The sequence below is a fragment of the Dipteris shenzhenensis genome, chromosome 27 (genome assembly GCF_047967505.1).
Source record: "Dipteris shenzhenensis isolate YYH24624 ecotype China chromosome 27, Dip_SZ_1.0, whole genome shotgun sequence".
NCBI classification, from domain to species: domain Eukaryota; kingdom Viridiplantae; phylum Streptophyta; class Polypodiopsida; order Gleicheniales; family Dipteridaceae; genus Dipteris; species Dipteris shenzhenensis.
The window spans coordinates 40,485,921-40,558,009 of record NC_141622.1 but is presented as its reverse complement, the minus strand read 5'-3'; the positions used below and the strand labels follow the sequence as shown (position 1 = coordinate 40,558,009).

At 42.2% G+C, this 72,089-nt stretch overlaps 1 protein-coding gene across 8 annotated transcripts; it reads right to left on the bottom strand.

The window, feature by feature from the left end:
- Window positions 1-20,952: 20,952 nt before the first annotated feature.
- On the bottom strand, window positions 20,953-48,690 carry LOC147884302 (cytomatrix protein-like protein). Of its 8 annotated transcripts, XM_087398709.1 has the most exons (13): window positions 48,534-48,690; window positions 47,940-48,016; window positions 47,571-47,744; window positions 47,309-47,420; window positions 47,080-47,153; window positions 46,365-46,982; window positions 40,291-40,473; window positions 22,421-22,550; window positions 22,139-22,281; window positions 21,964-22,059; window positions 21,638-21,742; window positions 21,386-21,532; window positions 20,953-21,262 (listed from the first exon to the last, which is right to left on the bottom strand). In XM_087398709.1, the coding sequence occupies exons 2-13, from the start codon at window positions 47,982-47,984 to the stop codon at window positions 21,005-21,007; spliced, it is 2,085 nt and encodes a 694-aa protein (XP_087254835.1). In that variant the 5' UTR covers window positions 47,985-48,016; window positions 48,534-48,690; the 3' UTR covers window positions 20,953-21,004. The 8 variants fall into 8 exon arrangements, with proteins under 8 accessions (XP_087254835.1, XP_087254834.1, XP_087254836.1 ...); XM_087398708.1 differs by lacking the exon at window positions 47,940-48,016; XM_087398710.1 differs by lacking the exon at window positions 47,940-48,016 and having other exon boundaries at window positions 20,953-21,259.
- Window positions 48,691-72,089: the final 23,399 nt, after the last annotated feature.

Here is a 72,089-nt window from a genome sequence, read left to right as displayed (position 1 = left end):
CGATGGTTCACCTGAGGAAGGCCTGGAAATCTGATGAAGAGTGACGTTGTTCGGCTGTCCACCTTGACAGGATCAGCAGACCCCAAAGAAAAAGGGGTCAAAAAAATCCTCCTGGAGCTCAGTGCCAACGGGCTAGTCTACAGCACTGTACGTGCTACCTCCGAGGAGTCAAAAACAATTTGGAAGAAACCTCGCCCAAGCAGTCGAACATCTGTGAAGTGCCCTATGAGGTCTCCAAGTAGAGTGGCGAGCATCCAGCTGTAACCTGGAAGGGTGGGACCCATGGATGCGAGCAAAGAGCGAAGTCAAGCTCTCCTACCCATTATCTTTTTGGAGCTGCTGCAACTCATCTTTTGAGAAAGTGATGGTTTCCGCGACCAGTGGAAGCGGGTGAGGATTGGCTGAAGGTTGGGCCATCGTCAATCAAGGTGTGAAGGCCAACTCGAACACAAGAAAAGCTCCGTCAAACCAACAGTGCTGCTAGGAAGGGCTAGGAAAAAAGAGGAAAGCAGGGAGGGAGAGGGAGAGGGTGAGGGCTAAGGGGAGAAGGGGCAGCAAGGGGGGAGAGGGAGAGGGTGAAGGGGGCAGCAGGAGGGAGAGAGTGAGGGCAAGGGAAGAAGGGGGGCAGCAAGTAGGGAGAGGAGAGGGTGTAAGGAGGGAAGGGGGAGGAGAGGGTAGGCAGAGACTAGGGAGGAGAGTGTAGGAGGAGACTAGGAGGAGAGGCTAGGGAAGGGGAGGAGAGGGTAGGCGGAGAGGAAGAGAGGGCTAGGGAGGAGAGGGTAGGCCGGAGAGGGAAGGGCGGACAGGCTAGGGGAGTAGGGCGGAGAAGAGAGGGCAGGCGGGGAGGAGGCCGTACGGCCATACGGCAAGGAGGGCAGCAAGGGAGCGGGGAAGAGGGAGTGGGGTAGAGAGGTACAGGGCAGAGAGGCTGAGAGGAGAGGGCGACGAGGCTGAGAGGAGCTACAGGAGGGAGAGGAGAGCGCAGAGGAGAGAGGGAGAGAAGGCCGTACGGCTGAGGAGAGGGGGAGCAGCAGCAAGGTCGGGGAGGAGCAGCAGCTCGCTGTTTTTCAATTCCACAAATCTTTAGGCTTCAGTGCTGACCTGGAGCTCTTTTTGACCTGCAACAGCTTCAAATTTCTTCTCCATCCTTAAAGACGCCTGTTTCTGGCATGTTTTCAAAGCAACTTGAACCTGTTTTTGCTCCTCTATAGTCTGCTCTCAGATTGGTCGACCTATTTTCTCACTATTGCATGCATTTCAAGGCAAGGTCGGACTTGTTTTCACTATTCTGAAAGCTGTCTATACCTATGCGAGATGTTTTTGACAATTTTTAAGATCTCCAGAGGTGCCCAGCTGCTGGTTGACCTGTTTTTTGACAAGCTGAAGTTGTTTTTGTCAATCTCGCCTCATCTGGAAGGGTTTTTGGAGCTGGTTGCAGAGTTTTCTAGAGCATTCACTCAATTTTTTCTTAGTTTGGAGCTGCTTTAGCTTTGCTTTGTGAAAACTAGGACTCGTGGATCATCTGGGGGCTGTCTATTTGCTGTTTTAGACCTGATATGATCAGTTCTGGGAAAGGGTAGCTCATTTTGTGCAATCCTTAACCTTGGACGATTGGTTGAACCATTTATCCAAAAGCTACTCCCACCTTTACTTCATAGCGCATCAGATCGGCTCCCGTCAGGCATTTATTTTCTTGAGAGGAAATTGGACAATGCAATTGGCTGTTTGGTTTGGGACAGAGGTGACTTTCAGAGGGTTTATGCCCTACTGAGCCAAGCATTGGCTGAGTTTTGAGCAGAGAATTTGGAGATTGCAATACATATCCTAGTAAGCGAGTTTTTTGGCAATTTTGTGGTGCATCCTCGAGCCAAGTATTACGTGAACTTTTGGTTGCCAAGGGCCTATGGGACTAGATCACAGGCGATGAAGTCCGTCTTAGTCCTATCGTGCCAGATATTCCTTTGCAGCAATCGGGGGGCGGCCATCATGGGCAAGAATGACAACAATAAGCTACACCAATCAGGCAAGCACATGCAAGCATTTCTCATGAGTAGAGGAGGTGGGATACTCATGATGCCTAAGCATTATCTTCGATTTCACTTAATGTAAAGAGGTATATACTTCCTCATATTAGGTGCTACAGGACTTTAAAAGTAGCTTGGGATATTTTGCAAAAAATGTATCAAGAGTCTCATTTTTGCACAGGGAGCTTGATGGGGTGTATATAATTGAAGAGGACTCTATGTATAGAACATGTCACTAGAATTCAAGATTTTTGTCAACTCTTGAATATTGATGGGATTATTCCAGATGCACAACTTGTTTCCAGTACATTTAACTCCTTACCGATATCTTTCTTTTCACATGTCACTTAATCTATCAATGAGAGGAAATGCAAATCCTCTTACCTTTCAAGAGTTGGTAGCACTCTTATTGCAGAAGGAGAAGACTCGAAAGAATATGTCATCACATTCTCATAATGGGGAGCAAGCATTTTTAGCTAAGAATAAGGGCAAGAAGAAATATTAACCCGAACCTAGTGCTTCCAGACATGCATGTGGGAAGGACATAAAGGATGCTACAAAGCCTTTTAAGAAAGGTAAATGTCATTACTGTAAGAAGCCAAGTCATCACATCACAAAGTGCGTAAAGAGGCTTGCAAAGGAGAGAAAAAGGAATATGATATGGATGTTTAAAGTTCAACTGATGATGCAAGAAGAGATGAGAACATGATTGGCATTTTTAACTTCCAGTTATGATGACTCTTGGGAAGCGCACACTTTCAGTGTGAATGAGACGACAAAAAAATGGTACTTTGATAGCAGTACATCCAGCCATATTACTTCACGCAGAGCATTGTGTATGCGTTATCTAGCCCACTTGCTGGTAGGAGAGTCTCGTGTGCCAATAATTCTTCTTATTCAGTTAAAGGCATTAGAGAGATTAAGCTAACAGTCATGTATGGCTTCGATATCCACATCTAGGATGCTTTATTTGTTCTTGGGATAAATAACAATTTGCTTTCAATGTCCTCTTTCACAAAAAGAGGGATTTTGGTCATCTTTGAGGATGATAGATGTACTCTTCGTGACAAAGAGCGTGACTATGCATTCATGTTGATAGGCAGACTTTGTCGCTAGATGTTCCAGCTTGATGCCTATGCGAAGAAAGCACATTCAGCTTATATTGCTTCTACATCTACCTCTGCTATGAAGTATTTAGAGGTATGGCATGCCACATTCGGGCCAAAAACTAAAAATGGTTTGATGCCTCTCCTCGATTGGAGGCCCCTTCAACCTAAATCTGTGAGGACTGTATTGAAGGAAAAATGCATAGATTTTCTTTTCCAAAGGATGGTGGAATTTGGGGTGCAAGGCAATTGTAGGTCGTACACAATGATGTTTGCGTTCTGATATGCGAACACCATCTCTTGGAGATCATCTGTACCTTGTCACCTTTATAGATGACAAGGTGACAAGATAGTATTACTAAGTGGTCTCTTTAAAGCACTATGTTCAAACACTATGTTTCCTTGGTAGGAAATCAATTTCAAGAAGGTTACAAACCCTCCATTCAGATTGAAGGAGGGACTACATGTCCAAGGCTTTGACAATGTTTCTGGCTGAAAAGTGCATTCAAGATCAGTGCACAGTACAGTCCACTCCTCAGCATAATGGAGTGGCTGAATGCAAAAAACGTATCATGGAGATGGGGAGATGCATGCTTAAGGCAAGCTATCACACAAATTCTGGATGGAAGCAATCATGTGCTCAAATCACATTTTGAACAGGTGTCCAAATAAAGCACTCAACGTTATGACATCTTATGAAGCTTGGTATGACCACAAACCGGATGTGGGTTATTTTCGACATTTGGTTATGTAGCCTATGAACATGTGCCTCAAGAATTGCAAGGAAATCTTGATAATAAGGCAAAAAAGTGCAATTTTGTTGGCTACAACAGTGAAAGCAAGGGATATATGCTTTATAATCCCGTGACCAAGAAGCTACTTCCTGGTTGGGATGTTATTTTTGTAGAAAATGCAGATCTGCCCCTTGACAAAAATTAGGGTTCTTCCGATGCCTGTGATGGAGTGCTACCCATCGTGTCACTTTGACACGCCTATGGAAAATCAGAATCTGCAGACAGCATGATACTCGAGTGGTTGATGCCTCAGTTTAGTGTATGGCTGACCTAGTCACTCATCAAGGGATTGACGATGCAGGGGCACATGAGTGCAAGAAGTAAAGATACTCCAGTGGCCCAGCTCCAGAAGTATCGTTAGCAGAGGAAGAAGCAAGGAGGCAAAAATAGGAGGAGGAGGCAAGGGCAGCCTCATAATGGCAAGATATTATGCAAGAACGAGCTCAGTAAAGGACTGTGGGGATGGGGCAACAAAGTTTTATGATGCCTCTTATGGCACCCAGTTAGCCACCCCCTCCATTATGGCCATGAAGTCCTAGAGCCAACACCAGGATCAAGAAGAACAAAAGCAAAGGGATGACCAGCCAACTCTATGATGATTTACTTAATTTCAAAGACCTGACTGGTCAAACATCTTAGTGTTAGTAGCCCATGTCGAAGTAGATTGCCTCTTTACTCTCGTCTCTCAAAGGCAAGCAACATTGCGCCAACCCAATCTATGGGTCATCATTAGAACATAAGCAGTTACAGGAGTAGACACTTGTGCACACCAACCTTATGGAAGATCGATTCATGGAATTCCTGGTCCAAGGGGTCCATATTATGCACAAAATGTAGAAAAGGCAGCAAGAAGTCAATGCAAAAGGCTTGCCTAAGTTTAGCCTATGGCTGAACCAGTCACTCGGCATGTGATTTACGATGTAGTGTGAAAGTACATTAATACAAACAGTTCCTCATTGGCCACTCTGCACTCTTGAGGAGAGCAAGTTTTCTACACCTCTTCCACTTTGTACATGGAAAGCCACTAGAGATGCTAAGGATCCCCTTAGTTGTGAATCAGCTTGGGTCAGCAAGATACTTGAGGTGGATGAGCCTGATTGTTTTGAGGATGCATATGACAATGTGCATTCAATGCAAGCAGAGTTGGAGTCCATTCAAAATAACCACACTTGGGAGCTACTGGATCTACCAGGCAATAAGAAAGCAATTGGAAAAATGTAACATCTAATTCAATAGCTATAACCTCAAAAAGAGAACTCTAGGGAAATCTTACAAAGATTCCTTTTTTTCATGTGAATTTTACATTTTTTTGAGAAAGATAGCCATTTTGCACAGTGACTTTTGGGGGAAAAAAACATGCTTTTTGGAAATTTTGTTGACAAACATTTTTTGGCATGAAAACCTTACCTTAGAATACCAAAGTTGCATAAATTACAAAAATTTATCAAAAGCATTACAAGGCTATGTAGCCAATGCAAATAAAAGAGCCATGGCATAGCACATTTCAAAATCCTAACAAGCTAGAAATTACATTGCTTCACAAACATACATGCCATTGATCCTACAAAGAACAGCACTCATCCTGTGATCCTACACCTTCAAAGCACCAAAACCAAAGCTTTGTGGGGTAGAAGTTGTAGAGCTTTCCTCCTCCAAGCTATCCACGAGAACATTGTCTAAGTCAACTTGGGCAAGTTGAGCACCACCCTCTTTTTTGCATGGTGTGTCTTGGCTTCCATTTGTACACCTCATGCAATCAATCTTTTGGGATATTATTTATTGTGTCCCCTTTGGCAATTGCCCTGCTTGTGTTTATACCAAAATATATACCTTGTCCAATTGCGGTGTAACAACTTGGACAATTCTTTGTCGCCCTCTACCTTTTTTGGCCACGCTTCCTAGTTACTACCATTTTTGGGTTATATCTCTGAAAGCATGCATGCACTGGGTGAAAACCAATGCACCTCTATGGACTTAACCTTTGATCCTTCCTTTTAGATTTTCACAACTTTAGCAATCCAAAAAGGAAATCCACTAGGATCATCTGTTGCTAACACAACAATCATCATACCCACTTCTAAGTCATCGATGCTACTACTCCATATTTCTTGAACACTTTTTCTGGCTTTTCTGGGCTTTCTTGCTCCAATGTATATTTCTATGGTGCAATTTACACCATTCTCAAAGTCCATTAATGTCGCACATCACCCTTGTTTTCATAAATAAGTGTGGTTGAATTACAATACTATCAAAATATGCAACTTTTTACAAACATCTCATATTCATGTTTAAACGTGTTCAGCTTTTGCAAAACAGTTTGGCACAAAGATTCTTTACATCAATGAGTTCATGTTGAAAGGTAGAAGAATGCTTCTCACCTATCCACTATGCTCTCCCTATGATTTATAATGTCTCAATGATGCTTCTATGAAAGTATAAGCATGCTTCTTGCCTATCCACTATGCTCCCTCTATGATGTATAATGCCTTAGTGATGATTGGATATAACTTTTGCAAGTGCTACAACATGACCAAAGAGCGTCTCATCAAAGTTTCACAAACTCCAAAGACCTTGATGTAGATGTAGTCACCAACAATTATTCATAATTTAGGAAGCACTTAACAACTTCTTGTTAGGAGCAACAAGATATTAGAGCAACAAGGCAAGAAGCAAAATGCGTAAAATACACAATTCAGGAAGCGTACAGAATGGAAGAGAAAGTGAAATAATGATATATGTGGTTCACCTAGCGTGGGCTATATGGATGATTTTTGCAAGTTAATTTCATTAAGAAGTAAACTTTGATATTGGCATTGAAAGTTTGTATGCCCTAATAAAAATAAATGTTTGAAGCATTCAAAACTTTTATGCAAAAAAAAATAAAGTTGCACCAAGATTTACTTTTTTTCCTTTAGTCAACAAAAAAAATTTGAAAGGAGGAGAAAATAGTTCATCTAGTCTACTTACCCTTGTAGACCTTCTAAGTGAACCTGGAGGAATTTGAGGTTGTTGTTGTCATTGCACATTCTCATTTTCTACATCCTTTCGACTTTCATCTTAGTGATCTTTATACATAAACGGTTTCCTTGAATACAACATCTTTGCTACTAATGATTTTCTTATTTTTACAATCCCACAGGCGATAATCAAACTCATTACATATCTAATGAAGATGCACTTCTTGGATTTTGCCTCAAGCCTTGTTCTCAATTCCTTATCGACATGGACAAATGCTTATTAACCAAAAACCTTCAAGAAATAATAGTTAATCTTTTTACCTATCCATGCCTATTCTGGAATGCCACCATCCAAGAAACTTTAAGGCAATATCTTTATCAAAGTAAATAGTTGTATTCCCTAGTTTAGCCCTAAGCTATAAGGTGCAACCCTGCGTGTAGTCTCATGCTCCTTGCACGCTCCATGATTGTTCCGTTCATCCTCTCTGACATAGGATTTTCTTGTGGCATTCTTGGATTTATGTTCTCTCTACGAATTCCATTGTGTGAATAGTAACTATCAAACTCTTTGATGTTTTCCATAAACACAGTTCTTACAAAACTCCGAATCAACTTGCTTCAAACCTAGCAATAGCTTTCTTGAGTGAAGAATCTGCATTCCCTTCTCACTCATGTGTCCAAGCCTATGATGCCATAGAGTTGTATCTGCTCCTCTAGAAGCTAAAGAAATAGAGGAGTAAGCATTACCGGCACAGAAATACAAAGTACCTACCTTGGGTCCTTTTGCTATTACCATTAACCCTTTAGCGGCCTTTCACAAATTTCCTGCAAATGTGGTTGTGTAGCGTTCATCATCCATTTGTATCCAATTGTCCTGTTGAAATTAAGTTTCTTTTTAAATCAAGAACATGCCTTACCTCCTTCAGCAATAAACATTAGTTTCCATTCTGTAATTTTATCAACACCTTGCCCTCTCCAAAAACCTTTAATGCTTCATCATCACCTAAATGAACATCTCCAAAATCACCTTGAACATAGTCTTGAAAATATTTCCTATGAGGTGTAGCATGAAATGAAGCCTTGGAGTAGCCATGCATGGTATCCAATCAAAGAATTAAGGCATTTTGCAACATAGTACCTGCTACATTTGCTTCCTATGTATTGCCTTGTTGTCCATTTCCTTTTTCTTTTCCAACCAACAGTCTTCCTTCAGGTGTCCTTTCTTCTCACAATGCCAGCACTCTAGGTTCCCTGTGGATTTGGATCTGCCTCTTCTTGACTTGTTGTGATGTCCTGGGCTCTTTCCTCTCACCCTTTGTCTTCCCCTGTTCTCAAGAGTCAAAGCATTACCTGATGTTTCACTTGTGCTTTTCTATTGCATTTCCTTGTCGCTAATCTAAACACCACCAACATCATCACACTTTAAAATGTTTGACCCAAAAACAGAGTTACTCACAGCCATGATCAAGCCATCCCAACTTTCTGGCAATGAGCACAAAAATAGGAGAACTCAAACCTCATCATCAAATTTTACTCATATAGACCTTAGCTGGCTTGTATTTGTATTGAAATGAATCAAATGATCAGCTATAGACCCACCTTCTGACATCTTTAGATTGAATAGGCGCTTCATAAGAAATACCTTGTTAGAAGTTGATGGCATGCTCACCAAGTCCTTTGTTGTCTTCTATTGAAAGCCATTGATGCTCCCAAACACACTCGTATAATTGCTAGCACCTTTCTTTCAAGAACCTGCTAGTTTTCATTTGACATACTCAAAGGCTTCTTCTCTATCCTGCCTAATGGCAAGAAAAGGTCATTCTGGTACAGATAATCCTCAATTTTCATCTTCCAATGTTGGTAGTTCTTGCCATTGAACTTCTTAATTTTTAACTTGCCTTCTTCCATCATTGCTCCCACTTGAACCAAGAACCTCCTTCTAAATGAGTCGATAGATGTTGCTCAAACAAACGCTCTAATATTAATTGTTAGGAACAACACGATAACGGAGCAACAATGAGAGAGGTGGAATGTGTAAAATCCACAATATAGGAAGCACACGTAATGGAAGAGAAAGAGAGACACCAAGATACATGGTTCACCTAGTGTGGCTACATCCATGGAGAAATAGCCAGTCCTACATTTTTTTTATCGAGCCAATGAGAAGATACAAGATTCAAGCAATATATCCACTCCTCTCCTGCTATGTGAGACACACCCTTATCTTACAATTTTTGACCACACAACTCATGCACCAATTCTCATGCATTTTTGGCTTCGAGGGTGCTACCCACGAATCCTCACCAAGGAGGGCCCAATGCACGTCTCTAGCCCCCCTTGGAACCCCTTGACGACAATCCTAGGGGGTGTTAGCCCCTACCCCCCCTTCATGGAATGGTTATAAACACACATGGGTTCAAATCATAGCAAAAAAAAAGCCTTTGAAAAGAGATCGGGCTCCACATACAACACTTTTTGTCCTTCATTTATGGCTATTTCAAAGTAATGGATTTTTTGTTTCCTTTACCAATCTTTAAGGACAAGATCAAGGTAGTAAAAAGAGTATGGCAAAGCCTAGACTATGGGGTATTTTGTTGAGTATTTTTCCAGCCATCCTATAACTTTTAGCATTACTTGTGATTACCAAGATGTTATTAATGTGTCCAAGATCATCAACTTCTTTATTGGCTCTTGAGAAATATATTCGCCTATATTACTAGGTTCACACTTTTCAATAGACCTTTTCCAAACCTCCTATAATTTTTAGCATATCTGTTATTGTTCAATAGACTTGCCAAAATCCTAGCCTTGGAAAGTGATGACCATTATTAATTACTGGATGCTTAGAAGCATTCTACCATTCATCACTCACAATAGTGCAGGTTGTCTTCTTAATGCCATCATAAACAACTTGATGCATCTATACTAGTTTCATGTAGGCTAGTTTCATAAAGAGCTTGATGCATCTACACAAATTTCATCTTGTCATACTAAATGTCCAACCTCTCATTGAAAACAACATATGATAGGATGGCATCGAAATCTAGGGATACCTTTGGAAATAGAAGCCATTGCCTTTTTCTAATGGGACTCTTAGCCCATGTGTCATATGGCATTATTGAAGATATCTTGTGTGGCGTTTCCATGATATTATGATTTAAAGGCTTCTTTCTAGCTTGTCGATTGGCTCATGTATGCAAACGAGTCACTATAATGTATTCAATGGGCATGGCAGTTATGGAATCAATAGTGCTACAATTTTGTATTTATTTCTTAAATTGAATATATTGTATAAGACGTGCTTTAATCCAAAGAGACTTATCTTTAAAGATATGACGATGCTTGTTCCTAAGCAAGGCGCTTGTAAACCCTGTGATAGTGTAGTTAACATGAGATCATTGTGTGTGTGGAGCAAATGCTCCACCAGCACCCTTCATTGAAATGAGCCAAACGAATTGTTTGCCAGGTAGTTGGATCCGTAGACGTAGTATGTGGAGCGTAGGTAGAGAATTTTGAATCGATCATTGCTTTGCCTACCAACCTGCATTAGTTTCACCAGGCGTTCAACGATTCCTCATCCTTCTCTACTCTGTACGCCTGCTCGCCACAACTAATGCTTCATTGAGCTGCATTTTCGCTTCTTGCCAGTTTCGTATATGCTCGTAGCCGCCTAGCGCAAGCCCTTGGTACCAAAAATGGTGAATGTGGAAATGGCAGTAAGAAAAATCCATTTGCTAAGGTAGAAAGGGCACTTTTAGGCTGCCATTTCTACCTAGATTTGTAGTAGTGAGTGGGGCAAAACAAGGCTTGGTGTGGCCCTATTTAGCCCCACTAATGTTGTTTTAAGCTTTTGTTAATCATTGCTATATAGCGACATTTACCAGTGTCACTATATAGCGATGTTTACCAGTGTTGCTATACAGTGACACTTATATAGTGATCATTCTTTTTCGATGCTAATAGCAACGTAAATACCGACCTTTACACACATCAAAAGAAAACTTTTTAGTGTAAAAAAGGTCAGTATTTCCATCGGAAAATGGCATGTGCCTTGTAGTGAAAGCAAAGCAAGAGAGAAGGAACAAAGCAAGGCAAAGAAGCACAGCAACATAGAAATAAGAAAGGAAGACAAGGCAAGGGAGCAAAGCAAAAGAGAAACAACAAATCAAAACAATAGTATTCTTCTTGTTGCTTGTTTCTTTCATGAATGCTAGAAACTTGAGAGAAACATGTCTAAAAGCTTAGCAAAGAAACCAAAAACAAAATGTAGCACTTAGAAAACAAAATAGGTGAACAAATATGGAGAGATGAGAGGAGAAGAGTGGAGATGAGGAGAGAGGGCACAACTATAGAGCACACCACAAATGACTAACTATACATTTGATTTAGTTGAAAATATACAAACCCCTTTAGGTGACTTAATCTTAAAATTATATTTGATGAATCTAATAGGATAGAATAGCCAAAATAATTGCTAGAAAAGATATGGACATACTTGCAAAATAATGCCTAGAGAGAGATAAACTACAAGTATTGAGATAAAGACTGAGATTGTATACTTTTTGTAGTGACATACGGTTTGTGAGAGGCATGACACCAACTAGTGTAATGGCATTGGTTTCATAGAACCATGGTTTGGTCTTACAATGGTCATGTAGCATTGGTAGCTACACATACTTCTAAATCTCCCTCAGATTCTTGAAGCACTATTATACCATTAATAGAATTTTCCAAGTTCTATGATGGCTTAAAGAACTTCTTCCACTCTCAATCCTTGGTGCCTTCCAATTTAACTTGGCACATTCACCTTATATGCGTGTGCGTGCATGTGTGTGTGTGTGTGTGTGTGTGTGTGTGTGTGTACCCACCTTTGCCCCAATAGGATACAACACACTAGGTGAGACAGTAGGTCATCACCTAGTGTAATGACCTACTGTCTACCCGAAAAGGACTGGTAATGTTTTAGAAGTGTCAAATAAACAGTGGAAAAAGAGTAAGAGAGGTGCTTGAGTAAGACATATGATTTTGGAGCAATGGGAGCTGCTGGTTTTGCAAGTAACCATGGTAAAAAAGAGTTTATATGATAGCCATAACTGGAATGGAGTGGGCTAATCTGGGAATTGTTTGGGGTGAAAGACTTTTTAGAAAGAAGAAAAAATATAAATAAAGAGAGAACTGCTCTGCAAGCAATGAAGTGATAAAAAAGCAACGCCATGATGACTTAAATGTAATAAGTGCAACCATCCAAAGATGCTTGGGATGAGGGATTCAAACAAAGTTACAAGGGCCTTTCTTTTGTGTGCTTGCAATGCAATGTTCAAACAAAGTCCATGCTTTTTTATACCCTATGATCAATTTCTTTCATCCATAAATATAATAGTTTTGATAGATACAATCCAAAAACTATAGCCACATAGTGTTTCCTATCAAACGCTAAAAACATCCCAAAATTATGTGCACTGTCACTTCAAAGGCATATTTAGCATAACTTAAAAAGCTCCATGATATCAAGCTAGGTTGTCATGGATGTTAGATACACCTTTGAAGATGTCAATAGCTAGGAGAACTCTATTGATGTGAGGCATGGCTAGTGAATCATCATGATTCCATATTTTGTCCCAACACAGGAGGGATCAATATGCTTTGCATAGGAGTGATCAGTCCTCTTGAAGATGTATCATTTTTGGTGTGGCAATCGCTCAGGGAACTTTTTGTCAATAATTTTAGTACGCGATTGGTGATTTACGACATCCTGATAGCATAGGTCATGACCATCTCTTTTTGAGAATCTAGATAACATTGACTCGGGGAACTTTTTGTCAATCAATTAGTCACACAATTATTACTCATTACCATCATAGAACTTTGCAGAACGATTCCAAGTTTCTACATGAATCAATGGCTCACAGAGAACGATTCACTCCACCAATATAGGATTGTTTTGATGTTGTGCTTCTATGCACGGTGCTATACACAATTAAAGGGGGCTAGAATGAGTGCCAAAGGGCTTCCCTTGTGTGTGGTGCCACACACATTTAAAGGGCTGGTATATGCTACACTATAGTTGTGGCCAATTTTCATGGTTTGTACCCAAATGAAGTTGCGAGTTTTGTGAGTAGGCCTCAATCCAATGCAATGGGCATTGACATGCATTGAGACGAGGCACAAGTCCTCACTTGCCTTACCGTGGAAGTAGAACATGATACCATCACCTGTAATGAAACATGGGATGTAACCAATGGAAGAATAGCCATAGTAGTTGGCTTTGGAGTTTGTAAAAACACCGACCAATTGATAGCAAAAGAATAGTCTAAAAATAAACGTAAAAGTCCAATAAATAACGAATGATAAAGATTGATGGAAAATAAGACACATTAAGAGAGTAGAGGTATCGTACTCATCTAAAAGGTCTGGAATTTATGGGAGTCGTTGATGAAGCAAGCAAAATTGAGGCTTTTGAGACATTATGCTTGGGGCACTAGCTAAGGCATTTGTGGTAGCAACGCTTATGAGCAAGGTGGTTTGCAAAAATCTCATACCTACCCTTCAATGGTGTGCGACACCGCACACAGTTGAAGGGGCTCCTAAACAAATATAAGTGCTAGTCTTGGCTACGTGTTAGGCACATTTAAGGCCCGTGAGAAAAACTTCATGAAGATGCTATAAGTCTAATATAACATGGTGAGGAACAACATGTGCCACAAACAACATCAACAAGTTGAAGTAATGAAGCAAAATGTTGAAGCAGCAATGCCAAAGCCAGTGTAAAAGTTCAAAAACTTTGTGCCCGTCTCATTGCAATAGAGGATCACACCGCAAAGAAGGTAAAAAGGATCAAGAAGAAGGCCAAGAGGGCCGGCAAGCAGAGGGATGGCAGCATGTGCAGGATGAGTAGGACCACGAAGCCCACCTATAAAGGACTTGGAAGAGGCAGATAAGAAATGCTGATTGAGGTGGTTCTCAACAATGTGCTAGCAGCCCGCTAAATACAGAAGACGGTAGGAAGACCCCGAAAGACACAAGGCCATGGTCGTGAAGAAAAGTTGGAATCCGACCAACCCGTCAACTGTGTGCGGCACCGCACACAATTGAAGGCGCATAACCATGCATCTAAGTTTTATTATATGGTGAGGGATTCCATTGTGTACGGCGCTGCACACGGTGAGGTTAAGTGGAGGGGTCAGTTGAGGGAGACGGTTGTCATTGCAAGCTTTGCAGAAATATGTTGTTTATAATTTATCTTCGCTTGACATAGATTATTGCCTTACTCTCTACGATACTAACTGTAGTCCATGAATGTTTTTGAAACGAAAACAGGACACAAATTAAAGGAGTCAAGAAGCCAAAAAAGGCCTTAATGACTTAAGTGTACTATGTGCAACTGCCCAAAGTTGCAGGGGAAAGGACATGTGTGTGGAAGACAAGACAACAACCCCTTTTGCATGGTAAAGGATAGAAAAAGAACATTAACATTATAGAATTACGGAAGAGTTTGAGTATGTAGGTAAAGCACCTACGAAATTGCATAAAAAGTATATAAGAGCTTTGATAAGAAATGACAATAATTTTTTTGCAAAAAACATTTTTGGAAAAAAAAATGGACCTTGGTGAAGTCCTGATAAGCATCTCTTTTATTGAAGGGGAGAGTCTGCAAACCTACCACCATCCAACAAGAAAACATGGTAAGAACTAGCTTAACTTTAATTGGGAAGACATGTGTCATAAACACCCCTCCCTTGTTATTAGGGTCACAATAAATAGTGGCTTAAACATAGACTTAAACAGCTCGATGTAGACTTTAAAGGTGTAAGAAAAGGGGCCTAGAGAGAATTTTAAAAAAGAAAAAAGGATTAAGATGCGAGGAGAGAGAGAGAGAGAGAGAGAGAGAGAGAGAGAGAGAGAGAGAGAGAGAGAGAGATTTAAGAAAGAAATTGAAAAAAACATAGGAGGAATCATGAAAAATTAGCGAGTGTTTGTGAGATAGAAGATTAAGGAATTAGAAAAAATAGGAAAAGGTAAAATTAAGGAATTAACACATGAAATGGTTTGATATTATTTTTAAAAATATTTGATATTGTTTTCAAAAACATTTTCACGTCCAGATTCTTAGAAAAAGATGCTATTATCTATAAAAATATAAAATACTATCATCTAGCTTTTAAAGGTCGCACATGCTATCAATAAAAAGTAATCAAATAATTTTACCTTTAAAAATAACAAAATAATGCTATTTGTATCCATGTGTGGGTTGACATAGGGAGGCATAAGTGATCCACACAACTAACATCGATAATTTTTGAAATAGAATAGGAAACAATTAACAACATAATATTAAAGATATTTATCCTTTTTACCAACCAACTCCATAGTTTATAGTAATATTATCACAAACTCCAAGCATCTCCTTTGCATAACAAGCTCCAAGCACATCTTTTACATCACAAGCTCTAAGCATCTCTTTTGCATCACTAGCTCCAAGCATCTCCTTTATGTCCACAATGCCCCTGAAACCTTTCATCGCCTCTTCAACAACTTTCACACGTAGGCTAGCATTAAGGACTTGAGCTAGCCTCAATTAAGTTTTCAAAGGGTGTGAAGTATCAATATCATTGACATCCACTAGTACCACCACATCCTCCATGAAGTACATAAACAAGAGCAAAAATTAATTTCTTATAAGAAATAAAGTAATATCACAAGCATTGCATACTAGAATGTTTTATGGGAAGAATTTATGCAGATTTGGGAGCCTAATTCTCCTCTTTCAAGCACCACCACCTATTGCTAGTGTCTATAGGCTAAGATTTCTTTTTCTATCCTTGAACCCCAAGGGTGGTTGCTTGAGCCTTTACACTTATTGTGTCATCTTCTCCGGTTCCATCTCCAAGGATGCTTGAATTTGGGAATGTATAGACCATTCCCTCTACTCTAGGTTAAGAGTGACTCTTGAAATCCCTCTTACTCCAAGTCCAACACAATTGCTTTGTCATGGAGATTCCTATTCTCCAACTATGAAGATATCCTATGGACTACTCACTGTAACAATTGTACTACTCCCCAAATTCGCTTAATTTTACAATAGTACTACTCATTGTAGCAGTAGTACTAATCCCAAAATTTAATAATTATTTTGCTTGAGCACTATGCAATTCACTTGTTGACAAATCCATTGTCTGAGCATGGACCAAGCAATATAGCATTCCCATCCCCATTAAATCAAACATAATCATGCTTTTTATGAAATGGACGGTCTCATGTGTGGAAGGTTCTATAGAATACAAGTTGCTTCAATATGCTTCCTTCCTTCCAAATAAATCTTGTAGTAGACACTTTCATCAAATTTGTGTGCTTGCAGATTGAGCCCCCAACGACAAGTTCAAATGACACTTCTTTGATATGTCTTCACATGGGACCTTGAGTAGATAGAAATAGCAGATAGACTATTGAGGGTCCTAATAATGTTACAAAGTGGAGGAAATAGAAGATAAGAATGGGTGAGGTGAGGCTTAGATGCAAGAAAAATAAGGCAAGCAATCTCTATCAAGGTTCAAGAATAAGGAGGAGAAAGCAAGCATGGGAAAAGAAGAGGGGACGTAGGAGGGAGCAGTTAGCTGGAGAATCATGCAAAAGGAAGAAGGATGATGTAGAAGGGAGGAGGAAGGAGTGCACATTAGAAGAATGGAGGAGTATAAGGAGTACATATGTGGTAGGAGGTGGGGGAAGGGAGAAGGTGGATGTGTGTGGGAGAAAGAGGAGGAGCAAGAGGAGGAGGCATTTGGGAGACAGTAGGAGGAGGATAGTGGAAAAAAGAGTGAGAGAAAGGGGGGAGAGAGGGAGGGAGTATTGGAGGAAGGGAGGGAAAATTGAGGAGAGAGGGAGGGAGGGAGGGAGGGAGGGAGAGAACAATTCAATTCTTGAAATTTAAAATTTTGAATTTGGGTGTAGACCCCTCCCATGGTGTTGTGTAAAGGTCACAATGGTGGATCCAATTGTGGGCTTAACTCACTTGGATAGGAGGTCTAGCCTCCTTGGGACCCCACCAAGGGGCTTTCTTAGACCATATATCATTCCTAATCTACCCCTTACAAGACTCCGATTCTCCCCTAAATTTCACCCCTCAAGGTTAGGGATAGGGTTGTCCCATGCCCCTTTATAGTTCTCTCTAGAGTAGTGCAATTTATACAATTCATAACACAAGCTTCCATAGCTATATTTGAAACTCTCAAGTTTCATATTGCACTAAAATTTTAAAAACTTTAGTGACACTACCAATAGTCTGGTCTATAAATCTTTCCCAACAAGAAACATATGATCATGCCAAAGAAATGCTTGGGGATACCATTGTAAAAGTGGCACAATGAATTGGAATAGTCAAAAGCAACCTCGTTTTAGTCATTTGAGATCAATGGTTTCAATAATGTTTTGTTGGATTTTAAAATATGTAGAGTTGCCATGGTTAAATTGTACTAAATAAGAGAAAGATGGTAAAAACAAACCCCATCTTTCTACTTAATGAGAGAAAGATGGTAAAAACAAATGTGAAACATCATGCTACGTTTTGCCCTTGATCAAATACTTATCTCTAAGAATAGTGCTTGAATTATACTGATTCTCAAATAATCTACATATTTACCTTATGGATTATCACTAAATGATATTTTAATCCTTCAAACACAAAATAGCTATCTTTAAGAAAGCTTTTTATAGCAAACAAATTTTTGTAGTATGCCACATTGACCTTCCATGTTGTCTACAAACCTTTCTAAGACAATGATCATATGTTTGTTAACAATCAATGCTTGACATGTGAGTTTCCATCAACGAGCAACAATTGACAAGTCATTGATTCAAACTCCCTACCGCAAATCTAGCCATGTCCTCGAATAGGGTTTGATCAACAACTATTGACACATCATTGTGCTAAATTCAATGGATAACTATTAACACATTACGTATTCATCATGTTCGATGAACATCATTCAAGTGAAAAGGCATCCACCAAGGCTTCATCGAACAAATGTCACGCCTATGCATAAGATTCTCAAAAAAGAATAGCATACTCAAAAGAGTATAGGCTATAAGAAAGTCGCAAGTGTTTTTGTTTGCTTAATGGGGCAAGCACACTTGCAAAAGTGTAACATGATAATAAATGTCATGAGCATTGCAATAATCATCACAATTTGATAATCCTCACCAAGTGTAACATGATAATAAATGTCATGAGCATTGCAATAATCATCACAATTTGATAATCCTCACCAAGTGTAACATGATAATAAATGTCATGAGCATTGCAATAATCATCACAATTTGATAATCCTCACCACAAAAGGGTATCATATATCTAGGCATTTACCACATTCAATTAAACATTCTCACCAACATGAGTTTTATTGTGCTACAAGCACCTTATTCCTATTAGATTTTTTAAGTTGAAGATATACACAATCAATAAATGACTACAAAGTGGTTACATAAACTAACCTTTGAAATTTAAGCAAGGTGCCTAATTTATATAAGCAATCCGAGGGTAAACATATTAAGATACTTAAAATGTAGGATCAAACCCATATGCATTGAATCGAGTCAACAACCATTGAGAAGAGCTATAAAATGAAAATAATAAGAAATGAGTCATCTATAAGCAAGCTCAAAAAATGTAAGCAAATTGGATGATTAAGAGGGGCAAAAAGAAAGTAATCAAACCATATATACTATAAACAATTATAAACCATCAAGACCTATTCTCACTACGAGTAAGGTTATGTTAGTGATCTTAACATAACCAATTCAATTAAGTTAAAGTTAACCTTAACAAGGGAATTGCATTCCCATTGGTAACCCATTATGTTATGCACTAAGTGGTGCTAACAAAAAATTTAGAGGTATTTTTCATACAAAATGGTTTATCTCATCAATCCAAAGTCAATCCTTTAAAGTTAAGGTCACAATGGATTCTTCTTTTCAAGGCCTTTCAAACGAATATCCGTGTTGTATAGTCTTGACCATGAAAATTTCTTAACAAAAATCTTGCTTAAAGTCGCATTCCCATTGCTCACCCTTAAGTTAACCATTAAATTTTTACATTCCAACTCCTTTCTTCATAAAAGTCCTTAAAGTACCTACCTTGAAGGGGTTAAATTTACAAGGATTTTTAAGGGCCATTAAGAGATTAAACTTAACTAGACTCTCTAAGTGCTAATGGGAATGCACAATTATGTGAAGATGCCATTAAGAGCCTTAACTAGTGCTCCCTAACTAGTAGTGGAAATAGACCCCAAGAGGGGCAAAAAGTAGTCAAACATACCCTGAGAAGGGCAAAAAGAGAGGTCCTTTAATTATGAGAGAAGTGAAAAAATTTAAGCAATCTCATAGACAACTCAATATACATATTTAAACAAGGTGGCGATACCACTCTGGCCCTGCTTAAAACCATCGCCTTCATCACTCACCATCTACTACTGTTGCTCCTGTTGCTCTTCTACTACTTGTGCTGTGCAAAGCTAAGGGGATATGTACTAAGTACTTCCAATAAAGAAACGTGCTAAAACACCACTCTAGCCCTGCTTAAAACCATCGCCTTCATCACTCACCATCTACTACTGTTGCTCCTACTGCTCTTCTACTGCTTGCTGTGCAAAGCTAAGGGGATATGTACTAAGTACTTCCAATAAAGAAACGTGCTAAAATAAATTTAGTAAGACCTAAGTCAAACATTCCTATTTGGGTCAAACAAATTTAGTAAGATTTGGATTAGTTCCTATTTGGGTCAAACATTCCTAGCTACATCATTAACATAAGACCTAACCCTAGTTCCCACTAACCTGATCAACTTGACCAACTGCTCACAAACCCCCACTTTCCCAACCCACCTCCCAAAAACCCACTCATCCCTAAGACCCTTTGCAAGGCCAATAAGCAATACCAATCTAGAAATTAAGTCAAACTAACATAACAAAATAAATTAGGAATAATTCTCTTTAATTTTAAAAATCAAGAATTCTCTTTTTGCTGAAATTTCAATTCAATTATTTCTTTAAATCTCGTTCATTAACTTCCTATCATGAATTCAATTGACAATCAATTTTACCATAAGCCCTTGGCATAGTGTTGCAATTTCTCTTGTCACTGCCTTATCGTTTCACTTTTCTTAAAAAAGTGTCCCACACCATTTCTCGCCATGTGGCCCCTTACTATTTTGGTTCTCTCTCTCTCACAAAGTTTGCAAATCATTCGAACTTTCTTATAGGCGGGCTTCCATCACAAGTGTTGCAAATTAATCATTCATTCATCTTGACAATTGTTTTCCTTTGACAGAAGGAATTGAAGGCAGTGCTCACGAGTACTTGTACTCACTTGTTTTGGACGTATTTCTTGTCACCACACTTACCCATACAATTTCGCCACTGCCAAATTTTATTTTCAGAGAATAGCGAGAAAAAGCAATGTGGTTCAAGCCATTAACAAGAGAGACAGTGAGCAAAAGCGGGAGAGCGATGCGGTTCAAGTCTTCAACTTTGCAAAGCACGACAGAGAGGGTAATAGAAACCTCGAGACGAGGGCGAATGTGACAGGACTCTTGTTGCCACACATAAATGCAGCAGCCTCAATGTCAAGGTCAAGTGAGTCAAGAGTTTTATCGATTTCTCATTGGGAAATCTGCTTTTCTCTCGCATGACATGCTTTCAAGATACAAGCCCCACGTAAACCCTGGGAGAGTCCAACATCCACATCACAAAATCTTATAAACGCTCTTTTTCATGAACACTAGGTCCCAGAAAACCTCTTTTACATGCTCAAGTCTCCACCCTCAACTCTCTGGATGGTTCTGTGCATAGCAGAATCGGCACCAAAGATGAAGCCCCCAAAATAGATACCTAGGTACATCTGGCCTTTCATGACCAACTGTTTGTTCGACTTTATCAATGTCATTTTAATTATGCTACGATTAGGGGCAATTTTATTTCTTTGAAGACCTCATCGTCTTCCTATTTCCTCTCTTCAGACTAGCAGGTGCCACCCCAGGCAACCACCTTGCAGACGTCTTTTGGCAGTTTCTCACTCTGCAAATGCTAAGATCATTATACCCTTGAGCTTCATACATCTACAGCTGGTTCTCAGACCTAGCTTCCAGGACCTGAAGTTAAAATTTTTGGTATAGCAAAGACAGATGAAAATAGTCTATTTTTCATGTTTTGTTGACTGTTCAATGACAAAGGATTCGTGTATTTCCCTTCCGCTTCTCTACAAACATCCACTTCAAGATTGTTGGAATGATTCGTGAAAGAATTGTCCCTAGACATAGAAACTTGGTCTGGATCCACTTGTCCATTGGCACCTTTCTGATCTTCAGTATTTGGATTTCTCAGACAAAGAATCTTCTGTAAGATATCACAAATGATTTAGCAAAGACACGTTCTAAGCTTACACTTTATCAAAGCGCATTTCGATTGCCAATCAGAAAATGAAGAATATGATTCTAATTGTTACCATTTCGATGATACCTTAGACACGCTGGCATCCCCTTCAAAAGATATGAATCGTCCTTTCTTCTCAGATGTGATTCTATCAAAAGAATGTTCCCTCCGCTTGTACTTACCATGTGCAGGTGGATCACTATGGCACACCGGTTGAGACTTAGACACAATAAGCTGCAGTATCAGATTGGCGTGAATTACCAATCAGCAGCCTGTCCGCTACATTAATTGCTATTTTATATTTTTCAAACCCCAAAAGGGAAAACTGGACTAGCTTACTTGAATTCTTCTATCCGTTACACCTTTATTCAGAGGCTTGGGCTGTGTAAATGAATTAGTCTTGCCCAAATGGTTTTTTCCTGTCTGCGCTTTCAGACTGTTCATCTGGGCTTCACAAATCTTCAGTCAGTACACAACATAACTGTGTATTGCAAGGTGAGAGATACAACTAAAAAAGTGCTTCATTAAAAAAAGTGCTTCAGTGGTCAATGGTGTTTACAAGCAACATTTCCCGATGTGTTGTGTGTCACTTGCAAACTCAAAACATTTCCTATGCTTCACTAGAAAGCATATCTTGACATTGATTATAAGCATATATTAAGTACCTTAGCAGGTGCATGATTTGCTTCCTTGTTCCAGTTTTGATAAGTCCTGCTTCTTAACTGATAATGTGTTGAATTACCCTGCGATACAATCAGAGACTGAAGATTCTAAAGAACAGATTAGCAGTGCGAAAAGAGGTTAACAAGACACTATGAAAGTACTGTCAAGGTGACATACCTTTTTGGCCACAGAATTTCCATTAAGTTTGCCTTCACTCATTTTGTTACTCGTGTTCTGAGACTTTTGCTTCTCACCAACATTCCCTTCAAAACCAAGTTTGTTCTTCTTGGCCATCTTGGTTTGTCCGCATACATCCCTCTCTACATGGCATTCAGTAGGCTGTCAAAAACCCCAGGAACAAATGTTGAGAGTGGATTCAAGACTTTTGTACCTGGCAGTTTACAATGCTAAATCTGAAACTCTGCAGAATGCTATGAGTATTTGATAATAAAAGCCCACCATCAATGTAGCTGTTTAGACATGCCTTGATATGTGCTTGATTAATAACAGTAGCAACCGCATCCAGCTCAGCAGTCAAGTTACGAGTGGTTCCATCTTTTGCAGAATTGTGATTGGTTTTCTCTGGTTTCTGCCCTCACAGCAATGCATGAAATCTGTGAGTAATATTAATGGTTGTTCGCTGTCATAAGATCAGATGCATTAAAGTCAATGAAAATGACAGCGAAGACATATTACTGTCTTGAAAAGAGCTATTATTCACCAGCATGTTTGAGGGGGGAAAAAAGGCATTCAAAAATTTGTAATAAGGCACCTGCTAAAGCAACATTTTTAGAAAAAATTAGGCCATACAAATTTTCAGAATCCAAGAAGAAGCAATCCTTCATTACAGTTTTGCAAATTATTTGTTAACACCTAATGTTGTAATGAGCTGTTTGAGAGCATCATAATTCGTTACACCTGAAGTTATCAAGAGCTGTTTAAGAGCATCATGCATACTAAAAGTACACTGTCCTAGGCTTTCACTGAGTTCATCAATTTGGAAGGTGCATTGCACCTTGGTCTTGTATCTCCATTTTCAAGAATAAAGTGAGCCTGGATAAGGAGGGGGGCCCGTCTTGGCCCCTCAATCATATTGCAATTTCCAATGATGTCACTTTGTGTTTAAGCTGTGTAAGTCTTAATTCCAGCTTAATTGCAATCTCTTAAGTTCAAGTATATGTGTTTGGCAACTCGCAATCATTTCATTCAAACGCCTCTACAAAATCCGTTGTCTGAATTGATAGAAAGCACCGAGTAGTTTACATTGGTATCAGAGCTTAGGCAGTGGTCATGTACTCTGTGCTTTCTCTTGTTGAGTCTCTCCTTCATTGAGTCATCTTGTCATCATGGCAGCCAATGGACCTGACCCTCCTCCTAACCTGCATGAGTTGAGTGCTCTCTTGTCAAACATCGCTCAACAGGTTCAAGTGCTGGAAAGCAACCAAGCAAAATCTCATGACATAGGGCCCCAATTCCAAGGAAGAGGCCGTGCGGACAACACCAACTCCAACAAGGAGGAAAGATCATCCTCTTCTTCCCCTCCTCGAGGTAGACGGCATCATCGGAGTCCATCTCCTTCGAGACGTCCACGGAGACGAAGGTATGCAAAGCATAAGATACCTCTTGAAGATAAGCTCTTCAAGTTTACTAAGTACAAGGGAGAGGACAAGCGCAAGGTCTTGCTCGCCTGGATCTGAGACCTCGAGTATTTCTTTTAGGGGGACGAGTACGAAGACAAGGCAAAGATCCAATTTGTCGTCCTACACATGCAAGACCGTGCTTCACTCTGGTGGGCAGCTATGGTCAACACTGGACAACAAGCCCACGCCTGAAAGCGCTTCAAGAAGAACTTGATGAGGCATTTCCTACCTAAGGAGTTTAAGAGAGACACAATGGTGCAGTGGGACATCCTCCGCCAACGCCAAGAAGAGAAAGTCAGTGAGTATGTTGATCGTTTTTAGGATACTTTGTTAAAAGTTCAAGCATTCAGTAGGAAGAATAAAAAAGAGCAGCAAACGAAGTTCTTTGCTGGCCTATAGCATGTCGTTCAGCATGAGGTCGACATTGCCACTCCTACTTCTCTCGAAGACACCATCAACATCCTTGAAGGTGGAGAAGAAACAGTCTTTCTCCAACAAGCGGAACGGCAACAACAACAACAAGCGGAAGTCCCAGGGAATCTCTTCCAAGGAACAAAAGGGTAAGGAGACAGCAAAGGACGCACCAAAAGAGCAAAAGTCAGCCAGCCAACCTCCTTCAAAAAAAGCAGCCCGCACTTTCTGCTCATTGTCTCCACAACAGAAGCAAAAGTATTACTCCGAAGGGCGGTGTTTCAAGTGTGGCGAGCGAGGCCACAACTTCTACGAATGCCCTCAAGCTGCCAAAAACAACAGCAACAAAGAAGCAGCCCCCAAAAAGGCAGTTTTGGTAGTTAACAAGGTGGAAGCACCTCCAAAAAAGTGAGCTGTAAATGACACCCATAGTTTGTTGAAAACATGAGGTCAGGTAAAGGATCAATCCGCTTTGTTTTTGTTCGATATTGGAGCTACTCACAACTTTATTTCTCATGAGATGGCACAGAACTTAGGGATAGCCCCTGAGGATAAAGGAGAAGCCTTGGAGGCAACTACAGCCTTCAAGAACCAAGAAGAGAAGGTATACCCCATCATCAGCAACCTTCGGGTACACATCCAGGGGTACTTGGATCATCTACCCTTCATGGTGGCACTACTTCAAGGATCAGATGTAACTCTCGGCATGCCCTGGCATAAGCAAGTGAACCCCCGAATCAATTACGAAGGAAATATTCTAACCCTCCAACATAAGGGTAGAGATGTGAGCATTACAACGGGAGTTTCAGGAAACACCATTCCTATGGTAAGTCATGCACGATCTCCCAATTTGCTTCAGAAAGGAGTATGTTCTTTTCTAGTGGTTTGTACGCGATAAGCAACCAAGTGAAGAAAAGTCAGATCCTCTCACAAAAGAAAGATTAGATTTCCTTCAGAAATTCTCTAGTTGCTTCTCTCAGGAACTTCCTAGTCACCTCCCTCCTGAGAGACCAGAGGATCACAAAATTGACATAGTTCCAAGGTCTTCATCTCCAAATAGACCCCCATATAGAGTTAGTCAATCTCAACAAGATGAAATCTTCAAGCAAGTCCAAGAACTCTTGGACAAGGGATTGATCCAACCCAGTAGTTCTCCTTTCTGCTCTCTTGTCTTACTAGTCCAAAAGAAGGATAAAACCTTCAAGATGTGCATAGACTATAGAGCCTTAAACAAACAGATGATTAAGAATAGTTTCGTGATTCCTCGTATAGACGATATCTCTGATCGTTTAGGAGGATTTGAAATTTTCAACCGCATAGATCTTAAGAGTGGCTACCATCAGGTACGAGTTGTACCTAAGGACATTCATAAAACAGCCTTCCGAACCACATTTGGCCTGTATGAAGATATGGTAATGCCATTTGGCCGTACCAATGCCCCAACCACGTTCAATCGGCTGATGGAACGGTTGTTCAAGAACTATAGACAATTCACTGCCGTCTTCTTTGATGTCATCCTCAAGGAGCATCTAAAGATTGTATTTCAAATCTTAGCTGAAAATGCTCTTCACATCAATGAGAAGAAAAGTGAGTTCTTTCTTCCTGAGATTCACTATCTTGGTCACATTATCTCACGAGAAGGTGTCCGTATGGACCCAACCAAGATACAGAGAATTGTAGAGTGGCATGACTTAATGAATGCCCATGAGGTAAGGTCTTTTCTAGGCCTATGCTCATATTACCGAAGGTTTATTTGGCATTTTGCTGAACTTGCAGCTCCTCTACATGATCTCACTAAGAAAAATCTGAAGTTTAGATGGACCCAAAAAGAAAAGGACTCTTTTAATGCTCTAAAGCATGCCCTGACTACAGCTCGTGTACTTATCAACCCTGACTTAAGGAAACCATTCCTAGTAGCAGTTGATGCCAGTGGCGATTGCCTTGGGGCTTCTCTTACCCAGGATGGTCATGCTATGGCCTTTGAAAGCCGACGGCTAAAAGATGCTGAACTTCAACATGATATCTATGAAAAAGAACTCCTAGCTGTAATTCATGCTCTCAAACTTTGGAAACATTATCTTTTAGGAATAGATTTTCTTGTAAAAACTGATCATGAAAGTCTTAAATATTTTCTAACTCAACATCTGATCAGAGAGAGACATATGAAATGGTCTACCTTTCTGCAATCATTTCATTTTCAGATACAATATACTCCTGGAAAAGAGAATGTAGTGGCTGATGCCCTTTCTCGTAGACCACGGCTTCACCATATTTCAGTTCCCTATCATGATGAGCTAACAGCCCTCAAAGAATTCTATGAGGGAGATGTTGATTTTGCTCAACCATGGGCACATTTGAAAGATGGAGGCACCCATCATGCCTACCACATCAGGGATGGCTATTTATTCATGGAGAACAAACTATATCACAAAGCATCACAAAGCATCTTAGATCTAAAGTGATGGAGGAAAGCCATAACCCACCCTATGCTGGTCATAGGGGTATTGTGGCCACTTTTTCAGCCATGGATAAGTTTTTCTACTGGCCTAACATGAAAAATGACACTGCTGCCTACATTTCAGCTTGTCTCGCATGTCAAAAAGCTTAGTAGTACAGAGATTGTGAAGGCTGCTGTTGCTGCTCCCCGCTCCTCTTGCTCCCCTCCTCGCTGCCCCCTCCCTTCCGTCCTCGCTGCCCCCTCCTCTCCCCCCTCTCTCCCCTTCTTCCCCCGCACGCTGCCCTCTCCCCTGTGCGCTGCCCCTCCCTTCCTACCTTCTGCAACCTGACCCCCCCCCGCGCCTGCTGCTGCTCCCCCCCGCTGCAGCCTACTCCCCCCCGCGTGCTGCTGCCTCCCTGCACGGCCCCCCCGCGCTGCTGCTTGCACGACCCCCCCTACCCCCTCCCCTCCCCCTGCTCTTCCTTGCTCCCCCCCCCTCTCTCTTTGCCTCCACTTCCCGGCCCCTCTCCTCCCCTCTCCTCCACCCTCCTCTCCTCCACTCCTCCTCTCCTCGTTCCCCTCTCGTCTACTCCTCCTCTCCTCCCCCTCTCCTCCACTCCTCCTCTGCTCTATCCTCCCCTCCTCTCCCTTCCTCCTCCTTGCTGCCTCTTGGCTTCTTCTTGTCTCTCCCTTCTTCCTTCACCCTCTCCTTCATCTGGAGTACCCCTATTCTCTTATAGGGGTCTCCTGGGTTTCAGGAAAGCGAACGGAGTTATTTATTTTTTGTGTTTGAATCGGCCAACACACCTCGATTGACGAATGGGTTCCCATTCAATCAATCCGTCTCTGCTCACACCGGCCACGAGAATTGTCAATTTCTCAAAAGACGAGCTGCAGCAGTTGCAAAAGGACTTGGAGCATGAGTGTTCCACGACTCTCTTCACACGCATTCATGACTCCCACCCCTCCAGGTCACAAGCTAGAGATTGGATGCTTGCGGCACTTCCTCAGGAGCTCGCCCCCCACCTTAAGGATGTTCGTTTGTTGGGACGAGGTTTCTTTCAGTTATTGGCGAGAGGTTTGGCGTGGTAGCAAAGATCCCCCCTCTTCCTGGCGAGCCTTCTTCGACTGCTGAGGCGGTCAGGATGGATGGGGTACCTAGGGTTAGGGTCATTGTCCAAGACCCCAATATTTCAGATGACCACATCATGCTACAGCGACCCAATGGGTCTTTCTTCTGCCAGAGATTTGAGGTTGCAGGTCGGCAGGACCAATGCAAGATTTGCAGATCCTCGAGGCACTTCGCCAAAGATTGCCCAAAGAAGAAAAAGAGGCCCAGAAAGCAACCAGCTCGTACTAGCTTACGACAGAGAGCAGGAGCAAGACCTACCGCTCCACAGGCACAGCCTCAGACACGGGCTCCCCCCCCTCCTAGGGCTACTCGAGTTCCTTCTGCACCCTGCACCACCTCTGGCCTAGGGTGGGTTCCGGTCGCGGTTAGGCCCTCTACTTCAATTCACGCATCCACCTCTTCGGAGGCTACCCCCTTGGAGCCTCGAGAGGAGATTAGTGTTCAAGAGCCTTGTTCGACTCCACGCTTGGATCAGGCTGTACCCTCCTCAGCAGCCCAGGTTGTTGGCACCTCGTCCGGAGCACTTTTTTATTAAGATCCAGTACAAGTGTCTCCCTCTTTGGATAGAGGGAAGGGGTCGGGTAAGGTATTCCAACCCACTTCCTTCCATCGATGAGGATAGCCAGTTGGAATATACAGGGATTGAGCGGCATCCCTCATCACTGTCGCAGACAGCTGATCAAAAATCAACTCCATCCAAATGCTTCAGGTGGTTCCCTAGACATTCTTTTTCTTCATGAACACAAACTGGATGTCAGAGATTGCTCCAAGTCAGGTAAGCTGCTCTCAGGCCGGACTTTTTGGCTTCCTGCCTTGGGAACCAGAGGAGGTACATGCATTTCAGTTTCAGATTCTATTCTCCCTTTGGTCATTAGACACGGTACCATAACCCCCTCCAGGGATCAAAGAAACACACCATTGGTAGGACTCTGGATCTATCTATGTTGTATTGTGTCCATAGCTTTGGATGGAAATATATTATTTTGGTGGTTACAATACATGGAGCTATTTATAAATCCAACAAGGTTTCCATACAATACATCTCCCACAATATATTTCACATTTGTCAATGGCTCAATGAATGGATCTTTAAACAATCCATAAGTCTTCATCCTTGGGAAAAACTTGAGGAGAGATATCCAAGTATCATAATCATACTTTCTGATTGACGGACGTAAGGTTGGTTTCCTCAACCTCTATGCTCCGAACAACAAAGGGGACCGTGTTCTGTTTTGGAAAGAGTTGCTCTCGTGGGCTGACGTTGCGGATTTGTGGATTATTGAAGGTGACTTCAACATGGTTGAGGCACCTTCTAATAAGAAAGGGGGCAGAGAAGGTGGTATCCACTCCCTCAAGAGAGCAGCCTGGGATGCCTTCTTGTTCAACGACTTTTATCACTCCGTTGCTAGTGCTCGGCGAGGTGAGATACTCAGGCGAGAGATTGGTATCCGCCGGCTATTGGCAACCTTACAGAGGGAGGAGCAGAGACGACCATCAGATGCTTGGATACAAGAGCGCCTTGCTGCGGCAAGGACTCACTTGCAAACTTTGGTTGATCAGAGAGCAGAGTATGCCTTTCATGCACGGGAGTCCTTTTGGATACAGATGGAAGAGAGAGTCAATAAACACTTTTTCTCTACACTTGGTCCCAGACATAGTAGAGAGAGTGTCAGGCAGCTTATTGACTCTGACGGCGTTTTGCAGTCCCATCCGGAGACCGTCATGCACTTAGCGACAACTTTCTATGCCTCCCTACTTTCCGCAAATCCTAACACACAAGCCAGAGATGTGGCTAGAGATGAAGTTGGGCAGAGTTTACCTGTGTTGGTCACCCCAGAGATGTTATGCTCACTTGATGCACACTTTACCAACACAGAATTCAAGACTGCTCTCTCCGCCCTTCATAAGGGCAAATGCCCTGGTTCCGATGGTCTTACTCCTTTTTTAATAGCCTTTTGTGATATGATAGGTGATCGTATTACTTCAGCCCCGCAAGGCATTTGGGACTCGGGTGAGATGCCTGTCTCGCTGACCGAGGGACTCATTCACCTTATCCCGAAAGGTGGCAACAGGAATTTTGTATCCCATTGGAGACCCATCACTCTTTTGGGCACTCTTTACAAAATCCTTGCCAAGGTGATCAACATCCGATTATAGCCCCTTCTTCCATACCTCATCCATGATACTCAGACATGCTTTGTGCATGGCAGGATCATTTTTTATGATATCTTTTCCTTTCGGGAAGCCATAGAGTGGGCTATGCAGAGCGGGCAAAGACTCGCAGTTCTACTCCTGGACTTCGAGAAAGCCTATGACAGAGTAGATTGGGGTTTTCTTGAGGGCACTCTTCTACGGTTTGGATTTTCAGGTGCTTGGATTAGAGGGGTGGCCTCCCTTTACAGATCAGCCCACAGCCTGGTTTTGATTGGAGGAGTAAGGGGTGATAGGTTTCAGATTTTCAGATCAGTTCGTCAGGGATGCCCTTTAGCCTCCTTCCTCTTTCTTTTTGTGGCAGAAGCTATGAGTATCTTCCTTAGATCGCAAGCTGAGCTTTTTGGATTGAGATTGCCCTTGAGACAAGAGCAGAAGCTTCTTGACTATGAGTTGGCTGATGACACTACTACTTTTATTGAGGCCTCTTCGCAATCACTTGATTCTTTCCGGACAGCCTTGGATATTTTTTGCTCAGCTGCAGGGGCACACAACATTAACTGGCTTTTGGATTAGTGATGTGGACACTCCAGGCTGGGGAGTTGACATTGGCTTTTCTTGGATTCAGAGGGGTGTTCCTATCAGGTATTTGGGATGCCAGGTAGGATTGGGCATCTCTCCAGCACAACAGTTTGCCCCAATACTAGAAAGTATAAGGAAAAAGATCCTTTTATGGAGCTCTGTCAAACTCGACCTTGCATCTAGAGTTGTGGTAGTGAACCAGGTTCTATTGGCCACCGCCTGGTTTGTGTGTTCTTGCTGGTGCCGGTCTAGGGATTGCATCACTCATATTAGACCAGTCAGTAATTTTTTATGGAGTGGACTTGATGGCACAGCAGATGTTGCAACGAGGGTGGCCTGGGAGACCATTATTCTCCCTACATGTGAAGGGGGCCTTAATATCATTGACCCGGACTTGCAGTGCAGGGCATTGCTTTGTAAGGTGGTGATAAGGGAACTCATGCCTGGAAGGATTTCTTTTTTTGGACGCATTCAAGCTTGCACACCAACCTTGGGAGATGATTGGGTGGACAGTCCTCGCTGGATTTTTACTTCCGCCCCTCTCAGATCTCATGTCTCTCCTCTCATGACTGCCATCCCGAAAGCTTGGGGGAGCTTCAGGAACACTCTTCGAAGGATTCTACCTTCTACCGTCGAAGAGATTGATAGGCAGCCGATCATTTGGAATGATAGTATACTTCACGAGCATGCCAGACCACTGGGCACTTCCCATTACATGCAATGGTCTAAATGGGAGAGAGGCCCCGCCTACACAATAGGCACTTGGAAGGCTTTTATCAGGCTACCTGAGCATCAGAGACTGCAATCCGTGAGTCACCTCAGAGGGGTAGCATGCAGGATTCAGCAGATAGATGCACCCATCCCAATGGAATGGACAGTTGAGTTGCCTATTACTTCCATCACTTGGATGGTAGCTTTTTCGAGGACAACAGTTCCTTTACAGGTGATCGCTCTTCGAGGTCTCGAGAAAGATGCACTGGTCTTTGACGTTGGGGATGGAGGTATACTCTCTACATCCAAGGATGATATTCTTCTAGAGGTTGCCTTTCAGCCTGTCAGGATTGCTGGTTTTGTGGACCATGGAGCGGGCTTGCAGTGGTACTTAGACCCCGACCCTCTACTCTTGGCCTTGGGATCCTGGAGGTTGTGGTTATATGGAGGTGCATCTATCAGGTGCTTGCAATGGGACCCAGGAGAGTGGGAGTGGATAGATCATGGGCACCGAGAGAGGGGGATTCCCTTCTTTCGTTTCACGGTTGGTAATGCCAGGAGATTTCAGCTGAACATTTCAGCTGAACAGTAGGGGTTGGATTCCCTACAGAGCCCCCCATTGGAAAAGCTTCTTCATCACCGCAGATTTGCATAGAAATTTCTGGAGGAGGCTCTGGAAATCCCTCAGAAATAGAAAGATCATTCTTTTCTTTTGGCTTTCTATTCATGGAGGGATTGCAGTGAACCTGTGGAGATCACGATTTGGGGCTGATCCCACTTGTCCTCGCTGTCATTCTGCAGAGGATTCAATGCGACATTGCCATTAGGAGTGGTCCCACGCAGTAGGATAGAGCGGAGGGGTCTGTATCTTAGTCTCACAATCTTTGGCTCCAGAGGTCTACGATCAAGGCGAGCTCATTCCAGGACGGGCAGTTTGGATGGGAGTTCGGACGGGAGAGTCCAGGATTGGGATCCTGAACGTGTACGCCCCAGCGTGCAAACAACACGGCCCGGCCTTTTGGAGGAGGCTATCAAATTGTCTTCCGGATGTAGACTCCTAGATTGTTGGAGGTGACTTCAACAACTTGGAGTTCGAGGAAGACAAGCAGGGCAACGCGATGCCTCTTTCTATGAGATGCTAGCAGCAAAGCGTAGCATCTAGGAGCAGTTCATTTTCATGATCAGTGGCAGAGACCCATGGAGAGAACCAAATTTCAGCAAGACACTTGGCAACCTCCTCTTCTCCCTTGAGCAGAGGAGACACAATGAATTGCTTGAGAGACTAGACCATTTCTATGTTGGGGATTGGACACTACACACAGGCGACTCTATCAGGATTCTGGCAGGTACCACAATGTTAGACCACTCTCCAATAGCACTTCACTTGGATCAGCCCCGTCGAGGTCTCCCCTAGAAGGGGGTTCGCATTCCAAAGGACCTCCTGCAGGACGTGGAGATCCAACAAGCGAGGGATTCACTGGTTGTATAGTCCCCCCACTTGGCTATTAGAACTTAGCCCCAATACCAGAGATTCCCTAGGCAATGAGCTGGGTTTCTCTAGAACAAGCCGATTCTTTCTTTCAACCTTTCTGGTTTTTTTCCGTACTCAGCATATTCGGAGCTATTGTCTTGTATGAAAGCTTTCAAGCATTAATAGAAGGTTTCTTTCTTTGGGGAAAAAAAAAAGAGCATCATGCATACAATTAGAATGGAAGGAATGTAGTCACTGAGGAAAAATATTAAATAGAATTCTGACTTGCCCTTCATCTGCAATGACACTTTATATTGGAATTTTATCACGTACTTCAAGCTTGTCCATGTATCACTTTGTTTCATCACCTACAAGCCCTTAAAGCCATAATCTAGCCACGGCCCTCATCATTAATGCCAGTCTTGCTTATAATCTATTTTGCCTTATACAAAATAGTGCGCACAAAAAAAGCTTTCGAAATGAGCGCATGCATATCCTGGATCTATTCCAGAGCAGAGGCTGAAGGAAGGCTAAAGGATTGGAGGCTGAACTTTGTATAAGTATGCGTGCATTTATACACATTCTTGTATTCAAATCACTAGGTGGTTACTACTCCTTCATCCCTCCTAGGCGCCCTCAGCCCTCTCCTTCCGCCTCCACTCCAACCCTGTACTCCAACCCTGTTACATCCCCACGAGGATGTAACTAGCTTCGCAAATCCTAAGCTGAGGCTGACATGGTCTTGGATTAGACCTGGGGAGTCAACGTGGGGTCTACCAAGGATAAGTAGTAACCTAAGGGCAGCGTGGGATCTAACTAAGGATTAGGATTAACCTAAGGATAGACCTAAGCTAGCAATAGAGAGGTCTAGAGCACTACAAGTGTGCTAGCCTCCTATACTTGGCAATGGAGTGCTAGCCAAGTCAAGGTAAGCCAAATTGGGTTGAGGCTTAACTATAAAGCAAGGGATGCTTGCTTTAGAGTAGCTAAGCTAAGAATAGGGCTAAAGGCAAAGCAAGATACCTAGCCTATAAGTATAGGCTAGGAGCTCAATCGTGGGGGTCAACAGGAGGATGCATTCCTGAGAGACCAAGACCTACTGGCCAAGGAGAAACAACTAGGGGAAAAGATGGGATGCAAGTCTGGACTCTGATGCTAGCTGTTTCTCTCAAGGTGGTTTAAACCTCTAGCTCGAGGGTGACTCGGACAAGTCTACGACTGGGTGGTGAGCTGCTAGCGTCAACCCTTATGGGTTGAGTCTAGGACAGATGCCTTGACCCGAATGGGTTGTTTGCACACTCATCATGTGTTCAATTTAGGCTTCCAGTTATGGAGCAGTCCAAGATACCTCACCAAGGTATAGGGTTGACTAGACCCGGTGAGGGGTGTTACAATTCGTATTAGAGCCACTCCATATTAGGAAGAATCCCACCTCATACTCTGAGGGGAGTCTCTAGGCCATGGTGCGCCAGAGATGGATCTCGTCATCTCTCCAGATGAGGTTTCGAGAGAAGATCTAGCTAGGATATGGATCTTGCGAGAGATTTGCTATTGGATTTCATGGTCGAGGATCTAGATAGGACCTTGGTGCCTTCACCTTCCAAGTTTGTGCCAAGCTTTGGAAAGCTTGTGATTGGAGGATAGGTTATTGGGCAATCTCTGCTTGGCCCTCAAGACATCCAAATTGGCGTTTCTTGGTTTTGAAATCTGGACAGAGCTTCGAGGAATCCCTTTAAGCCTTTCCTATGCTTGCGCAAGGGAATCCTTAACTTGTGCATAGGGCTGGGACTTCTTATTGAGTGCAAGATTGGAGATACTCCGAGGCTTCGGAGAAGCCATGTGAATCCTTGAGAGCCTTGGATCACTCCTAGGTCTAGCACTAGATTTGTGCATGATAAGAAGGGGGGAAGACGATTCACTATAGATCTTCTACAAGGTTGAATCCTTGTGAACTGTTTAGGGAGTTTTCTGAAAATCTTTTGCCATGAGGCAAGGCGCAAGCATGCAGTACAGTAGCCAAACACGGAAGGGAGCTGCATGAGAAGGTGGTGCACAGAGGAGTGCTGCGGAAGGCATAGTGGGAGAGCACCTCTAAAAGACGTGAAAAGACATGTTTTGCAAAGCACCGAGCGGAAGGCAACGCACACGAAACTTCTCGCATGAGACCCCGAAGAACTTTGAGGAGGGCAAGGCCACTAGGCGAAACCTGTGTGCGCAAGAAGAGGGCTGCTGAACGCTTAGAGATTTGCCTCTTTCAATGCAAGAAACGAGGACTTGGCAAACTCCAAAATCTAAAAGCAGGGTTGAATCCGGAATCTGCAAGCAAAGTTGAACTTGAAACTCTGAGGCAAGGGCTTTCTCTGTTTTTTCAAGTCTTTGGACGAGGAACGGGGTGTCCTAACAGGGTGACTCCCCCCCCTTGCGAATAGACCCTTAAAACCCTTAAACCTTGGGAAAAAGAGATCCCCTCCCCGGTTCTCCCAAACGGAAAGTCGGATTGGAACAAGATTTTAAGGGGGTGATCCACCCATCACGTACCCCCTATAACGGTATCTAGAGCTCCAATCCACTCAAAATAAGTAGCCCAAATGGAGCGCACCAGTTTACAGCAGAAATACCAGAAGAAAAGCTTAACAGAGAAGGAAGAAGAGACCAATTGAAGTGGTTTTTTGACACAAGCGAAGCGGGAGTCAGATAAGTACCACCAACTCTACAACACTTGACTTTTGCTGTAAAATAAACCCCTTTTCTGAAATTACAGCAAGTCATTTCCTCTCTTGTAGTACTAAAAGGAAAGAATGGGAGGAGAAGGGATATTTAATAATGAACTTGTCCTTTTTCCTCCACTATCAGAAGGAGATAGGGAGAGAGAAGAGGATAATGTAGATGAGAGTTACACACATATTGAGTATGATAACCCACGTATAGAATTACCTTCATCTCTCCTTCAAGAATCTCTTGATAGAGAGTTTTCCTTTAGAAACGAAGGGAGAAATAAGTCCATCCAAGAGCAAGGCGCTGAGTTTACACCTTTAACTCAAAATCCCATACACATGGATTATAATCCAAGTGCAAGAGGGAGAGAGGAGTCTCCCGTTGATAAGCTGGTTTCTCAGCTTAGCCATATGATTGAACAATCCATTATGACAAAATTAGGGACTAAGAGAGTGCTGAATTTTGGGGATGATGATTTAAATACCCCCTCAAAGAGAGCTAAATTTCAACCTCGAGAGAGAATAGAGTTCCCAAAGTATGATGGAACAAGAGAGGCAGATAAAATCCTTAATTGGATTCGCCATTTTGAGCTATATTTTTCCCATCAAGATAAGACCGACCACGAGAAGCTTGCTCTTGCCACACTGCATCTATAGAAGGATGCTTTGATGTGGTGGTCATTATCACAAACGGAAAAAGAGCCTATTCTTCAATGATCCAAATTTGTAGAGCAACTTAAGGCCATTTTCATGCCTTCGAGGCATGAAGAAGAATTGACCTTCCGCTGGGAAAGGTTCAGGCAATTCGATGACGAGAGTAACGCTGAATTTACAGCTAGGTTCTCGAAACTCTCTTTAGAGTTACCTGAGAAGAGTGAGGATGATAGAAGGAAGAAGTATTTAGCAGCCCTAAGCCCAAAAGTGAGGTATGAGGTTGAAATGTTCAACCCAACCACCTTGAAAGACCTCACTAAATTGGCTGAGATTGCTGAGAGGAAATTGAATCCTCGGAAACCTTTCAACAAAGAAAAAGAGAAAGCTATTGTACAAAATGTTAACAACCAACCACATCCTAAAGCATCTGATAGGAGGAATAGGGCTGAAATAGAAGAGTTGGAAAAAGAGATTAAAGGTCTATAGTTTCTAGACTTAGTAGCTCTCCATCGCAAAATCATCTATAGCCAAGGTCTACCTAGTTCAATAACACATTTGGGTGAGAAAACATCTTTTGAATACTCACCAGTTTGTTGAGAATATGTTTCAGCTTATTGAGCAGGTTACTATAAAGAGATTTCAGCAGCTTGGTATTCAAAAGAGAATTCTGAGTATGAAGAGATATTGAAGAGGCACTGCAGTGGTACTTCTGCATTTTGAATATTCAGCATCAAGAGGAACCATAACTTGAAGATGAAATTTAAGTTCTGATTCAAAAGAGATCATGTACTACCAAGAGAAGATTATTTGCAAATTATAAAGAGGAGATGTAAATGCAGAAGTAAAAGAGAAGCGTACACAAGAGAAAGAGACAAGAGAGGATCCAGAAGAGGACTTCTGCCCATTCAATCAAGAGGGAGTGTCATGACAAGAGAAATCACTAATCTATGATTAGTAGACATTGAAAACATTATTATATATTATACGCCAATGGTGTAACATATATATGTATTTATGATGGACATTGACCGATTTGTTATGACAGTGGATCATCTCAGTAGATAGAACTAGTCGAGCTGGAGCCACTGCTTCAGACAGCATCGAATTTGGACATGTGATACTTATTCTATTAATAAAAATGTGCACACACGTGTCTAGGTCCTAGGGGCAATAGGAAGGGAAGGGTGCATTAAGGTGCATTGAATGGTAGATGCATGGGCCATAGGCTAAGGATAGGTGTAAATGGGAAGATGGAACTTGAGTGATCTCAAGGGACATTAATGAAAGGGTATCACCCTTTCATTGTGAATCTCACATAGTATTTTTCATTCACCTTGCATTCATCCGCCATCTCTCACACACCTTGCATGTGTAGGTCAAAAATAGAAACAAGTACTCTCACAAGAGCACTCTTCCCCATTAGAGGACCAATTGGCATTCAAATTCTACATGCATTGCACACATTTGCATTCTCGAAAAGTCTGGTTCTTCACATGAAGGACAACCACTTATACATCAACGCCAAGAAAAGCAATTTTTTCTTGGAAGAGGTACATTACTTGGGCTACATCATCAATCCAACAGGTGCTCGCCTGGATCCAGCCAAGGTGAAGGATATTATGGAGTGGGAGGTGCCTACCACAACACAAGAGATCCGGATGTTTATGGGCATTTGCCGAGCCTACCGGAAGCATATCAAGGAATTGGCGAGATTTGCAATACCCATCACCGATCTTTTACAGGAGGTAAAAGCTAGGAGACAACCTATCACCTTTACTCCAACAGCTCTTTCAGCCTTCGAGAAATGCTATGTTGCAGATGCTCAGTCCCGCTAGGAACAATACGTACCCCTAGTTCAAGGGATCCTCAATGACACCCATTCTTCCAGCATGGGTCGGACTCCCTATGAGGCAGCTTTCGGCAAGAAGTTCAAATCCCTTCTCACCAGGACATCCAAGAAGGTATACGAAGCCGATTGCATCACAGAGACCTATGAGCAGATCATGGAGTTTGTAAAAGACCGCATTGCCAAAGCTGAAGAGACCTACCGAACGCAAGCCAACAAGCACAGGCGTGATGTAAGCTACAAGGAAGGGCTGTGGGTTTATCTGCGGATCATGAAGAAACGTCTCTAGCAGATTGGAAGGAAATGTCCGAAGCTTTCTCATCGAAGTTTTGGACCCTTTCCAATCATCAAGGTGGTGAACGATGTAGCCATGAAGTTGCAGTTACCTTCGACATGGACCATGCACCCAATATTTCATGTGTCTTGGCTCAAACCATATATGGGTCCGACACTCACCATAGTACCAGATGTGGAGCAGCCTGAAGTTGTAGATGAGACCAAGATCGTCGAACCAGAGCAGATTTCACTTCATCGGTTCAAAAGGGGAACAGGAAATCGACAACAGTTGTACGCCGTCAAGTTCAAACACAAGGGCTCCCACGAAGCACCATGGATGGCGGAAGATTTTTGCGCAAGCTATCCAGACCTCCTTGCAAACTACAAGGCGGCTTTCTCTCTACCCTAGTTCGAGTTTCAACAAAAGGGGATGTCACGGGCATCCACTGGCCATACTAGACTGCCACGCAGGCAACCAGCACAGCAGCAGTCCACGCAGCAGCCATAGCAGCAGCAATCACGGCAAAGGCACCACGTCAGCAATGCCACCTCAGCAGCCAGCCGGTTGCCACGTGGACTGGACGGTGCCACGTCAACCTAGTCAGTGGTGGGCAACATTACAGTCGGCCATTCTGGTCGGTCTATTTTGAGACCCAAGGAAGCCTATAAAGAGCAGCCCTTTGGCCTTCATTTCTCATCCACTCCTCAGGCCTTCAAGCCCTCAGAGCAGCACAGTCAGGCCTCCCCGCAGCAGACCAACAAGGTAGCCTCAGCCTCTTCAAGGATCTAGTGAGGATTCACCTCCTCTAGGTAGTCTAGTCTTCTAGTTTTGCAATGAGGGTTTCAGTCCCTCCATACACTTGTATTCAGCCCTTTGGGCAATCATTCTATTTCCGATTCAGAGGTCCACTACATTCTCTCCCTCTGATTCTCTCTCGCATCCACAGCTCACTGTGTGTATTGAGTGCATCATCCTGCAATTGCAGTTAGTATTGGGCAGGAGAGAGAGTGAGGATAGTCTATCTCCCACTACAAGGGCCTTCTATTCATCCTTGATCACCCGTGGGTGGGCTGAATGAGTCAAAGAATTTTACTGATTTTATCAAACCACCATCTTATAACTTAAGGGTGGAATAGAGTATAGTATTTTTGCTCTACTTTTGTAATGGTCAATCTAAGTATGCCACAAATATTTATAATAGACGATTACTTTTGTCCATGTTTGATGCTGCCTGCCTTGAATGTCTTATTCGCTTCTCTGTTGAATGGAAACTTTTGTGCTATTTCCATTGCTTTTGAATTTTATTCGTGTTCCAAATAAATGCTGTTATTGAGATCAACTTGTGTCCCTAACCTAAATCATTCTATGGTCTTAAAACCTGTTTAGACCAATGTCTCCCTAACAACAGCCGGATTGGCCGGGGCTGCGTAGTATGGGATGTGCAGTCTTACTTGGGATTGACTAAGGTTAGTGGGTTTAATACAAGGCACAATGAATGATTTGATTAGTCATGGATTTGACTAACTAGCCATGGGTTTTACAAGCAATAAAGGTTGTTGGACAACCTGCTGTTCTGAAGGAATATTGTATGGTTGATCATGTTACCTTTTTATGAATCTTGGGTGAGACCTTTTAATGCTTGATATCCTGAAGTGAGGATTCCTTGCATAGTGGCAAGCTGATAAAGAAACACAGCAAGCTGATCTTGTGCTTGGATTGAGCACGAGAAGGGAACACAATCTAAGGCTCTATGTTCCAATGAACATAGAGAAATTTTGGGTTCTCAAAGAGATCGTAATTATTGGAAAAGCAATACAAGAAGTATGATCCTTGGAATGAGGATTTCTTCTGGTAACTTATGGGAAAACTCTGGATAGAGTTAACCTTATGGACAAGGTTTTGAGATGTCAGATGACATCACTCAGCCCAGTAGATACTTGGCTGAGTTTCCACCTGCACCTCTCCCTCAAGGCCAAGGTTATGAAAGACAGGTCAGGGATCCCTTTTCAAAAGAGAGGGAGAGAAGAAAATCTGGGAGATGGTTTTCTGGAATCTGTTATCTATACTTCAATGTTCTAAATGCAACTAGGGTTTCAATAAATCAGCTGTCACAAGGCTATGTTTACCACGAGATTATTACCATTGTTATAGTAAAGGTTCATCTGTCCATTTGAGATTTTCCTATTGCATCTTAATCCCATCCAGCTTGTAACTATTTACTCTAGTGAAAGGAGGCAACATGTGCTTTCCCTTTGTCTTTCCCCAATTCATTGCTAACTCATTACTTTAGTTGGTAACTTTACCTGTTTATCTTTAACTTGCATTTCCAAGTCAGCATACAGCATTCGTAGATTCTGATTTTCCATCCTCAAATCCTCCATTATTTTACTGGCCTTCTTCAACTCTTCCTCCTTCATATGCATAAGCTTTTCAGCTTCTAAGATGTCCAATGCTGGAAATTGCAGCTTTTTGTTTGCCTCGTCATCCTGCCCGAGTAAGAACAAGAAGGCTAAATTAAGAAACCCAAGAGAGGAGGAATTAGTGATGCAAATTGTGAAGGTGCTAAATTTGAAAAAGTCAAGGTGCACACAGAACCTCAGTGAGCTTTCTTAAAAGTGAAATGGTGACCTGCTCTAAAGAATGCAAATAGAATTAATGGCAAGTACAATATAATCTCTCTCTCTCTCTCACACACACACACATTTATTTCTCTTTGACACATAATTGGGGGAACAATTTAGTATGATTTCGGTTGTACCACAGATCTTGTTTCCTTTCACACAGATAGATTTAGAAAGAAAGAAAGAAAGAAAGTTTATTAAAGTCTTCGGAAGACCGATGGGTCTATGAGACTATGAAAATCCTGATACAACAAGCTGTGGTAGTGGAGCTACTAAACGAGCGTCCATACCAATGCAAAATGCAAAAATGCAAAATGGCAATACTAAGTCCTAAGTACAACATAGTCATGTCGATGGTCGTCTATATATCTCAGCATCGTCATCAATATCATCATCATCATCGGTAGCAGCAAGATATCAAGATGGATGAGGCAATGGAAGCATGAAGTTGGCAATAGAGTGCTGTCGGCCACTTAGAGGTGCGGTCCTAGCACGTCTCTTGGTCGTAGCTCTGCGTCTAACCAAGGCTATTGTGACCCTCGTCGGTTGGGCTCCGACTCTAAAAGGGGAGGGGATGTCCCCAAGTGTGATCTATGTGTCGACCCTCTGTCTGAGCTATTGGGTCACGGTCATGTCGAGGCCTCGTCTCGTGGGGGTCCATGTGATCTAGCTGAAAGAACTCCGTGATAGAGCTCTAAGAGGGATCAACCAAGGAAGAAGTCTGCTCCTGTCTTCGTGCTCGGAGTATCCTCTCGCGGTATCTAAGTGTCTCATGAATGAAACCTGCCAAACACCGCTGGTCTGAGTAGGAGAGGAAACAAGCCAAAATCCCATAACTATCCTAAGAAAATGTTTAAAAATATTTTTTCTTGTTATTCCTTCAACCTTGTTGGGCTTTTTTTTTTCCCCATAAAAATTACTTCATTAAATATGAATGAAAACCGCGAGAGCAAGCTCAAGTGCAGGAATACATCATGCAATGCATGAGGGAAAAAAACATCTCAAAATGAGCTAATAAAAGACTGAAAGTGGCACCTCAACCCTAAGGGAGACTCAGAGAAGAAAGGAGATCCTCTCCAAACTTTGAAAAGTTAACTCTCCTGGCAATAGCTGCTCTGGAGGATCCCTGCATGCTTGCCCATATGGCCATCAGAGTGTGTACTGTATCAGTCCAAAAACTGGCCATAACGTGAGAAGGGTGAACCTGAATACCCTCCATCGCCTATGTACACATGGCTCTCCAAATATGCCAAGCTACAATGCTAGCCAGAATCTCCCACGACGTGTCTACTGAGGCATGAGCAGCTCTAAAAGGAGTGAAGGAAACATCTTGGAGGGCCGTACAATGAGAGCCATGTCTCGAAAAACACTCAAGGAATAGTAAGAGATAGCCAAGCCACTGAGCCCCAAGTCATATAGAAAGGTATTGTATGAAAGATACTGAAAATCCTAACAACACCTTTCTAGATCCTCCTCGCCTGTCTGCACTCCCAAAGGCAATGTTGTACGGACTCAACTGCAATGTGACAACGAGGACAAGTAGGACAGCCCCGAACCTGGATCTCCAAAGCTTCACTGCAATCCCTCCATGAATAGAAAGCTAAAAGAAAAGAGTGATCTTTCTATTCCTGAGGGATCTTCAGAGCCTATGCCAAAAAAATTTCCACACAACTACGAAAATTTGAAAACTATCCCAGTGAGGCGCTCTGGAGGGCCTCCAACCTCTACTGCTGAGCTACAATCTCCGAGCATTTCTAACTGTATAGCGAAAGAAGGGGAAGCTCTTCTCTCGATGCCCCTCATCAATTCATTCCCACTTCCCTGGGTCCCACTGCAAGAACCTAATAGGGAAACCACCATATAACCAGAGTCTCCAAGACCCCAACGCAAGGAGAAGAGGATCAGGGTCAAGATACCGCTGTGAGTCCCTGTCCCACTCCATGAAGCCTGCAATCCTGACAAGCTGAAAGGCAACCTCCAAAAGAATATCATCAAAAGAACTGGTAAGTCTGACTCCAACAGGCTTCAGTGCTTGATGATGATTTGAGGAGGGGGGAGGAAGCCTTTTATAGAAGCCTTGAAGTCCCTAGAGGTGGCCTGGTTCTATTAGGACTGGACCGACCTTGGCTAGTTGGCCGACCAACTTGGTTCGTTATTGGCCGACCGCTTGGGCAGCCAATAAATGAGGCTACCAAGGGCTCTGTTCCTTGCTGTTGCTGCACCCATACAACCCACCATGGACCTTTGATGCGCAGCCATTTTACTGCCTGCTTCAGCCCCATGTTTACTCCTATGATCCCTCCCCCTCACGGCCATATGCCCCCCATGTCCTCCTCATATAGGGGGCTCATAGGTGGGGGACATTGACTTCCAACACCCTCTCAATGATGCCACTGTGGGCCGATCCCCATGCGTCGAATGAGGTGTTCCATTTGCTCCCGTAGGTACATTGAAAAGATTGTCGGCAACAAATAATGCATCAACTCCATGACGTTACCAATGATGAGCTTTCGTACAAAGTGGTAATGGACTTCAATTTGCTTCGTCTGTGCATGAAACACACGGTTCTCCGCGGGCGTCATGAGCTCCCGTACAAAGTGGTAATGGACTTCAATTTGCTTCATCCGTGCATGAAACGAGTGGTTCTTCGCAATGGCATTGCAACTCTGGTTGTCACACATAACCAAAGTTACCTCCTTTGAAGTCACATCCATATCCTCAAGGATCCACATGAGCCACAACATCTCACATCCGGTACTCCGTCTCTATTCACAAAAGAACTGAGGGTTGTTTCTTGCTCAACCAAGAGATGACCCCTGATGCAAGCACAAAACAATACCTTGTTGTCGAATGCTTAGTGTCGCTATCACCTGCCCAATATGATTTACAAAATGTGCCTAACTCATTTCATGTGGTGTATGTAATCAAGTACCCTTCAAGTACCTCAACATTCGTAGACCTGCCTTTGAATGATTCTCCCTTGGATTCATAGAAAACTGACACAACCCCCCAACAGCAAAGGAGATGTCTGACCTATGTTGGTTGAGTAAAGCAAATTGCCCACCAACCGTCGATACTCACATGCATCCACCAACTGAGATGAATCATGAATACTCAGCTTTGGCTCTGTCTCCTTAGGTGTCACTGTTGTCTTGCAATCTTCCATGTGAAACCGCTTCAGCAACTCCCAACAATATTTCTCCTATAAAATGAAGATGTTGCCCTTGTTCTAATTGACCTCAATCCCAAGGAAATAGTGGAGAGATCCTAGGACTATCATTTTGAACCCCTTCAAGAGCAGCCTCTTGACCTAAGAGATCTTTCTGATCACCGGTAAGGATCAGATCGCCCGCGGGCCACATATAGGATCAGAACCAACCTTTATCCCCCCTCTATAAAGAGGTAGAGAGTTGCATCCGATGGCTTTGATTCAACTCGAGCTTCATGAAGAACTCATCGATGCGCTAGTACTACGCTCCTGGGGCCTATTTCAGCCTGTATAATGCCTTCTACAGCTTGCATACCTTTGAAGCGGTCCCTAGAAAAGGTGGAATGCGTGAGGTAATGCCCACAGCCATGCAATATTATTTAGCATAGGATTTTTTGGGCGCCTTAAGAGACAATTTATGTACTGTTTTGCAAAAAGGGCAACTCCTGTCACAGATCTCTACCTTCCTGTTGTTGAAGGAAGCACATTTCAGATCTGAAATTGCTTTGACTTATCCCTAATATTGGCACATCTAGACTTTTCGCGGTCTTTCATTGTGGAGGAAAGTGCCAATGAAAAAGGATTGGGAGCTGAAACGTGAAGTACTTCATCTATAACTTACCTAAACCATCGGATGATCATGGATTAAATTCTATATTAATATTTTAGTAAAGTGTAGTTAAAAGTTTGAACTTTGTAACTAGTCTCTATATTACTGATTTTTTGAGTCTAAAGTGCACACAGTAATGTTCAGTGAGCACTGAGGAACGAATCATCATAAATATAAGTTGCAAACCCTTTAAAGATTTATATATTTCCAAAATCTTTTCTATTGACCTACTTTCAGGATACATGTAGTTCTACTTTCTAGTTCTTAGGTATGTTCTATTTTTGGAGTGGACTTAGTCTATTTTAGAGTTTTAGTGTTTTCTAGTACTTGGACTATATATACAAAGTACTTGTACTTCATTTCGTTGAACATTTCAGTTCGATTTCACTTGTGTTCACTTCTTGTTCTCGTGTTCACAACTCTTCTCCATTATTGTTCCTACATCTACCAACCCAAGAATCCTGCTATTGATATCTATTATATCCTCTGGCTTTGCATTCATTTCCGTTGTGAGCTTTCACAACATCCAAGCCACAAGATGACTCCGAATCTAGCGTTTTCTAGTACTTAGACTATATATACCAAGTACTTGTACTTCATTTGGTTGAATATTTCAGTTGGAGTTCACTTGTGTTCACTTCTTGTTCTCTTGTGTTCATAATTCTTCTCCATTCTTGTTCCTACATCTACCAGCTCAAGAATCCTCCTGTTGATGTCTATTGTATCCTCCAACTTCGCCTTCATTCTCATTGTGAGCTTTCACAACATCCAAGCCACAAGATGACTCCGAATCTTTACTTTCCAGATCGGATAATTGGTCCCATCCAGCTTCCTGGACTCTCCAAAGTCAGGGATAGTATAAGAAGGAATATGACTAGAGAAGGAAGGAAGAGCAGTGGCTGAAGAGGTTTCTGACTTCGATATGTTTGCTGCAATTTTCACACAGTAAAATCTCCAAATAGAGCTTGCGGCAAATGGAACAGAACTCTGCAAACCTAAGTCGAATCGGAGTCACATTCGAGTAGAACAACTCCTTCCTTCGATGTGTGAATGTCTAGATGGAAACGGAGGAAAGACTCTCTCTAACCTCGCGAACTATGCATAATAGGAGCAGCTCCATCTCACACTCAATGATGCATTGAATACCTCACTCAAACAATAGAGCATAAACAGCATACACAAGAGAGAGACTTAGATCGTAGTCCTCCACCAAGTGGTGGACAAAACAAGCTCAGAGATGAGCACGAAAGGACCAGCAAGGGGCTGGACTGAAAACTGGGAACTCTTGCTCTATGCTGCCTTTGTTGGCTTCAGTGGCTGATGATGAAGTTGGGGGGGGGGAGTGGCCTTTAATAGAAAGCAGTGAGCAGATTTGAAGTTGAATGAGGTGGCGGCACCTCCTGGACTGGGTGGCTGAATCTCCACGATGGGACAGCAAGTGCACTCGAGGATGATGGCAGAATCAAGGTTGAGAACTTGGCTCTGATACCACTGTTGATGGGAGTGAAGGGAGAGGGCACGAAGTTGTACTGCATAAAAGATTTGACTGAAAGTACAACCATACACTATCAAGGAGTCATAGAAGTTAGATTTTAGTACTAACTATACTAACTGTCCCAAGTGGACTAACCTTCAAGGCTCATACCAGGGAAATGTGATGAAAATGCAAATGAGTACATTGCTATGCAAGGAGCAAGGAGAGGTATAATGCAACTACACATAAAAAAACCTGAAGATTTCTGGAATGCTTAGCTGCAAATGTCCACCCATGAACAGGGAGGAGAGACAATAAAAAACAAGCATACACAGTAGTACTTTGATTTTAAGACCTACCCATTTCACAATCTTGTTGATATTTTAGGACCACATGTCACATGCAAAGCATGCTCACGTGAGCAGGGAAGAAAAGAAGAAAAAACACAATGTTCACAATAGTACCTTGGCTTCTACGTCTTGCCATTTTTGTTCCAAATCAATCTGTCTAGGACCCTCTTTACTTGGATTGGAGATTCTGTTTGGCACACTGAGCAATAGAGACACTTTTGAGTTCTCTGACACTATGGTGCTCAAGTCTTTCTCATTGACACTGCAACCTGCCAACGGTAGTTTTGAGAGTTCGTTCCGAAGATGATGAAGCTCTTGCTCTACTGCTTGCACATTTATCTGCAAAACTGTTACCTCAATTGTCTTATCATCATGGGCTTTCTGTAATTCATCTACCCTAGATTGAAGCTTCAGCAGATTGTCTTCAGCAATTCTAAGCTTTTCTCCTTTCGCCTTGAGGCGACCACAATAATCATCCTCCATCCTCTTCAACTGATCCCAAACGAAATTCTTCTCCCTTACCAGAGCAGATACCTCTTGCTTTCGCTTTGAGCTAAGAGCGTACTGCTCATCCCTTAGTCTTTCAACCTCTACCTTATGCTCTTTCCTCAATTTTTCAAGCACATGTTGAATTGATTGAGTTTTTTCTGCTTCATGTGTTGTCTCAGTCGATTGAGACTTTAAACCTGCCTCTCTCCTTATAAAGGCTTTGTTTGTTTCATGGAGCTGATTCTGCATATCCAGTTCCATCACCATGCTTATTAGTAATCCAAAATGGAAACAATGCAGGGATAGATATAAAGCAAAGAGTTTCTTACTGCTGCCATACTTTTTTTTCTTGAAGCTGAAGACCAAGAACCTGCAGCCTTGAAGACAAAAGATCAACGTCATCCAACGCTCCCTCTACATAGCAAAATGCACAAAACGGTCAATGTAAGCATAGCACACATGCATATCCCTAAATAACTCTGGTAATATACAGTATGGTTGACCATCACAAAATTGGAAATTGTTTTATTATGCCCAGCTGCTTGTAAGGACAAATGCATCAAACTGACCCCATCTCAGCTTGAAGCGTAGAGCTTCCTGTCGATGAAAACCAATCGAAATATTGAGACTAGCAATTTCATAAGCCTGAGCAATAATTTTGCTGTTGTGATCGCTCTTTACCTACAGGAAACAAAATGTACATTGAAGATATCCGCTAATAAAGTAAATATAAGTTAGACATTAACGTGTGCACTAACCCCCCATGTACAATTGCAAACTAAGCAGCGACTCAGATTGAGAGAATGTTAGGTGAGAAATGGTGTCACTTACACTAGTCAACGATTCCTCCAGCTGTTTCTTGTCTATTTTCCAGAGATCGAGGTGTATTCTCAACTTTTCTCTTAAAAGCTCTTTTTCTTCCAAAAGCACCCCTGTCTGTTCCAATGCTGCAGCTTCTGCTTGTTTCGATTCTTGAAGATCCAACATTGCCATGTCTAACCATTTCTGTAGGACAAATTGTTGTGAATTCTCTCTCTCTCTCTCTCTCTCTCTCTCTCTCTCTCTCTCTCTCTCTCTCTCTCGCGGGCCTAACTACATGTAGTGTCTGATTGTCTAAACCGTCTCATGAATTTATTTGCTAAAGTTAATCTTCGTCCAACCTCTTCAATGGCTTTGAGTAATTACTTTCGCAAGCGTTACCTTAATTCTGAGTTTGCATTTCTTGAATCGATCGACTCCAATCATTGATTATCTGTTCCACTCTCAAGCACTCCAACCTATAATCAAGTTAATATCAATGTATGCGACTATTTCTGAAGCAAGCTACATCCTCTACGAGATCATTTTGATGTACATGTTCCGCAACATTTTTTTGCCGATCTGCTCTAATTATTGAAAATTCCTTCCACTCGAGCACTAGAACCTACAGTCAAGTTGATGTTATTTCTGCAGGAATCTGCATCCTCCATTCGCTACACATTGTAGCATATATTGTATTGCAAAATAATCTCGTCAAAAGTACCTTAAGTCGGACTTGTTCTAAGGGTTATGTTTAAGCCTTAGCTAGCGAAGAGAACCCCACAGCACGAAGAACGGTGAGTGCAAAGACGCCGGGGTTTACAGACGGACATAGGGCGAGGAAATCCATTATGGGGGAGCAGGTTTGGAGGCTCGGATAAAGCTAGAATCAAGTCACTATCACAATGGTTGTCGTTCTGGTAAAGTTCTCTTCGCGTTTGTAATGTAGAAGAAACGAAAGCAACGAGCTGGATGATGAGTAGACAACAGCCATACCTTCAACTCGCGGTTGTCCATGGGCGAGATAATCTTGTGGTTCATCCAAGAATGAGGAAACCGCGAGCCTGGAGAGTGAATTCAGTCCTCGATAAATCCCTGCTCTAAGCGCATGAAACTTGCCTTCCCTCCGTCTCTCTCTGTTTTTTTTTCGTGCCTTGACAATCCCAAGTTTGAAATGACGAAATGGCGCCAATTCAAAATTTCTTAACGTGTAGACAAGCTACGTTTTGTTTGTCCGCACTGCTCCTTCCTTTAGGGGCACAGCTCTAGCTATTTAGTAGTGAGCCCCTTTGGGGTAGCCACTTTGGGGCAGTGCTCTACGCACATGTGCCTCTTGTTTTGAGAGATGCCTTTTGTTTTGTTTTGAGAGCCGCCTTTGCTCTGTGCTTGGGCAATCCAAAGGTGCAGCGTGGAAACAGGCCCACAAGCTCAAGCTCCTTGCTTCATTGAGTGCTGGAGCTGATCTCTCAAGCAATCCCATTGGCTCCATGTCAAAATCAAAACAAATGGCCAAACTGGTCTTGCAAATTTTCGTGGATTCCATATCTCATCGAGTGCTCTGCACGCCACTGCCACTCATTCGAAATTCGATCCTGTGAACCAAATATTTGCTTCTTCTCGCACCCGAATGCACGCATTCAAGTGCTAGGGAAACAGCTCCTAAAAGGGCAGGTTTCATCACCCACCCACCCTAGAGAGAAAAATGAAGCTTCCATATGGCCGTCGAGTGCTCTGGTCCACACCACCTAGCATCCAAATTTTATATTGCAGGCTGTCCATAATCGTAACCACTCCCTATGCTGAGGCAAAACTCTCGAGGATGAAGTGGCATGGGTTCAAAACCCAATCAACATAGTTGGCCGAAATTTTGTCAGTACACCATGATGCTAAGTAGCCTCTGAGTGCAGGACACAATTTTTTCATGGGAGTGTCCAGAGTCCTCCCTCCTATAGGACCACATAGGATAGCACCCCCTCACCTACCTTTTTGGTGTGAACCTTGCCTAAGGCTAGGTTCACACCACCTGTCGTCGGTAATCCTCCAAAAGGTGGTGTGAAGGGCTGCAATCCTAATTAGCCCAATAGGAGGGATAAGGCTGGACACTGACACAAAAGATTTGTGTGTGGCACGTGAAGGCCAAACACTCCCTAGCCAATTGGCAAATTTACCCACGAGATGCTCTCATTCGGTCTTGGAGTCTCACCAACATATCCAAACATCCTCCTTTGACCCCATTAGACCAATCAATTAATGTTGACATTTGGTTGCAAGTGACACTATAAAAATGACTACCGGGTCATGCGTGTTTTTTGTTAAATTGCTTATATTCATGTTCCCAAATAAACAAGGGTCAAACTTGTCCTGGTTAGAAAGTTATTTTTATTAGATATCCTGATGGTGTTAAAGGACATATGTTCTATGATCCTCCTTTTAAAAAGATGGCAATCAATCGTGATGCAATATTTGATGAAAACTTAATGGAAGTCACTTCATCTGTTGATTTGTCTGATGACTCGCATAGTATTTTGACAACTTATGAATGTCTCCTCTTATTATGATCCATCTTATGAGCTTAAAGAATTTGGATTTCATTGATCTTCCTATTTCTAATGAGCCCAATGTTGAATATTCTACGATACATGCATTATCCACTATTGAACCACAGTACTTGACAACCATTTGCCCTATTCATAACTTGTTTCATGTCCAGCAAGTGTTGTTCTTTTTTCTTTTAATTTGACAGGCGACTTCAATTAAGGGTTGGTCAAACCCAAAACAACAAAAGGGCACATTGCCTAAAGCAGAGCAATCTACAAGCACCGGCCACACAAATAATAACAGCAACATCCCTCCACAATCACCTTGAACATTAACATCCCTCCACAATCACCTTGAACAGTAATAGCAACATCCCTCCATAATCACCTTGCCTTGCCTACTCATCAAAGACCATCCCATTCCTCACATACCAAATTGCTAGTAGCAAAGCCACCACCCCCACAACAATCAATGTAAATCCATGAGCATCACCAACCAACACCATCCTTTCAATCAACCTGAGATGAAACCTGCTCATCAATGTCATATCACACAACAACAACATTTTGAATCCGAGACAAGTTGTATAGATCCTTTGTGTTGGTATTCTCTTTGATGTTTCAGCTTGTGGCCTTCTTCATGATCCTAGATTTCTTTGAAAAGATGGTCATGGTCATTGTTGAAAGTTTTGATGGCTTGGGATAGCCAGTCCAAAAAGAAAGTTTCAAGATTAGTAACAATTTCATTGAGTTCGAAAGCATTAGTGCATGAGCTCTGACAGGTGTCCGGACAACTGTTTAACTTTAGTGGATTCTCCCAGAAGGATAGACTTCCAGTTCAGAGGTTCACCCAGCGGTATCTGTGCTCTTTTCCATACTTTCCTAGCAAAGGGGCATACAACAAACAAATGAAAGATGTCTTCTATGCTCCCTCAACAACATTTACAAAGCCCATCCCCCCTTGCCAATTATGTGTCCAAACACATAATTGGCAAAGATCTCATCGTTGGTATTAGTACAAACACACCCACACACACCACACCAACTTCCGCAATGATGTCCTCTTCTAGCATATTGAAAGCCTATCACGCACTAGTAGATGCAACACCTTTCAAACCTTCCATACACCTTCTAAGTTCCAAATTAAATTCAACTGACTCCTCTGCCATAATTGCCCCTTCTCAAACCCCATTTTGTATTCTTTTCTTTTTTGGGGCAAAGAAAGGAAACTTCTATTAATGCTTGCAAAACCCCGTACAAATCAGGTGCCAAAATAGTGATGATGATGGTAAATATACAAAGGGAAAGGCTTGGCTCTCCAAGACCAGCCTGTTGGTCAGCAATCTCAACTCACTGCCTAAGGATTGTCTGGAATAGGGGTTAACAGCCACGGTGGTGGCCTATACCTTGAGTGGATATCTCTCGCTGACAAAGTGTAAAATATGCCTATAGGCTAAGCCTTGCAGAAACATTCCCATCGCTCGGTAGTACCTCGTGAGCGTGGGACCCCACGCTCCCACCAGGTGCGCAAGATGTCCTACTAGATGGCTACCAGTGTAGCCGCCAATGGAACTTCTTGTATGCCCATCACCTAACTGCAACGGGCGACCCATATATTTCAAGCAGTGATACTTGACATTGTCACCCATATGCTGTCCTCTGGCAAAGTTTGCGGTCACTCAGATAGGATAGAGGAGCTGCCTTACTTTTTGTACATGACATGCATTGGCAGATGCATTGAGTTGGAGGTAACAACATGGACCCCCTCGAGGGAGAGAGATTGGTTGGAGCAGGAGGTTTCCTAGGAGGTGGTCAGCTACTTTTGGCCACAACTTTGGTCTAGCTGAGACCACGGAAGATATCATACTTCTTCTCGATGGTGGCTTATGGGGGTCTATCTATTCCTCGGTTGGAGCAAATGCAGGAGGATGACATATGTACTCGTTGTAAAGAGGGGGTGTTGGAGACGATCCCACATTGATTGTGGAGCTATCCGGTGGCATAGAGCATCTAGTCAATGGCTTTCTAGATCATGGCTAGGATGCAGAGGATGTAGAGAGATTTCACGTGGGGGATGGTGGCATGGCTCACCGAGGGTCGCCGTGCTTTCTTTATTGATCCCGTCTCACCGATGTATAGGATTTATGGCAAGTAAGTTTTTTTTATTGAGTTTCTAGAGGCCGTACCACCATCCTACACTCGTCGTCCCAATGGGTCCCACTGAATATCTCTAAGAGGCCTGGCCTCCCAAAACTAGAGATGCCAAACCGCACCCTCTGGGTTGGATAGGACCATGGTCAGGTCAATATACCACACTCTTCTCAGACGACCAATAACCCTGATCCTCCACCACTCTTAATTCTCCAAGGTTGTCCACTCCTCCGACTCCGTCTCTGGTTTGCTCTATAGGAGCCCACCTAGTCCCACCCTGTAAAACCTGCGTTGGATGAACCCTAGATGCTCTCGAAAGAACCGACCCCTCAGAAGCACCCCCGTTCACAAGAGCTAGCCATCCTAACACTAGGGGGTCTAGGGGCTACGCCACTCCCACCACGACTCAAGGATCGCGTTGAATCAATCTCGACCATCCGTATGCCTACTCCTCACATATGGGAAAGTGCCCATGCTATGGCCTCAGTATCCTTAGGGAGCTACCTCCAAGACCCAAAGGATCCCACTGAGCTACTGTCCCACTATGCCCACCCATTGTCCTAAAATTTGTCTATCTGGCCCATATGAGTTCCCTTGAGACCCTGCACCACCCTCCAATTAGGCTCCTCATGAATGGGGATCCTCTCCCTGTGAGCGGTGCCTCTGAGAAAATCGTCCTCTAAGACCGTTGCCACTACCCACCTGGCCGAGGGGTGTTTCTAAGAAGTCCCCTTTGTGGGAGGAGCTTCCAAGGCTTTGTGCCAGGTGTGACCCCAAACCACTAACTTGCTAAGGAGGGCTTTGCATCTCTATGTCTATGATACCCAACCCGCCCCGCGACTGTGGAAAGATCATTGTCCACTAAGCCACTCTAGCCTTGGTGTTCTGCATGCTTTCTGAACCCGCCTAGAGAAAGTTTAGCACTAGTCTTCTAAGCTATCCCATGCACCCTACCCCCTATGGAAACGCCAACAGGATGCAATGTACCAAGATGTGGTGAGTAAGACCTAACTAACAACTAGAGCTTTGCTTGCTAGGGATAGTTTGGCCGAGATCCAATATAGAATCTTGGGTCGAACACTTCTCTAAAATCAAAGCAATTTGCTGCTCTGTCATGATATCTACTCCCACTTGGCACCCTAAGTATCTCACAGTCGTTTTGTGTGGAATCCATCTGAAGCCGAAGGCTGCCCCCCAGTTCTAGATCACCTAGAGCTCCTCCATACCTATAAAGAAACCTACGGACTTGGTCCAGTTGATCTTCGCACCTGAGGCCTCACAATAAAGGGCCAAAGCCCGCCGCCTAACCGTCTCGAGGGATCCCTCCACAAACAGAGTTGTGTCATCTACAAACTTCGCATCTAGTAGCTCATCCTCCTGTCAAATCGAGAGTTGTATGCCTGAAAGACCAATGGCCTAAGAGCGTAGAAAATAACCCATGGACTTCGCCACAAACAAGAAAAGGAAGGAGGTGAGAGGGAAGCCCTGTCGAACCGAGCGAGATAAAGGAAATGACTCTCCTATGTTGCCCTCAATGGTCACCTAACAACTCAAGAGGTTGATCCTCCTCTCAAGCCCAATCCCACTACCTCCCAAAAAGAAAAAATGTTGTTTATGATACTATGCTCCTAAACAAAACCAATCTATGTGTCATGGATGATATCTGGAAAGTGGGGCCTCAATCTTAGACTCAAAACCTTGGCTAAGATCTTGTAAGCGGTGTTTAGAAAGGTTATTGGCCTCCACTGGCGAATGTCCGACCTGTCCCCCCTTTCAGGAGTAAACAAATTTAGCCATGACTAAGAGTAGTGGAAAAGCTCCACTTATGGAGCTACCATTCTTTTATTTCTCCCTCTAAAGCCCAAGTTCAAGTCACTCAAGTTGATGATGGAGATAGAGGATGGAGATGGAGATGGGGATGGAGATCTACAAGCTAGATTCCCCCACCCACCACTTAGACCATACTTTGGAAAAGACCTTGATGAAGACATAGAAGATGAAGATGAAGACAAAAGTGGTGGCCTGTCACATCCGGATCTTCAATCCTACAAAAAATGGTCAACTAATTTGACTTGCAAGGACGCTTTCCCTGAACTTGTCAAAAAAAAAACTTTCCTATCCAAACACCGCCATGTGATTCTGAAAAGTGCTATAGGGGCCCTTGGGCAAGACAAAGCAGCCTTCTTCTTCAACGATGGTCCTGCACCACCTGATAGAAATGGACACTCCTCGTTATCTTTCCGAGCTGGGAGAGGGGGGCATGATATCTTACGTGGTAGCAGCTCAGAAAGCTAGAGGTGGTTTCTTCTCCCTTCCAACGCAAAAGGATACTACTTCTTGCTTTGCCAGTCCAGGATGGACAGACGTCAAAGATACAAAAAGACGAGCGAGCCCCAAAACAAATCAATAGGAAACCACAGAACTCCAGCTCAGACCTCAAGTACTTAATCGAGGTGAAAGAGGAAAGGAAAGAGCTAGCGATGGAGGAGGAGGAAAAGAAGGAACCATCGCCTCGAGAGGGGTTCCAAGCATAAATCAAAGAGACCCCCGAAGCGGGGATGACAGAGGGCGTGGAAGAGAGCATGAAGGAAATGAAAAGAACCTTCACGGGGCAAGGAAGAAAAGAAAGACCCACGGGCCCCAAGCAAAAGTGCCACCCCCACTGAAGAGAAAGAGACTACTGCTGTGGTGAGACCCAAAAACCTGCAAGAGGTAAGCAATTTGCCGCCTTTATCAATGAAGATCTACTATTTGAGTCTATAGATTGGCTTAGCACTCATGCACTGATATGATTTCTTCCAGGGCCCAGACCTCCTTTAGCTTTCATTAAGAGTTGGGTGAGAACAAACTGGGTAAGGCAAGGCATCAATGTTACCAATGTGAGGTTTATGAGGAAAGGTTTCTTTGTATTCCTCTTTGAGTCTCCTAGCATGGCCTCCAAGGCTCTCCACTGTACTCTATGGACTATCGATAATACACCAACCTCTCTACTTAGAGAAGTGGAAGCATAACTTCAATCTTGATCTACCTAGGTCCACTGTTACCCTTGTGTGGGTTGAGCTTCTAGACTTGCCCCTCTCTCTATGCAACCAAATTGCCTCCCTTTGCAGTGGGTTGGGAGAGATAGTGGGTGTTGAGAAAGAAAATTTTATGATTCCCAGAGCTAATCCTCAGGTTTGTATCAAAATGGACATTGCTGAGGATCTACCCAGCACCTTGGTAATGGTGAATAGGAATGGCAGTGTGTATAGAGAGCAGCCCCTTCTCTATAAAAAATCTCCCAAATTCATGCTTCCTCTGTGGACTGGCAAGTCATGCAGTTAAAAACTGCCCATAGAGGAAGCCAAAGCCAAACCCAAGGTTCATTCTGCACCTAACAACAACAAACAGACTAAAACATGGATCCCCAAGGTCCCAGCTACTTCTGAAAATACCCTTCTTCAGAAGGAAGGCCCTACCAAAACTATACTCTCTCTTGACAAAGGCAAAGGGAAGCTAGATGACTCTTTAGCACTTAACAATACATTTGATGCCTTGGCAGAGAGTGAGACTGAAGAATGGATTTAAAAAATCCGAATATGGATTTGGATTCTTAGAGAGAGCCAGGCTAGTCAAAGGATTTTGAAGAGGACATCAATAGAGAGGATGAGATGACCTCTTCCAAGATCAGTGAGGAAGACCTAGAAGATGATCAAGACATGGTCACAACCATGGAAAAGGATAATGTGGTTCAAGGGAAGACTTTTACTGAAGTGCAAAGCAAGAGAAAGAGCTCTCAAGGAAAAGGTGCTTCCCCCCAAGTTAACAGCCCCAATCCCAGGGCCAGAAAGGGAACCAAAGAGAATGTCAAGTAAACCAATAGCCATCCTCTCCCTCAATGTCAGAGGACTCACTGACCCTGGCAGAGGAGAAGAGCTAGCTTATTGGCTGAGAACCAATAATCTTTCTTACACTACAAGAAGTTAAATTCTCTGGACTCTCTCTAGAGAATAGACTTATAGCTATTGATAAGAGAAGAAAATGGTTCTTCACCCAACATGAGGAGGGAAAGGGTGGAGTGGCAATTGGGATACTCTCTAATTACTCCCATGGAATCCTAGGGGTTGAATTGGATACATTGAACACATGGATTATGCTCAAATGCTCTCTACATGGTTAGTCTTTCACTGTGGTTTCACTGTATGCACCTAACAGTATATAGGACAGAAAGATCAGCTCGGAATCACTACTGCTTGCAAGCAACAAATGTTTTGTGGTGGGAGATTTTAACATGGTGGAAAACTCTATTGGCACATGGTTGGGTAAAGGAACAGTAATTAGAGGCAGTGAACTGACTCTTTGGGAGAATCTGAAAGGAGACATAAGCCTTGTGGACATGGGGATGAAAGGTACTTTCACTTGGTCCAATATCCAAGTTGGAGCTAACAGAAGAGAGGCTAGATCAGATAGGATCTATGTTTCTCAAGAACTAGTAAGGCAGACTAGCTCTCTTCAGACTTAGGTCTTCTCTTCTCTTTTTCTCTCTGATCACAAGCCAATCCTTCTCAAATGTGACTTTGGCCTAGGACAAAAAACCACTTCCTGATTTAAGGTTGATCCTAAATTCTTTGACTTTAAAAGTGTCCAAGAAGGGGTTAAAGAAATTTGGTTGATGGCCTTCACTGATTCTATCTTAGTGAGTGATTCCTGGTGTATAGTTGTTGATGAACAGACCCAAAGACTGCTCAGAAAGGCAAGAAAAGACAAAGCCAAAATAAGGGCTAAGAGAATGGACAGCATTCAGGACATGATTGTTTCCTTGGAGAACTTAGCCAGACAGGGGGATCCACTTGCCCAGGCTGACTTGGTTGTGAAAAGAAATGAACTCAAAATTCAAGAACAGATTTTGCTTAATGATTCCAAAATATACTTCAGGATTGGTGGGCTAGTAAAGCTGAGAGACCTACTAAAGAATAGTTCAAGCTTATTAGAAGAAAAAATCTACTGAAGAGATTCCCCTTCTTAGAAAAGCTGACAACTCTCTTGCTTCAACTATTGAGGAGAATATTTATCTCATTCATCTCCAGTTTTAGAACCTACTATCCTCCACTATACAAGTACATACTGAAGTGACCAAGGCCAAAGAACTATGCAAGGATGCTAGAAAGAACACTGTACTCAGTTTTGAAATACCTTGAAAAACCTCTTTCTATTATGATGAACTCTTTAAGGCTGTCAACGTAATGGTAGATGGCAAAACACTAGGAGAAGATGGATGGCCAATTGAATTCTACAAAAAAAATTGGTCCACTGTTGGTCCTTCTCTCCTACTGTTATGGCAAGAGAGTGTCAATAAGGGGAATCTGCCTACTCATATTAATGGGGGAGCTATCAAATTAATTCCTAAGGCGGGGTATAAGGAAGAGCTCAGAAACTAGAGGCCACTCACTATGCTTAAGTGCAGCTATAAGATATTTGCTAAAGCCCTTGCTATGAGAGTAAAGAATAGAATGGCCAAGTGGATACTTCTAGAACAAAAAGGCTTCATAAAGGGCATACAGCTTCTTGAAGCCATCATCAATATCTGGGAGGGATGTGAGTATGCCAGGGAAGCAAAGCAGGATATATGTTTTCTGAAAGTTGACTTTGATAAAGCATATGATAGACTTGAGTTGGACTTCATCATCTAGACTCTGGCTAATATGGGCCTTGGCACTTGGCCCACTATTCATCTCATATATCAAACTGCTTCTCACCAATGCTTTAGCCAAGATTTGTGTCAATGGTGTCATGAATCAACCCTTTATCCTTAAAAGATCTATAAGATAGAGCTGCCCTATTGCTCTTTTACTTTTTGCAATTACTGCAGACTCACTAGGGTGGCTACTTCAACATTAAAGTCAAGATGGAAATGTGAAAGGCACTGTCCATTCACAATATAAAATGTGGGGGCTTGCTTGTAGAAATATAGGAACATAAAAGGAGAACTCAAGCATGAAAGACACAAGAGATATCCTAACTATTGTACACTACTTTATTTATCATACTGGCATGAATGCCCTAACTACTATCTGTATATGAGTGTCAAATCGGCATACAAAATTGAGATGGGAAACTTCCCTTAACTGCGAGACTGCGGGAGCTTGTGCTACGTTGCTGAAATTGGATGACAAACCTCAACCATATGCTGTCCAACCCCGATTGTAGATGTTGCCACCAATCACAAACCTAGATGAAGGGTGTTGGGGCCCATACCCAAAGTTGCAGGAGGGCTAGAACAAGGTTAGAGGCTGGCTGACTGAATGCCAAATTGGAGGGCAAGGCCCCCCTTAAATAGGGGTTGTAGTTGACTAGCCCCATACAGGCCAACCAGCCAGCCAGCTATTTGGCTGGTTGGTAGGGCTTGATTTAGTATCCATATGGACCGACCTAGTAGGGGCCAAGGCTGCCTATAAAAGGCCACCTCCTACAGTTGGTGCTGCCATTTGGGCGCCCTAAAACCTTGCAAATATATTGTGTGGGGTGTTGCCATTTGTTGACAAGGCAGCTAGCTGTCAGTGACCCTAATGGATGTGACACACAAAGTAGAGTAGTTAAGAAGAGCACACTGAATCATAAGGAAGGCTACCACTCCACCTCTGCTTCTGTCTAAAGCTGTGAATGCCTGATCATTAGAATGACCTTTGCATGCATGAATGGCTTGAGTCCTGAGTTCTTCACCAAGTAAGACTGATTGAAGTTCTTCTAGTGTCAGAATTTGCCGTTGGATGGCAATACTCTAGACTAGATTCTTGTATCCCTCTCCTAGTCCATTTAGGATGACTTGAACCATTTCTGCTGGATTCATAGTCTATCCTGATGTTGCAAGTTGATTGTTATAGTCTTTGATCTGGAGTACATAAGCATGACCGGTGGTTTCACTGCTATTACAAAAACTCTGGTTGATTTGGTTTCTCAGTGTGAGAATCTTGGAAGTGTTCTTTGACTCGTAGAGAGCTGCGAACATATCCCATGCTTCTTTTGATGTCTTGATGGTGTTGAGCTATCTTAGCATGACATCTTGCACATTCTACTTGATCAGATGATATGCACACTTATCTTTCTCAAAGAGCCCTCTCCAAAACAAACTCATCATGCGCAGATCTCTTTCACTAACGATTGACTTAGGCATCCCATCCCAGGATATTTAAAGATGTTCTCCATAAACAATCTTGCCATGTGATATGCTGAAATTTTTTTCCTCACTAGAATGAAATGTGCCTGCTTGCTGAACTAGCATATAATAGTCCAAAGGCCATCATTCCCCATAGATGTTCTAGGAAGATCAAATATAAAATCCACAACAATGCTCTCCCACGATCTATCTGGGGTTGGCAATGGCAATGGCTGCAACAATCCAGGTGTCTTCTGCTGATTAAACTTGACCTTCTGACAAATGATGCATGTTCTAACAAAGGCATCCACATCCTATCTCAAAGATGGCCAATAGAAGAACTGCTCCACTGCCTTCACCGTGGCATCGATGCCTCTATGCCGTGCATACAGTGGAGCATGACTTTCTATCATAACCTTTAACCTCAACTGCTTTGTGACACAAAGGCAACCATGCATCATAAGAAAGCCATCTCTGAGTGTATAATGCTCATGATGTTGATTATTAGACAGCTCATCATAAATCCTTGAGGAATCCTCATCTTGAGCATACTGGTGGTCCTTCATTGCATCCAGCTCACTATGGTTAGCATTGGTTACCACTGAAACCTGAGGTTTCCTTGACAATGCATAAACCACTACATTCTTTTACCCTCCACATGCAAATATATAAAAGTGAAATATGGATACAAAATTGACCCAATGCATACTCATATAACTTTGTTTGAGTGAGAAAATATTACAAAAACTGATGATCTGCCTACCACAAGTAAATAGTGCTTCCATGTAGCAAGGGCATGAATTACAGCCAGCAATCCCTTCTCATAAATTCCCATATGTCTTTCATCATCCTGCAAAATCCTACTCTCATAGGCCACCACTCGTCCATCATGCATAATGATTGCTCCAGGGCCATTCTTTCCATATGCATCTGCTTGGACCATCTGCTTGGACAAGAAAACCTTGGAGGTAGATCATTCCAAAGAAGTGGTCATCATCAGCAACAAAGTCATTAGCAAAGTCAGAATCAGCATCAGCAACATTAGCATCAGCAAAGAGGAAATCATTCCAATTGAGGAATATTCCAAGGACGAGGGAATGCATCCACCAGTGTGTCAAACATCCAGTGCAACTATTGTCATAAGTTTGGACACTATGAAAGAGATTGCCACAAGAAGCAGTACGACCAAGGCTGTCCATTGGGGGGTAGAAGATTAGTTCATTAGAGTCCTAGGCTATATTGGGTGTAGTGCCAACTTGTTGTAAGGAAATAAGAGACATTAAATTTTCACACCACCTTAATACATGTGAGGAAAATGTAGAGTTGAAGCAATATAAGGAGTTGAAAATTGACACTTCAATTGGGATAGTTTTTGCAAATGGTGCCTCACAACACAATCTTTTTCAATGAGCATTTAGAAGAGACCCAAGGGATATGCGGAGATCCTAGCAACTAATCATGGCATTGAAACCACATTGGTAGATGAGATGGTACCAATCATTTTGGTTAAAGCAAAAAGCATTACAATCAAGGAAATGGTTATTTATGGAGGCTTAGGAGTGACTATAATCTCTACAAATTCAATAGTAGGAGCCTTTACCATTCTAAGTCTATATGGATGATCAAAGACTAATCACTCCTAAATGCAATGCAAGTGTTGTGATGCAAATATTTGATATCTATTATGTTTGTATTGACATCTATTTTATGTGTGTGAAATAAGATTGTGGCAAATTGATTAAGTGGTGGCTTTGTGGCTATCACTTTATTTTCCATTGTAGAAGGTATTGTAAAAGATTGAGAAGATGAATGGGGTAGATTATTTTAAAAACCATGTGTATGAAATGGATGGTGACATACAAGCTTATGTGATTTTCTCTTGATTCTATGAAACTTCTTCCCTTCTCTTGTATTCATAGCATATTGAGCTATATTTGAGTGGATTTTCATCTCCTATGGCAATAGAGGTCAATTGATGTTGTCCCCCTAAGACTCCTCTCTCTTTTCCCTCTCCTTGTTCTACTTTTATACTCAATGTATGCACATGGCACATTTGTTTCCCAAGATATTAGAGAGTCTTATTTCTCCCTTTTAAGCAACCTCTGTAGGATTTGGATCGTTGATGTCATCCCTCTAAGTCTCCTATCTCTTTTCCCTCTCTTTATTCTACTTTTCTACTCAATGTATGAACATGGCACATTTGTTTCCCAATATGTTTGAAAGTCTTCTTTCTCCCTTTAAGTGACCTTTATAGGCTTTGGATCATTGATGAAAACTGTGTGTTGAGAGAGTACTGGCTCAAGCAAAATCAATGCGAGGAGAGATGAAAGAGCACAAGTGGCACTCAATCTTATAAACATCAATGTTAAAAGATAGTATCTAGCTAATGGTCCATTAAAGTTGCCCAATTACGTCCATATTAGGCTCCATCCAAATAGGCGCTTATTATCCATTATTAGAACTCAATGAATGGACATAATAGCCCATGAGTCACACCATTTAAAAATCATGGGATCAAAATCCCATCTAATGGTTGTCAAATGTGGGCAGAAATGCATATAATAATGGTTGCATGTCACCTCATAACAAATTCAAAATAATGTTATACCTACAATAATTGCTTGAGCATTAGACCAAAAGCAACAAAGAAGATGATTAAACAAAGTTAGCAATAGCCCCTAGATTTAGCAAACAATCAACATCATGTCAATTTTCAATTACCCAAAGAAGATCTTATGGGTTATTTTCTTTGTCAAACAATATTATGAACAATCCTCTAGATTTCACACTCTACGTTTATGGTGACATACTCATATTTTATAAAAAACACAAGTCTAATGTGATTGCATTTTGGCCAATGAAGTGGAATTTTCATTCATGTAGATCAACCTTCCAGTTTTAGAGGCAATACAATTCCATTAAAAAAATATCAACAAATGGTTTCACATCAAATGTAGATATTTGATTCAAGTTGCATTAGAAAAGGATAAGGATAACAACTTGATGACATCACCTTGAGGACACTTTCTCTCAAGCAATTCAACTTCTTTGACATCAAACTACAACTTAATAGGAGAAGTTAATGGTTAAGTACTAGTTGTATAGACTTCCACTACACCACATACTTATAATTTGATTTTCCTACTCATCAGTTACATTACCGCATTTATGCAAAAGGTCCAAAAATGTATTGGTTGTAAATCACCTCTACCTATTCAGTGCAATTAAAGAGGGGTTGCTAGAACACACAAATTGCACTTCAAAATGTAGTTATCCTACATGGACCAACTAGACCAAATATGTGGGCTATGGGGATTACAATCTTTCCCTTCCTCATCTCTATTGAAAGTAAGTTAAACTACGTGGTGTGTACTCTCTCTCTCTCTCTCTCTCTCTCTCTCTCTCTCTCCCCCCCCCTACCATTTAACATTATGTAAGGCATAGTGTAAGTTAACCTATGTGGTGTGCATTTTCTCTCTCTCTCTCTCTCTCTCTCTCTCTCTCACACACACACACACACACACACACACACACCACTTTCTAAAAATCAACTAAATATATCTATTTATATGATTGACCAGGATAGGATTTTCTATAACCTCTACGATTATCTAGAGATTTACTAGATCCTTGGATAAATTGTGCACATTTTACCTTGATCTTGGGTCCCATCATTTTACCGTGAGAAAATAACAACCAATATACACACACACACATTTTCTACATGCTTACACACATTCATGTAGTTATTGACGTCCCCCCCCGCCCCCCCCCTCTTACTCCTCTTACACACACACACACACACACACACACACAAACACAAACACACTCAAAGAGTAACACGTATCCCCCTATTATCTCATTTAAGGGGGAAAGTTGATACTTCTTTTTGTGCTTTAAAGTTTCCTTTAACCCCCTTAGTCCTTAATTATTCCCCCCTTTTTTTAATTAAATTGATTGCTTATAATTTTCTTTCCCTTAATATATACATGCATGTTTAAAAATTTTAATTAAATTATACACATGTGCTAAACAAAAAATTTGCCCTTTTCCTTTTAAAATTTTTTAAAATTTTTACCCCCTTGGACTATTTTATAATAGATCATATTGTTGGAAAAGAAACCCAATAAACAGTTTTTCCCTTCTTGTCTCGTGTTAATTGTCCCCCCTTATGGACTTGTTTTTAGTTAGTAGTTTCATTTGAGGTTAGGTTGTGTATAAGTTATGATCTAACCAACCCCCTACCTAACTTACCTCACCTGCCCACCTAACCGTACATTTATTTAACTCACGTTGTCAAACACCTATTTTTTCCAACCCCCACCCACTGCCCATGTCTTGACTTTGCCTCACATGCTCGCGCCCTTGATTTTGTTACTTAAACCTCTTCTTATTCTCTTACCTGTTATTGCGAAGTCGACTTGCTTGCTCCTACAACTCTACTGCTCCTTCTCCTTCTCCCGTTCTTCATCTTGTAAGAACTCATAGTGGCGCGTTTGCTCTTTCCATTGAGTGGCTATGGCCTTCGCTAAATGTTTCCAATTCTTTTCAACTCCCGACAAGTTGGCATGCTGCCACTTTTACACAGGTTCTCATCTCTGGCTCTCATGTTCCACCTCTCAAGTCCTTGATGCTTGCGATATTACTCGTGCTTCTACTTCCTGGTCGAAGAATTCTCGACTACCTTTGTTAAGTTCATGTTGATCATTTACCTTGTTATCGTGCGCGATCATCTCCTTTCTTCTTGCATCACCATGCAAGCTCACCGTAAGCTCTTTTTATTTTATATTATTATTATTATTTAAAATTTTAACATAAGCTTAGTGTGCAATATATCAAAAAAAGAATTTTCTCTTTTCTCATAATCTTATCAAGTGCTTTATTTAGAGTATTTCATTCCATCACACTTGTAGCTAGTTTAATTCTTTTCTTTAATAGCATTAATTTTTATACCATTAAGCATAATTACGTTTTATGAATAGGTGCATATGTTTACTATTATTCTAACTTTGATGGAATCACCTTCTTTCAAGTTCTTGTTAAACATTTTGATGAATTAAGCCTTGGGTGTGGAAGACCCCCATGGGAATTTTCTAATATAATTTTACTTTTTTTCATAAGGGTGTGGAGTATCCCCCTCTTTAAGTAAATTCTAGATGTTCTACCACTCTTGGGTGTGGACATTTCTCTCACCTATTGTCAATCTAGGTTAGTGATAATTAACCCCCTGTTTCAAAAAGGGTGTGGACTACCCCCCTATAACAAAGTGTATTTTTTTTCTTAAGGTGATCATTCATCTCTTGGTCTATTTCGAATGATGGTTATTCTAATGGTTATGGACTAAACCCCCTTTTTTTTCACACATTTTTTGTGAATTATCTGCTTTTATTTTTGCTCTTGGATGACTCTTTTTATGCATTTAGAACCTAGATGGTTGTGCATGTTCCTAGGTAAAGCAATAACAAGTAGGAGAACAGAGGCATTACTTGTCTACCCAAATCACGCTATATTTTTCTAACATTTAGTGTATTTGGATGGTGGCAGGTAAGTGAACCTTGACCTCGGAGCCTGGACTACTAGATGGATTCAACACTTTTGTAAATCTACCTTGTTTGGCTGTAATACCTTTGAAATAAAATTATATCTCATTTCTTTCAAATGTCTTTATATTTGAATTATTTTTAAATTTTAATTGTTTAGTTTAAGGCCAATCTATGACTGAATCGATTGTATGGTTCAATTATTGAGGGGATAATGAATTCTAAACACACACATTGCTCTCCCTACTAGCCTTTGGTCGGGCTAGTACCATATAATTATTTCAGTTTAGTAATGGCTTCTCTTTGCTTTGGTATCCTGTGGTTTCTCTTGTCCTGTTATACAGGGTCGGAATCATCTCCTTACCAAGAGGTATTCAGTTGATTCTCCTGTACCCTTATTGGTTGGAGTTGTCTCCTTACCAAAAGGTATCTGAATAACTCTCCTGTGTAATAATATAATTCTTAATGATTGTTTAACAGTTTGAATCCCCTTAATGGGTTAGTCATATGACATCTTATGGTGATTTTTCTTCCTTGATTTACTAACTATTGAATCTGATGCTCAGAGCTTAGATGAAAATACACTTCGCATACCCTTTTCTATCAAGCCCACTATGTGGTGTGTACTCTCTCTCTCTCTCTCCTGCCTACCATTTAACATTATGTAAGACATAGTGTAAGTTAACCTATGTGGTGTGCATTCTCTCTCTCTCTCTCTCTCTCACACACACACACACACACACACTTACTTTCCTCTTGAACATACTCATTACTTTTTAATCCCTTGAAAACCCTTTTATACTGCCTTTACTCTCTCTAGATTTTTCCCTCTCCCTCTCTCTACTCTTTTTTCCCTCGCTTTCTCCTAAAATTCCCCCTAAAACCTCTCAATTCACCCCACTCTAGCAAAAAAAATTTAGTTTCTTCTACTCTCCCCTATTTTTCCTTGGTTCTTCCTTTATTCTTTCATAATTTCCTAATTCTGCTAATTATTTCCTAATCCTAGCTATTATTTCCTTTTTTCCAAATTTCTTTATTTTTTCATTTTTTCCCTCAATCACTCCTTATTTCCCTCTTCCCCTTTTCAAACTTTTCCTATTTTATCCCAATTTATATATATACTTTTCTTTCTTAAGTCTCCCTTCTCTTACACCTTATTTTGCCCTTTATTTTCCACAATTTAGCACTTCTTAATTCATTTTTCTTATCTCTTGCTAATTCTCTTAATTTAATTATTATTCTTGCATCCTTTCCTGCTCTCGGGTTTACTTCTTCTTCATAATTTTCTCTGTCATTTGGTCACAATATCCCTTGTTTTTTCTAAATTCTCTCTACACGCTCTCTCTCTTCCCCTCTACATCTATCTCTCTTTACCCTCTCTCTCTCTCTCTCTCTCTCTCTCTCTCTCTCTCAATTCCATGTTACGGCAGGTTTCTCTCTCGCTCTCTCACTTCCATGTTACGGCAGGTTTCTCTCTCTCTCTCTCTCTCTCTCTCTCTCACTTCCATGTTACGGCGGGTTTCTTTTGGAATTCGACGAATTCCAAAAGAAACCCGCCGTAACATGGAAGTGAGAGAGAGAGAGAGAGAGAGAGAGAGAGAAACCTGCCGTAGGCAGTGGCATGCCTTATATAGGCTAGGCCCCTGCGTTGATTGGAGGGCCAAAAGCCCTAGAAGTGTGGGCCAAAGGGCCCTAGTTTTGCGAGCCCTTAAAGGGCTGGTTGGGCTGAGCCAACCCGGTCGGTTGGGCCAGCCAACCTGGTCTGTCCAGTCGGCCCAGATTGGGATAGACTGGTCGGGTTTTTTGACAGGCCCCTAGGCCTATAAAAGGAGGGGCTTCATGCCCCATTATATATCCAGCATAGCTAGCAGTTCCAAGGCAAAAAGGAGCAGTAGGAAGCCTACTCTCTGGGCCTATCTACAGGAGGTGAGAGAGTGCAACAGGTGCTGTAGACTTAGCTCTAGGGAGAGGCTGAACCTTGGCTGTCTTCTAGGGCAGCAAGGTGCTGAGATCATCATACCTTCTGGAGCAGCCATTCACAAGCAGGTTGGAGCAATGAAACAGGGACCTGTGTGCTGTAGACAAAGCTTGATAGGGGTTGCCCACCTAGGCTGATTCACAGGCAGTAAGGTGGAGAAGAACACACTCACCCACACTGGACGGAAAGTCTACAAACGCTCGAGGTGGAGCACGCGGGCTCGACTCTAGAGATAGCCAGCAGATTGGAGAAGGACCTTGTGGTTAGATCAGAGGACCACACCATTGGTGGGACTCTGGATCTATCTATTTTGTATTGTGTCCATAGTTTTGGACGGAAATATATATTTTGGTGTCTTCCATATCTGGCTGGCTCATTGTCTATTGATGAGTCTGCACATCTATGTGACGCACATTAAGAAAAGAAGTTTGTGATTCCACACCCCTCACGCACACTGTGTGAGCTCCTGGGCATTACTATAAGTCTTCTGCTGTGCGTACCCTCTGTTGGGTAAATTTCTAACACTCCTTCTCCCACCTACTCCTACTCCCTCACAACCCCCCAGCTATCCCGCTACCCCGAATTTCATGCTACCTCGACTGTCATGCCCGTGTGCTCTTTATGGGTCTTTGACCGTTTGGCTCTGGACCTCGATGTTGCAACACCAGCCTGTTGCTCCTCACTGTCCCCGCCTACATCTTCTGGAATTTGGAGTTTTAGTCCATGGTCGCACGTATGCTGCAACCTGCACCTTGTGCATAATACTCCACAAGTTCCTTAACCCTCCCCCCCCCTTTAATTCTTTAACCCCCCCTCCAAAACAACCCCCCTCTCTATCTTCTCTCTACATCTTTTCACCCTCCCCTGCTCTAAAAATTTGTTTACACTTCTTTTAAATTTTTCGCCCCTCTTACTATATCTTTTCTTTTTCTTTCTTTTTATATCTTTCCCCTTCTCTGTTTACATTATTTCCCCTCATAGTTAGAATTATAAACTCCTTACTTTATTCTTCTCTACTTCTTGTTAATCTATGGTACCTTAATTCTCATTAACTTCTTTGATTTTTTAATCTATGGTCCTTTATAAGACTCCTTGCATTATTTTTCCCCTCTCTCTCTCCCCCCTCCTTTCCCCCCCTCCCCCCCCCCCAACCCCCTTTTTTTAACTTTTTATCTTCTCGTTTACTTTCTTAGCTCAGTTAATTATCTTTATTTTTTTTTCTTCCTCTTAGCTTACATTTATATAGATTATTACCTCCTTTTTAAGCCTCTTCAAACCACCTCTCTTCATAAAATTCCTTTCAATTAAACCCTTTCCCCCCCATTATTTCTATCAATTTGTATTAATTTTCTCCCCCCTTTTTTTCTCTGCAAAGGTTCATTATTTTCACTCCTTAACCTTTAGACTTATCGTGCTAACATTTCTTCCCCCCTTTATTTCTATTAATCTGTATTAAGGTTCCCTCCTTTTCTCTACAAAGATTCATTATTTTCGCTCCTTAAGCCTGATAAGTGTATGGCCAAGCATTGATTTTTATTGTGACTCCGATAACAAGGGAGGGGTGTTGATGACACCTGTCTTCCCTACTAAAGTTAAAACTGGTTCTCACTATTTTGCTTGTTGGATGGTGGCAGGTAAGAAGATTCCCCTCTTCAATAAAAGTGATGTTTACGAGGACTTATCGAAGCTCAACTTCTATACAATCTCCACAAAGTCATTTCTACAAAAGGACCCACTGCTAGTTTCCTTTGTAAACAGGGATTCACTCACTTGTACAAACTTTTTCATTAATGCAATTAGTCCTATTTCATTGTTTAGCTTTGCTCTTGTATCTTTTCACTATGCATAGGGGTGTTGTAAAATCTTTCACACACACACACATTTTTCTTTACTGTACAAACACATGCATTGGTCCCGTCCTCACTCCCCACTAATGAATTACACAAAATGAACCTCCCACCTGAAAGTTCTTTTTTACAATTAACCTTTTTGATACACCCCCTCCCTTTCTTTTTCTACCTCCATTCTTAATTGAATTCAATTATTATGCTTCTTCTTCTAAGAACCTTAACTTCCCCCCTCTTTTAGTTCTTTAAGTGCATATTTAGAATTTTAGTACTTTAATCTGACTGTACACTTCATTACATAATTTTGTTTAGAATTTGCATACATGGTTTTGGTAAAAATATATATAGTGACTAGTTTTCTCCAATCTTCTCCCTTTGGCAAGTGATGGCTTACTTTTTTAATTTACTAGGTTTATTTACCCCCCTTTTTAAAATTTGAATTGGCTTAACCTTTACTCTATTTTGCTACTCTATATCCCCCTCACCTTAACCCTTGATTTCATCCTAATCTATGTTCCCCTCATTTTTTTTTAAATTGCTAACTATTCTTATCCCTATTTCCCACTTCTATGGTTGCCTAGTTTCTCTTTTTCCCTGCTAACCATTCTTACCCCTAACTTATGCAACCTTACCTTGGCTCTTTACCTAACCTATCTTACACCTAAACACCAAGACCTTTATCCCTTAAGCTACATGCGTTATTACGTGCATGCAAAGAGCAATTAAAGCTACTTACGTAACTACCCTCTCATACCACCGCCCACGACCTTGTAACTACCACCGCCACCGCCCTTTTCTTTATGATCTCTATTTATACAAGACTCTTCTATGCTCATTCAAGAGTCTTGGTTACCTTCATAATCGTAGCTCCCTCTTAAAAGAGTCTTGGTTACCTTTCGAATCAGGCAATTGAGCAATTAGCCGTGTGAACTGCTTGTGTGTCTCAAGCGTTAATGCACAGAAATTTGCTCGTGTTGTGCTCCAATGATTCCATGGCTTCTGCTCTAGCTACCCTCTATACATGTATCGGCTCCCTGAAGTAACGCATGTAGAGGCAGGACATGAGGATTTTAGCTTTTTCAACAATGCACATCTTGTGCGCACGACGGTCGCACTTTATTTTCGGCCACAACTCGGCAAAACTTTTAGATGTCCTCCTACAGGGCTGTTGTTTACGCTACCTAACCATCGATACTGCAGTACAAGTGACAACTCTCCGTACACAGCAGACATGTACAGTTCACTTCCATGTATAAAGAGCCTCGTTTCTTTGAACGGAGCTGCGCAGTGCGCACCCCTCGAACAAGCTTGCACTCGGTGCTCGGTTCAAGAGCACCCGATGTCTTCAATGATGGGCATTCTTGAGAAGCGCAACTAGGTTCAAGGCCCCCCCTTGGCAACATGGATTCTAAAAAGATCGTCTTCTGCCACCTTGGAACGCCCGTGTTTAGGGCCTGAAGTGTGCGAAACTTTAAAGGATGCCATCGTCATCCTTGAAACTCTGTGATAATGAACAGCAGCTTCCAACCGCCTGGAGCCTAACGTCGCCCATCCTTGCGAACCACCTTTGGCAACTCTCACGGGAACACACATGTAACAGGACCCCAAAAAGACCCACCTAATGCATTCGCAAAAGCATGAGTTCGTACGCAGCAGAATGTCTTTGGGTCTCAGGCTTCTTCAAATCGATTGCTTTGACCACCTCACAAAATTTCACTAGTTCACACCACCCATGTAAATCAGATGTACGTGGAAACCGGACTTCGTTCAAATCCACACATTTAGCATCACGAGGTTTCAAGTCTCCTTTTGGTGTCAGCCTAGTCTTCGAGATGTAATTTGATCTTGCCTTCGTCATCCATGGCATATTGCCCAAGTCATTCCAGGTGCTAGTCTAGCCTTTGAGTTTATGCAGTATTCGCCCTTGGGTCATTGCATGACTTTAAGGTCCTCCTGCCTTAAACCAGCTGAGAGCTACCAAAAAGTATGGCATTACAATGCATGATGTAATCTTAACAATAAAAGGGATTCATAGGCATTTGTTCTACAACCCTCGCCAAAGGTAATGAAGTTCTATGAATACAAGATTTCCAAGGAACACTTGCGGTGTCTGAACTTTGGGCTTGGAATCAGAAGGCTTGTCTGTCTTTGAAACTAACTAAAGTTTGGTTTCCAAGTACATCTGATCTATATGGGTTGTGTGAGGTAGGTCTATGACCCCAGCCATAGTAATGAAGCTCCAGGAGTATTAGATTTTGACCTCCAAAAGAAGTTTGCTGTGTCTGAACTTTGGGCTAGGAATCAGAAGCCCCATCTCTAGAGTCCTCGAAAGATCCTTGCAAATTTTTTATCTGGCTCAATATGACTAGCCTCACACTGGATGGAGACACTGAACACTCCTGATGCTCAACACTGGTTGGATTGCGAACTTACAAAACTTCTACCTGATTCATCTTTGATGAGTGCATGCACCAATAGTCTGCTCTGATCCAAGTTGGACCATCAAATAGCACTCCGAACACTACTGGATCTTCGAATGACAACTGCTGTGGTAGAAATGACAGTGGCAGGTTAGTTCTCAATTGGCTAGAGGGAAAGGAAGAATGGTCTGCAGCAATATTTCCTAGGTATTCAACAGCAAGCAGACGTTTACAGAACCAGACAGAGCTGCATAAGGCACATGCAACACAAGCTGATGAAAAGACAAAAGAGCAAGAATCGATGCTCAGTTCCTATGCCTCACTGATGCAAAAAGGAAAGACAAGCAATGACTGCGCAATCTGAAAACATTATACCTTTTATCCTTTCGACTTGAATGGGGGACCTGTTAGGTTGCACCTTTTTGTGGCAACAAGAGCTTTTGGTATCCTGCTTCCAAGCCATCAATTGCAATTTCAAGAACGCTGCTACAGGGTGAAATAGATTTGGGACGCTTAGAAGGGAGCTATACAAGCTGAATCCCCTGCCTTTTTAGGGATACTTTTGGTTCGTTTGACAAATGCTCTCTTATGCTCTCCTTCGACTCGACTGAAACTGAAGAAAGTCTCCCAGATCTAATGCATCAGGAACACATTAATGGCAAACTAATTTGGGGTTATTCACTCATGCAATGTAAGGATCCAGGCCTGAAATTGCAACTGCTCCGCATTGCTTACATAAGAAAACATGATTACGACCTTCAAAGTTGCTATTATACACTGAGGGTCGGACACACATTGTAGGCTAGGAAACAGACTTCATACTATCCAATATAAAGGAGGGGTTGCTCTTTCATACACTAGGCCTGCGTACACTTCGACAAGCCTGCTGGCCCAAGAATCGTTGCTTTTAAGAAGCTATAGAACCTTCCAACAATAGCCTTTTCTGA

Excerpts from the sequence above, each read along its gene's own strand:
- LOC147884302 (XM_087398709.1), bottom strand. The coding sequence starts at position 47,984 with ATGATTGGAGTCGATCGATTCAAGAAATGCAAACTCAGAATTAAG. Across the intron at positions 47,421-47,570 it reads TGGAGGAATCGTTGACTAGT|GTAAAGAGCGATCACAACAG; the intron begins GTAAGTGACACC and ends TGTTTCCTGTAG. Across the intron at positions 40,474-46,364 it reads GGCAAGACGTAGAAGCCAAG|GATGACGAGGCAAACAAAAA; the intron begins GTACTATTGTGA and ends TTACTCGGGCAG.